Source organism: Pipra filicauda, unplaced genomic scaffold (genome assembly GCF_003945595.2).
Source record: "Pipra filicauda isolate LSUMZ 115617 unplaced genomic scaffold, ASM394559v2 scaffold93_size3172892_pilon, whole genome shotgun sequence".
NCBI classification, from domain to species: domain Eukaryota; kingdom Metazoa; phylum Chordata; class Aves; order Passeriformes; family Pipridae; genus Pipra; species Pipra filicauda.
The window spans coordinates 2138576-2210664 of NW_024105131.1; the positions used below are offsets into that span (position 1 = coordinate 2138576).

At 42.2% G+C, this 72089-nt stretch overlaps 1 protein-coding gene and 1 long non-coding RNA gene across 6 annotated transcripts; one reads left to right on the top strand and one right to left on the bottom strand.

Annotated features, from left to right (window-relative positions):
* Positions 1 to 4747: 4747 nt before the first annotated feature.
* DYRK2 (dual specificity tyrosine phosphorylation regulated kinase 2) lies at positions 4748 to 20199 on the bottom strand. 4 transcript variants are annotated; one of them, XM_027741494.2, is made up of 4 exons: positions 20168 to 20199; positions 19675 to 19734; positions 18805 to 18941; positions 4748 to 10465 (listed from the first exon to the last, which is right to left on the bottom strand). In XM_027741494.2, exons 2-4 carry the CDS (start codon positions 19727 to 19729, stop codon positions 8864 to 8866), a joined length of 1794 nt encoding a protein of 597 aa, XP_027597295.1. In that variant the 5' UTR covers positions 19730 to 19734; positions 20168 to 20199; the 3' UTR covers positions 4748 to 8863. The 4 variants fall into 4 exon arrangements, with proteins under 4 accessions (XP_027597295.1, XP_039247260.1, XP_027597296.1 ...); XM_039391326.1 differs by having other exon boundaries at positions 19675 to 19829; positions 20168 to 20193; XM_027741495.2 differs by lacking the exons at positions 19675 to 19734; positions 20168 to 20199 and adding an exon at positions 17909 to 18028 and having other exon boundaries at positions 18805 to 18868.
* Positions 20200 to 22645: 2446 nt separating this feature from the next.
* Positions 22646 to 34528, top strand: LOC113998587. 2 transcript variants are annotated; one of them, XR_005567273.1, is made up of 5 exons: positions 22646 to 23014; positions 23097 to 28565; positions 29632 to 30761; positions 32779 to 32853; positions 34103 to 34528. It is a non-coding gene; the product is annotated as an uncharacterized LOC113998587 (long non-coding RNA). The 2 variants fall into 2 exon arrangements; XR_005567272.1 differs by having other exon boundaries at positions 22646 to 28565.
* The last annotated feature ends 37561 nt before the right edge of the window (positions 34529 to 72089 follow it).

Below are 72089 nucleotides of genomic sequence, written 5' to 3' on the forward strand. Positions count from 1 at the left end.
GCATGCTTTGCTGTCAGATCTGCCTGCATTGATCTGTTGCAGGCAAGTCTCAATCAACATACAAAGAGCACTGGCAAAAGCTGCCTCCTAATTGTAAATCATTTAGTCAGTCAAAATATAGCTCCTAAGCTACGTAAAGATCTCATTTCTTCTCAAGAGCCTTACATGGAAAAAACATGGAAATGCTGTACAAGGAGAAGGGAAAAAGCTTTATTTAAAAGTGACAAAAAATGAAAGCTTCGGGATCCCATTTGTGGTGTAACTTAAAAGAACTTAGGTACTTGTCAAAGCTAATTAAGACAGGCCATCTGCAAACGCTTGTGATTTGAAACATTCCTCCCTGTGCCAATGGAACAGAGTGTTACAGCTTCCTCACATCCCACCCTGACAGGCGCTAAGCTGCTCTGCCTAATGCTACCAGTCCCAGGATAGGGAGAATCTCCCTCCTCCTCCTGCAGCATGAGTGCACATTACCTAAGCACCACCCTTTGGCTCTGCCATGCAGGAAAGGAATGGGGAAATGTCCCTGCCGCATGCGCACTGTTAGGGACAGGAGCACCCCACAGGGAGCAGAGCCAGTGCCACCCTTGCAGCTGAGGTCAGCTCCCACTGGTGGGCTGAAGCACCTTGCTGCGTACCCTATGGCAGCAACTTCATCTTGGAAGCACCAAACCAGCTGTTCACTGCCTTTGGCAAGCGTTTTGCAGGCAGAGCTGCAGGCAGTAACAGGCTAGCTCAGAAGGAATGAGCCCTGATGGTCCACCCTAACATGGCAGAGAGATGGGTGGTGGCAGGCCTGGGAGACATCTGTGGAGGAGCAGGTTCAGCGAGACAGAACAGCTCACAGGACTGACACTCAGGCAAAGAGCAGTGCAGCCTCCTGTGCAGTGTGCTCTTGATACACAAATGTTTAGTTTCTCCTTAGCAATGTTTCTTGGTAGTTTTGTCCATGAAGTATTCTTTGTACCTTGAGGAAGACAGAAGTGCTGGAGGAGCACCAGGCTCCCAGAGTAGCCAAAAGCACTGTCATCTGTGTCCAGGGTAGACAGGGTCATCAGTCCAGGGCTGTCCTGGGCAAAGCACTCTCTGCACAGACATTTGGAAAAGTCTTTTAAATTTAAAGCCTATTTATAAGTGTCATAGTTGGATGTGACAAGTACTAGGATGCCTAGAAATCCATTTTTAATTCCATTTTAGTGGACTTTACAAACTCTGCCTCGAGATTTCTTTCTCAGCTCAAGTTTATGAATCCAGTCTAAGCTCATGGACTCAGGCTTTAATCCCCAAAGGAACAATTTCAGTTGCCAAGCAAGGTAAGCTACAAAACACCTCTCTCATTGTTGAAGGTCCACTTCAGAAAATGTGACAGCACCACCTGTCCTTGGGGTGGCACCTGCCTCCTGCTCACCGAGCACCCTCTGCCTCCAGCCAGAAAGCTTAAGCTCACTCTCTGCACCCCAACAGTGAAACTGGAGTACAACAGTGAGAAGTGGCTTTGCCATGTGTGTAATGCAAAAATGTTGGACTTACACTGAACCTTCAAAGAGGCAAAGGGAAAACAAAGCCACACCTCTTTTCTTTGTAAAGCACTATAAAGAATGCCTGCAGAGTTTTTGGTTTTGTTTTTCAAAGAATCATGTATATGTACACACATACATACATATATACATACATTGCATACACATGCATATTCCTTAATTTTAGGTCCTACTTATCCCTCAGGAGACATTAGAGTAGATCTTTATACCTAGATGGTTTGAGCAAAGTATATTTGTAGGATCTGCAAGATCCTACACTTGGGGGAAAAAAATGTGGAATTTTTACTGCCACATTGAAGTTGAAATAAAATCTTATTATCTCTTTATCCAGACCATTTCTATTAAAGAGGTTGTCTTAAATCAGCACTATATTTGAAAACTGCTCAAAAGTCTTTATAAAACAATTGTCAATTGCTTTTCTGTTTGTGGACATTTCTCACACATACTATGTTCAGTCAAGATCTAAATGCTTTGCATTTAGACTGTTTTAAATGGACTTCATGGGTGCTATGCACAGAGCACTGTCGGGTCAGACCGTCTCTGAGTGAGAACCTTTGGATTTCCCAGTGCCAGTGTTAGTTAGAAAGTAATAATCTCACTGTGTGCAGCTGCTCCAGACAGTATCTTTAGGTATGTAAAGTATTCACAGTCATGTGCAGCTTACCAAACTAAACCAAAAAAACGAAAACACAGTCTACAAAACAGGGAAAACACTTCCCACTCTGTTGGCAGGAACACTATATTTGCCACATCCCAGGTGTTATGCAGAGCTCTCAGCCATGATTTTCTCAGCAGAACCCTTCCTAGCTCCATCTATATCCTAAACTTTCTCAAAAAAGATGTCATTACCTGCTACTGTAGTCTCTTTTTCCCCCTCAAACTGATGGACACAAGCCATTTCATTCTGCAGCACCCCGCATTTCTGCTGAACCTCATGCAGAAGTTAAACAAGGTTAACGGCTGGTGTGGAGATTGGGACCCAGCACCTGGAGGTGAATGCACATTCCCTGTCTTTGGAGTTTGATACTAAGCTAGACTTTCTGTTTCTTGCTGGGGAAAATGCTAAAGAAACATTGTTTTTGCAGTATGCCCTACTCCAAAGTGCTCGATACTTGGCAGAGATCCAAGACTCACCACAGCCAGAGGCTGGAAAGCACTTCTTAAAAACAAACAAATGAACAAGCAAACAAACAACAGACAAAACCAAATAGGGAAAATGACACAGAGAAAACCCAGCTCCAAGAGCTGCAGAGGATTTCTGCGAAGGAACAGAAACCAGTTCTACAAATGACACTTTTACTCTGCTATAGCATATCTGAAGGCTGGGAGATGTCTAGTACCACACACTCAAGAAAAAGACAAGGAATATTCTTCATCTCAGAAACAATAAAATATACAACACAAGACTATGCTAGCAGTGTAACAGCCCTATAAATTGTATTTTAAAAAGAAATGTATAATAATGTTTTTAAAGTTCTAGCTACAGAAGATTCTTTAATGTTGTCCTTCAATTATCAGCATAGAGTTTAAAATGACAGGCTCTTAAACAAAGAAGTTTTTCCACTGAAATAATAGGCTATCAATGGTTTCAGATACTGAGATGCATTTAAGATTTTCCCAATCTCAGCCTGATACTGCTGAAATTCTTAAACCTTCACTGAACCCAGGAAAAATCATGCTTACCTGAAACATGGCCTCATTTGTAATACAGGTGCTTTTTTCCCCCCCTTTATATAGCAACTCATGACCATAGACCTAAACAGATACATTACATAGGATCTACCTTTTTCATTTCTCAAGTTTCGAGCAAGAGTAAAATTCATGCTGGATCTTTCAATAAGCAGATCTTGAAAAAATGGAACAAGACTGTATTTTTAAGAAAAGTAGTAGCATCTATAATTGAATAACACAATACTGATCACCATTATAAAAACAAGAGATGCACAGTTGACATCCAAAGGGAGACACAATTTTCTCACAAAAGTTAGCACTGTGGAGATAACAGCAACTAGAGACTTTCATTCACGATGGAATACCAAGGGCCACATTATAGGCACAGATCTGAGCTCTTAAGACACTAGAGAGCTGGCAGAGGGCAACACACATTCCCCACCAGACTGAGAGTCTCAGTAAATAGCACAGGCCAAAATCCAACTTCCAGTCAACCGGAATCAGGTGAGATGGCCCCAACCTTTCTTCAAATGAAAAACCAGGTATGACAGAAGTGTGCAGGAGATGACAAGAGGGATAGGTGGCTGGAGGAGATGGTGAGAGACAGATTAGAAGGAAAAGAAATCCCTAAAATAGCTAACTAACTAAAAAAAAAAAAGAAAAAGGCCTTTGTCCTCAGAACAACATAGTCATTAAGAAATAGGCCACATAGCTGTAACTTTTGGCTGGCTGCTCTTTGAGGCTGTAAACTGTGTTTATTTGTATTTAATATTGATGAGGTTTGTGCTCTGGCATCTCCCAACTCTGCTGAATAGGCAACACTAAAGAGTAATTAAAATCCCTTGATTTCAGCCTAGGTTCACCTTAATCAGAAAGCTTTCCAGTGAAACTGCTCGGGGCATACATGGACATTACCAAGCAGAGAATGTGGCTAATCACTTACAAGACAGTGAAATTACCCTGGATGTATTTGTGAAAAGAACTTAGCTCAGTCCAGCCTAACAGCTTTGTTTAGTATGTTCTCACTATCTTGGGATTTTACAAAGTCTGACGAAATCTGAAAACTCAGTCTGACACAAATATCAGTGCAGAAAGAACACACACTGCACCTTTCTCAATCAAATTTTCTTATAAAATCAGATCTATTGTTATTTTAAAAAATCTTTCAAAAGCAGGTAAAAAAAATTAGAACACCCATGCCTGCAAAATTCCTGCCAAAGATGTTTGCTCTCGAGCGCAGGGCAAATAAAAATACAAATTATATTACTAAGCCCTGAGAAGAACTTTAGAAACCTCAGGGCAAAAGCAACCTTTGGGCAATATTCAAGGCTGTCAAGACACATAAAGCACCAGAAAAGTCACCCTCCAGCAATGGGTAATTACTATATACAGATACAAGTAAGCACGCTGGGGGGCAAAGGCACTGCTGCCACTGACTGCAGCGGGCTAGGAGAAGGCCTTTCCACATTTAAGAAATGTCAGCACTCCAAGGGCTCTCTTTATGACCAGAAAAAAAATGGAAGTACAGTGGAGAGAAGTAAAGTAGGACATAAAATTTTATTCTGAAATGATCTCTGGCCACAACAGTAAAATGTAACAAATATTCACTAGAACAGTCTCAACTCCTGTCATCAGCTGTACAATACATACAGTATCATAAAACTGGCCACTAGGATTAAAACCCACTACAACATCTTTAATGTTAAGTGGCAACAGCAGCATCTCACAGAAAATTATACATAAATATATACACAGTCCACATTCAATCATTTTTCACATGTTTTCAGTACACACAGTTGCAGCATATTACAGTCACGTGTCTAAGTCGTTGCCCAATAAAAACCCAAGCTTAGACGTAGTTGTAGCAGTTGAACTAAGTAATTACAATTTGTAGCAGAGATGTACAAGCCCCTAGAAACAATAATTCACAAATGTTATTTTATTTAAATGCTACCATAGCATTATACTGGGCAATATTCTAATCTTTGCTGACTGGAAAAAGAGTTCTTTTTGTACTTATCCCAAATATTACTGATGAGAAAAAAATACTAACAAATGGAGAGCATTAAATAATGCACACCCTTTCCTAAAGATTCTAATATTGCCCGATGCTACTTATGTCTTAAGTGTTTTCAACGTTCCCATGAAGTCATTTATAACTCCAAACCACCCACCAAGTTAAAAGTGGCTTAAGTGCCTTGCACCCAAATTGTAAAAATCCCTGGCCACCTTTATAAGAGCCAGGCACATATAAAAGGAATGCACTTTGGTTCATACCAAATGCCCTGGGATTAAATCACACTATAAAACTAAAGAGTTTGAGGTAAATTTTTACAAATACAGTTGACTTCTGTCTAGTGTCACTATAACAAAAACTTATTTCAAAAAAATTAATTTGATGTTAAAATACAACCAATGAGGAAGGGCCATCTTTAACCCCTTAATGAGACATACTACAAGAACAGTTTCCTCTTCACCCTAGCAGTGTGATTGCCTTATTGTTTCTATTAAGGCCTGGATCATCTACAGGATGTTTTAAGACAGGTATAGCACTTAAAAATAGTTTTCATCCCTACTAACCAGTATTCCAAGGGTTAAAGAGGCCAAGACACATGCCCTACAACACGGCATTTGTAACAAAAGGCACATTGTTAACACCAAGGGCACAATCCATCCTCTATCCTTAATCTACATATCTTGCATCACTCTCTTGTTCCAACACACTTAAGTGGTAATGAACCAGTGGTGCAAGAAACTGAGCCAAGTGAGACTGCAACCAAAGACAACACTGTGCTATTACTAAATCTGAAAATAGCTCAGACATCCCCAGACAATGGTAACATGTGAGACTAAGCACTGTTTCCAAGCCAACTTCTATCAGCCTAATTATCAGAGCCCTTAGAATAAAATCACATCAAAGCAAGAGGCAATGTCCTCCCCCCTCTGTTTTTAGGGGTATAAATAAGCTACAATAAAAAGCAGCTGCATCACATAAAAACCATGATGTAGCTGCTCCTTTAGCATAGAGGAAGTTCCACTGTATCTGGGTTAAAAAAATAGCTCTGCATACTATATTTTGGCCTTTAAGTTTCCGGTAGCATTTATGACCAACGTGGATCATAAATGCATTATTGGCATTAAGAACAGGTTACATGAAAATTTAGTGGTTGTAGCCCATTAATGATCCATGAATATTATATTTTTACCTTAAGTTGACATGAAAGGTAGGAACATGTATCAACATCTCCTTTAAAATATATTAAGGAAGGTGATTCTTCTTTCACTCAACATCAGCATCCCTATTTCCTAGCTTTTGCAGGAAGAGTTAAGGTAGAAAGGAGTAGTAAAGCCAAGTAGGTGGTGGAGAAAGTAAAGATTCCCTGTTACTGTAGAAAAATACACAATATTGTATTCCCACAGTCAAGAGAGTCAGTTAATTTCACATGAGAATTAATATATCTCTTTTCCAGACTCAGAATTTACTGACCATAATTTACTGGGTATTCATATGCTAAAATCCACTTCTCTTAGCTGTATTATTATATTTCATTTTTAACATGATTTCATACATGTTTACATATTGCACTTACACACATTGTATAAAGTTGTGAACATTTAACACTAAATAATTTAATTTGACTAGAGGCAGGAAATTATCTTTCTATTTAAAAAAGTAAGAAAAATGGTTGATTGACGGTCTAATTTTTACAGTTATCAATCAACAAATACCATCCTCTACTCAGAAATTATTTTTGGAGCTTCTTTAGGTGTTGACTTTTTGGCAAGAAGGTCAGCGATATGTTTCCTGAGAATTCTGTCATTTTGTCCTTATATCCCTCCCCCAGTCTTACATTAAATTACAAATAAAACAAATCAACAAACAAACAAAAATTAAGCTGTAAGTGGTAAATTAATGAACATGAAGGAGAACTTAACCGGAAACTTTCTTGGCCTCTCAGGGGACCATGCTTTAAGTATTTTTCATAATTTGTACAAGTAACTCAGTAAAATATGTGCATATAGATGTTGTTTATAAGCAAAGTTACTGACATTTAATGCAATCCATTCTAGTATGTCCTGTTTTAACATCCATAAACCCTTCTAGATTATGTTCTACTTTGTTTAAAATTCCCTTTTCATATGTTTTATACATCCAATGTAGTCCACAGCCATTGTACGTATTAAAATATTGATCTCAGATTTCAAACTGTTCCTGTTGAAAACATGCTACAACGTGTGAATACTTCTTTCCTAGGTCTAGGTACTATTCCTCAGTAAAGACCATTTTTCTTCCATGAATGCAGTTAAAAGAAAGAAAAAACAAGCATTAGTACACACACACACGAACAAATCTACACATATCTCTAACTGTTCTTTCAAAGTTAATTTTCAGCTACAGATGCCAAAGATTAAATCAAATTCCAAGCATTTAACTTTCCTTTGATAATTGTCCCTTATTAGAAATTATCTAGGATGGTGCCTTTCAACTGAAAAGCTATCCACTGAGGATGTTTCCCACTACCGTTAAGCTGTCTAAGGTGAAGTACTCCTCTACAGGAAGCAATGTTGTAACATTGTGTTTGTCCCTACATGTAGATTTGATCTGAAGTGTAAATGTACTAGAGAATTCACAGTCACACAAACACCGTCAGAAGAAGTAAAAGCAATCTTGCAATACATGTAGTATAACAGTCTGGAAGTTACAGTATAAAACTGACAGAACGAGTACTTCTGTCTATGTGATTCTGGGAGACCAAGCTGCACATTAGAAAAAAACAGAAGAGAAGAAAGAAAAAAAAAATGAGAACCTCAGTGTGAATGCTCAATGTTATAGACCTGAAATGAAGTCCAGAACATTTTGCTTTACCAACTCATCTGTCACTTTCAAATTCAGAGGAACAGACACACTGCCATCTTCATGCTTTCCAAGATTGCCCATTCCTCTCGCTGTACCACATGGCATGCAAATTAAGACAGTCATTTTAGCCCTGACATTCTTATTTTTTGCAATATATTTAAATGTTTGTTTTAATCAAAGCTCATTACTTTTGAATAGAGAAAGCATTCCGTAGGAGGTGATCATATCATTAGTGATCCCACTACTTTCTCTGGGCTACCACACAGAAAATGGCAATGTAACATGCTCCACTTCAAATGACAAGTTTACAAGTGCTTAACTGTATTCTTTGAGTGTTCTCCCTGGAGTCCAGCCAGTCATAGGTGTAAGTGTTCACAGAATCAAGACCAAACCCATAAAATCCAAAAAGTGGTCTTCCAAATTTACCCCAGGTGAAAACTAGTATGAGTCATGGAAGAGAAAGGTTAATACCTTTGATACCACGCTGCAATGCATGACAGTCATGTTGTAACCAGTGGCCTGCCACTGATGTTTATTACTGTGTCACACTAGTTACAGTAAGGCTAATTGTACTGTAGAAGACAAACATTTTAAAAAATAAGTATAAAAACTTAAAGCATTGTCCCCGTGTTTTTATAAAAACAAATCAACATTTCTTACATTTAAAATGAGTGCTGAAAGATACAAATGAATAGATTTATTGAGCAAATAAAAATGTATATCTGAGCTAATTTTTCATACAAATAAGGCTCAGCCACATTGTATTTCTCATATTAACAGCATTGGGTTTTCAAACTCAGCTAACGAGTTTTGGCAACACTGTTCTTTGCTGAATATTCCCATTGGCATCTGTCATCTGTGCCAAATTAGTCCTCAGTTTTGAAGCTGAGCTTGAAGTCGGAGGTAACTTGGAAATTGATGTTATAGCACCAGTGCTCTCTGTAATTCTCTTTGCTGAGGCCTTTTCCCCAGCTGGAGGTTTTGGCAACCGTCTCCTTAGCCAGGGATGCCGCAAAGCCTGGCTGGGTGTCATACGGATAGCAGGATCCCATTCTAAACACTGTTTTAAGAAGTCAAGGAAGAGGGGATCATCACATCCCTTTAATGCGTTACCCCATTCTCTGCTCTCTGGTGGGCCACGCAGTTTTCCCCTCCGAGAGCGTCCACCATTAAGTATTACAGAGCCATCAGACAAGGTTGTGATGCTGCAATAGCGGGGATAACCCTTAGAGCTCACAAAGTTTTTGGCTCGCTTGGATGCATCTAAGAGTTTTGGAGAAGGCATGCCCAATAGTTCAATCATACAAGCCAGCTGGTCTCCTTCATCTTCTCCAGGTAAAAGCGGATAACCAGTCAGAAGCTCTGCTAGGATACAGCCCAAGCTCCACATATCTATGGGCATCCCATAACGAGCACCAAGGATGACTTCAGGTGCACGATAAAACCGTGACTGAATGTAAGTGTAGACACGCTGATGGTCGTAACAACTTGAGCCAAAATCAATCACTTTAATACCACTTCTACCTTGTTGCTTCAACAGAATGTTCTCAGGTTTAAGGTCACAGTGAATGATTCTGTTTTTGTGCAAAGCATCCAAGCACTGTAAAATTGAGTGGGCAAACTTGCGAACCAAAGGCAGGCTAAAGCCCTGAAACTTGTTTTTCTTTATTAATTCATAAAGGTTCATGCTCAGCAACTCAAATGTCATGCAGATATGGCTGCGGAATGTGAAGTTTTCCAACATGTGAATAACATTCATGTTGTTATCCTTATCTTGTTTCCGGAGATGTTCCAGGATCTTAATTTCTTCTGCAGCTTGGCGGTGGAAACGTTTTTCATTTCTCACCATTTTTAGTGCCACATGCTGATGCATCTTGTGATCGTAGGCCTTCACCACCTGCCCAAAGCTTCCTTTCCCTATAACTTTCAGGACTTCATACCTGTATGCAATATGATCATGGGGTACTTGTATGTAAGACCCTTGGTCATCATCATAGCCGCAATTGTTTGAACCACCAATCACACCTTGCCGTTTCTTTGCATTTGGACCCAAGAAGTATATTTCAGGGTAGCTAAAAATCTCATGATGTTCAAAAGCTGTTAATTTTTGCATGTATTGCTTCATGGCCTGCTCTGGTGTGATAACAGAGGCTTTCACCTTGCCTGTTCCATCTGTAGATTTTAAAGAGCTGGAGCTTCCTTGTCGTCTGTGAGTACTCTCTGACTGTCTGTCCTGAACCACTGGCAATCCAGATTTGCCTAGTGTTGTAAGTCCATTTGGCTGTGTTGTCAGAACCGTCCTCTTGTTACTATTATCTTCAAAGAGCTGCTGAACCTGGATTTGTCCATGGCTACCAACATGGAGGTGCTCATTCATTGTGTGCTTACTGCCTCCAACCTAGAATCAAAAATAAATACATACCCAGTTAACAAGAAAGACATGAACTCTATGCTTCAACATTCATTCTGCAACTCACCATTCTGCCTAAATAACCTCAAAATGAAGTATTTTCTTAGAAGTCAGTTGTTTGCAGACAATCTAAGAAATACAGCACATATACTGTGATACTGCTGGATGCTATTAAATTTCCCGATCCTAGTTTCTCAAATGCTATTTTCATGACTCTCCAAAATGTTTCCAACAAGGCAATCACAAATGCGCTACTGTTATAAGCTAACAATTTCTCCAAGGAATTTTCAGGGCAGCAGTCCTATAACATCAAGATGCATGCTTGAGGGACATCAGACTTTGTAGAAAACAGTATCAGTTTTACCCTGGAGATCAATATATAATGCCTGCTAGAACTTACATGGCTAAGGCTCTCCCAGTCACCTATTTTCAGAAATCAAGATTTTAACTTGTCCCTAAATTTGCTATATATCAAAAGTTTCAGATATATTTTTAAGCAATAAGGAATGTGCTGTGACATGCACAAAGAGAAAAAGAACATTTCTGAAGTTCAAGAGATGAACTTCAGTTCATTTACTGCTTGCAATTGAGACAGTCACAACTCAGCAAAACATTCCTATCAATGAAGAATAAGCACAGCTTTTAGCACTTTCCCACACCACTCTTACAATAACTTTTAACTAAGATGAGATTTGAGGCCTGATGCACACTTGAGTAGAAAGGAAATCTTTGCCTTAAGGAACATACAAGTAACCTTATTTTAAAGGAATGGAAAAAAAGCAATAGTTGATTTTAGAAATTACATTTGTTCTTGACAGTGTTCACAAGAGACTAAATAGCTGCACTGAGCATTTTCCAGCAAACAACTACTGCACTAAACCTGTTATTTTTAAGGAGAAACAAGAAATTTACAAGCATATAGGTGCTATTAAAATACCTGTCCTTAGAGTTCCTCACTTGCTCTAAAGTAGAGGAAAATTAATTTGTCTTATGTCTGGTCTTATACAAATGTGGGAAGAATTCCCCTGCTGTCTCTCAAGCTGATTCACCGGTCTTAATATTTATGCCAAATTACTAGTGAAAAGTTCACTGATATGTCAGACAGATATCAAGCCAGGACTGAGAGCACTTTTCATCCAAACCTTATTTTTAGTAGGCATCTAAGGGTAACACATTCCTCGTTCACTTAAGATTGCTGAAATGAAATCAGAAAATGACAGCTGTGTGCTGTAATATAAGGCAATGAAATCTGTGCTGCAACAGCAGAAGTGCTTCCTAATGAGAAAACGCAGCCACGCAACGCAGACTCGAGCATACTTTGTGCTTCTGTTAAGGCATCAGTTTGATATGGCAGAAGTCTGTTTTTGCAAATTCAGTAACTTGTTCCCAAAGACTTGCCAGCTGGACACAGGCTTCACCTTTGGACAATATTTTGAAATCTGCGGCTCTGAAACACATAATAGAAGAGCACGTGTTCTCAGAGATTGCTTCTGTCTTGTTCACTGCTCTTCTGATTCCATTTTGACTCACGTTGAATAACTGGTTCATTTTAGTTCACCACTGCAGTTTGACTGTGTATGTTTGTTTGCAGAGAAATTTAGGCTCACACTATCGAATTTAATCAATCTCACAGAAAGCATTACCACACAATCATAATTCAGAGCAAAGATGTTTGTAACATTTAAGCAGGGTGAAGACATACAGGAAATCAACAAGAATTCCTTTCCTAGTTTGATGTCTCAAAAGCACCAGAAATTAAATCATCAGGAAGACTTAATCAGCTTATCAAGCCTACAGGCAATTCCTTCAGGTCAAGTCTGAGGTGCACCGTAGTAGCAGTTTCCTGAAGGTTGCCCTGATCCTCTATATGAACAGCAGTTACTGCAAAGAAAAAAAAATCAGCCGCAAGAGCTGCTAAATCACCCATCTCAGAACCAGATCTAGTTTAGTAAGATGTCAGAGGTTCAGCACATGCAGCATTGCAGAACTGTGTAAGAAAGGCACAATGAAGCAGCAGAGTAACCATACAAGGACTCAAGCTAGGAAATTCCAGGTACAAATATGTCTTCTGCAGCACTAGTTGAACAACAAAGCAGAACATATCTGCACAAACTGGGAGTAGACAACACTAACGTAGACAATGAGTAGAAAGAGTATAGCAGAGAAAACCATCTTTAAGCATTTCTTAATCCAAGTACTCATTGCCACAGCTCACACCTTGAATTAATTTTTTTTCTCACGAGTCACCTGTTTTCGGAGTTAACTATCTTCTACCCTTCCTAAGCACTGTTTATGTCAATATATGCATTGAGAACTTCTTCGAGGTTTGGGAAAAGCCCAAATATTTATTCCCTCTCAAAAGGGACCAAAGAGTTCTTTTTTCTAAAAGTGTGTTTGCAAACACATTCTAAAGTGTAAACCATGTAGCTCTGCTTCCTGCACCTTCAGGCAGTCTCATGGTTTCTTTTGTTGCTGACAAGTTGGCTCTTCTTTAAGCAGCAGAATGAAATCACCAGCATTATCCCAACTTCAATCCAAATCCAAAGTGACTGGTTTTGCCAGTTTCAGTCAGTTGCTACTTGGGAATGCAAATGCAGATGCAGACAGTAGCACTGGTTTTCTTTGTGGAAGGAAAGACACCACATTAGCACAGACTCTATTCCAAAAGCTGTGGGGAAGAAGAGAGCTCTTCTTTCAAAAAGCCCAACAGGAGTTTCAGAGCTATGAGACATATCACAACCACAAAGTCAATATGAAAAATGGACTTTCCTCATCTCAGAGTACTGCCTGCACAAGAATCACTACATCTTCTATTTCCAAGCTGGATGAGGGTTGGACTTGCACCACCCCTTTGCTCTCCCTATCTACTTCTGGCTACTGAGTGTCTGAGATTGCTGTCAAGTTCAGGCTTGCACTACTTACAAGGTCCATAGGCTTCACCAGTGACACTGTAAGTTCCTGAACTACAACTAATGGGCTTGGGAAGCTACAAAGGATTATAGTCTTCTTAGTCCAGTACCAAACTGTTCTCAATACAAAGAAACTTTTCAACTAAAACCATAAGGTTGAGAGGTCTACAACACGTTTCCATTTTGCTTCTGCAGAACCAACAACCTACACAGCTGACCACCTGTGAGCACTTAAGAAGCTTACTTATTATATACTGTATTGCCTGTGCTCAAACCCATCCACACTTTCTAAGAATTACACGTTTTTGTAGCACACATCTTCAAAAACTGATGTACACATTTGTCTATAAAACATATTGAAATAACAGGTAAGTTTGAACTCAAAGAACTCATCTTCCTGAATCTTCTGGCAACGTCAATTACATAACAGCAAGTGTTACAATGGAGTGTTTTTTTCCTTCTCAATAGTTTTTCATAATTTCAACATTGATGTTACGATTTTACTTTAACTTTGGTTTGTTCAGTTTATGGAAGTTGATGACTATGCCGAAAACATTCACTTACTCTTTGAAATAGATACATCAAGCAAAGCAAAACAAAACAAAGCAAAAATACACCCTAAACTATAATCAATAAATCAATCAATAAATAAATAAGCCCCAAAACTTTTATTTGGGGGGTGGGAGTACTTGGGGTTTGGTTTTTTTGCTTTGTCTGCACAAATGGGTTTAGAGACAGAACAGTAACTTACTATACTTAGACTACGGACCTGTAACAACACAGAAGTAGCATAAAGATGAGTCCACTTTGCTAACAAGAAGGCAAACCCATTGACAATTCCTTTGCAGTAACACTCAGCCAATGCATTGGTCTGTTTCAAGACCTTCTACAAGACTATAACTATAGGACTGAACACCACTGGAGCATATACCTCTTCTCAATTTTAAAAGCATCAAGATATTATGTAATTGTATCACATTCCAGCTTTGTAACAGTCACTTGCTGTGATTATTAGCACCCTATAAAACCATCCAAGGTAGGACCATGATTCAGCTATATATTATCTTTTTATTTTGAGCAAAACCACAGAAAAAAAGATTTTGCTGTCAATCAGAATCTAAAATAAAATAAATCTTAATAATAAAGCAATCATGATGGCCTGTTGAAGTACTGCACGGGAATAAGACGTTATTATCTGCTATTATTTTGCATAGATGAGGACAAGGGAGAGTGTTCTAAAGTAGTAACTTAATTAAAGAATAATTGTTACACTCCATACCCCTCTCTTTACAGCATTTCTGGGTGTGCCAATTTCAGCCCTACTGTGTCTAACACACACTAGAGGCATATGGTATCAGGTGTAGCACGCTTCACTGCCTATTTTGTTGATTACAGCCTGAAATGTACAAAAGGCCTTCTTTTTCCTTGATAAACTAAATCAGCAGCATTCCTCTGTTCAGAACTAGAAATACTTGCTAATTAGTACCATAATAATGCCGGATTATCATAATGGTTGTATTAGGAGTATGAATCTTATACACCAAAAAAGATTAAGCCCCTGTTGAGCTTGTGGCTCAACAAGAGCTGTAGAAAAAACACACCATTTGGATTTTTTGTTGTTGTTGTATCTGGTCAATATAAGCTCATTTTTTTGAAAAGTAAACTTTAGACAGCACATATGTTCACAGACAGAACTATGGCTGAAGAATGATACCAACTCTTAATTTTTTTTCATCCTGTTAGGACTCCAAGGGTACAGTGAGTTTGAACATTTCTGGGACACCCTGCACTTATTACACATGATGAAACCCAAAAGGACAGACAACGCAAATAAGCTGAAGTATACAAATATGAGAGATGTGCCTAGATGTACTGCAGTCCCCGCAAGCACAGTTACCAATTGTTAGAGCACAAATTTCAGAGACTCCCTGCCCACCCCTCCTCACCCTTAAAAGTTAAGATAGCTTCATTTTCCCTCTAGATTCAAGTTTTATATAGAAGGAGAAATATCCAAAGAAAACTAGATATAGTGAAATCCAGGTCATGACTGCATAGTTATTTCACTTAACGTGACAGCATTTCTGTTGCAATTTAATACATGAAAACACCACAACAGGAAGGTATTTTTTTTGGTTTTACCTCCTTTAAAGCAGATGCCCACAATAAAAATTTGCAGCATGTAACATACCAGATCCTCATATTAACAGTGTTCAGGAATCTGTTCCATTATAATGTAAATTAATTTTAAAAAATTAAATTTAAAAACATTAAAATTAATACTGAATGATTGATGCAAAAGTACATGAAAGAGCATTCAACTGTGGTGGCAAAAGAAAATAGGCTTGCCATACAGAAAAATCTTAGAAAAGGTTTGAAGAGGGAGGGAACTGAGTCATGCACTGTAAATGCGTTGTTGCTACAGTACTAGAGAAGAGGATAAAAACATTAATACTGCTTTACTGCAAAAGAAACAGCTAGAGTGCAGAATGCAGGGATACATGCCAAGTAAGAAAGAACAGAGATGGAGGTAGGCAGAAGACAGAGACAAGTCTTGAAGAGGGACTCACAGACAGGTGGGGATTTACACAAACAGAGCAGCAGGCAAGCAATATAATCTCTACTGCTGCATGTCAAGTGGATGTAAGAACACCACAGTGAAACAGGAGAGAATAAACAGGAAAAGGTTCCAATCATCAAGGCAAGAACTTAACCCCTCAAAAGAGAAAGCAATGACTTTGGAGAGGAAAATGAAGAGGATGACATGTTGGAAATAAGTTCTTGGTTTTGACCATAAGGCAAAAAAGATAGTCAGGGATGGAAGTAGACACAAATAAGCCTAGGATGAAGCCAGACTTAAAAAAAAATAAGCAAAACCTTTCCCTGGTACAACACACAACTGCCTGCTTAGCAACAAAGGGTGCTGTGCTCGGAGAGACTGCAGCCAAAACCTCTGTCCGGTTTTATGAAGCCTGTGTAAAACAGCATATTTCCCCCCTTCCACTCATGCTACTATAATCTACCAAACAATGACATTTCACTTGAAACTAGGAGACCACAGTTTCACTAGAGGCTAGATGACACAACTCTCTACTGCAAGGAATATGATAGGTAGTAGATTTCTTCTCTGTATGAATTAAAAGAAAAACTTTTCAGCTTAAACAAAGCTCAATCTCAGTTTCTCTTCACAACTAGTATACACACAATGCACACAGTTATACCCAAACATCAACAAGTTCACCTATTTAAGCACGCTGTACCTTCTGGAAGTTGGAACACAAATACTCAATTTTTAGCTATTAGAGAAGTCACATAGATACAATGGAGATGAAAAGACAATAAGCAAATGAACACAAAGAAGGAAAATCATTTAAGAAAACTGAAATGTTTCATTTCAGCTAGGTCTGAATGAAGTGGTGGGATGTAAAGCCAATGGTTTCAATCTGTCAGTGTCAGCTGAGGTCAGTAGGACTGAGTTTACAGTAAGATCACATAACAGATACTGCCCTTTTTTTTTAGGGCAAAATCCAGCATTCCGATGTCATATCTGATCCTTACCGCAAAAAGTTATGTTAGCCAACCACAAAATAATCACCAATGAAATTCAGAAAGGCAGTCTGAGGTGTTTCCATAACAGCACCCAAGGCTAAATAAATACTGTAGAGTAGGCCCTGTATCACAAAGGCAAGGTAGAGTTTGGAACAGTCAGAATCTAGAGGGACATGAAGCACAGTCATATAATGCTTGATCATCCCTGTGTGCTTCCATAATTATTTCATCTCTATGTACACACATACATATGCTATATATAAACATATCCATCCATACAAAATAATGTACTTATAAAAATACTTGAGAGACAGAAATATAACACTTGAACACCCCCTGAATGCTTTCATAAGGACTTCATTTTTACATATGTATCTATTTATGCACAGACACCATATAATACACATACACAAAAATCTATGTATAAAAATATCAAAATTCTATACTTCCAAAATTAGTAAGTAGTCACAGATAAATAGCTAAACCACCACACTTTCACAAATTCTCAATTAAGTCTGGGCTCTGCTACATGTGGGCCCCTGATATTTGTGGGCCCTACTGTAAATGCACTTCCATGACTGGGGTCCAGGCTGTTTGTACTATATTCCCTCTTCTATAATTTTATTAAAAAAACCCTAAGCTGTTGCCCCAACTCTAAAATCAAGCAGCACTTAACTGGCATACGAATATGAAAAAACTGGCCTTTCATAGTAATGAACAATTCAGACATACGCCCTAGCTACATAAATATACAATGATGTTGATTTCAAGCATGCAGCTCCACCTTGAATTTGCAGAATACTCATCATTCCTTTTGAGAATATCCCACATATACTGATTTTTTTAATTTAAGCCAATTCTTTCTATAAATGGACTTGAATAAGATGCTTTTACCCCAGAAGCTACATGGAAAGTCACTGAAACACTAATATCTAAATGCATAGTTTTACCTTCCACGAGCCCATAGTCACATTACCATTTAAAGCTCTGCCATATGTTTACAAAGATAGTATGTGAGCTTCCACGAAGAACTCATTTATTCCATGAAAAGTATGCCATCAATGCCTTTCAGGATCAGTATGAAATGTTTCACAATCTAAAAGGAAATGTATGCAATAAAAATTTCAGATATTTAGTGTTAACATGACAGCACAGAGACCCCTCTCTCTACTCTGTCATGACTTCAGGACGGAGATATCTTCTCTTATCCATATATAGTGTCATACTTGGGAAGTTTCATTCCTAGTAGATTAACTAGAAGTGGGAGACAATGTGAGATATCACAGAACCAGAAAATAACATCCTTTTCATGCCATCAGCGGTTATTTCTTTATAGGTAAACTACTGCAGCAATAAAGGTAGATTCATCCAATCATTGTCCCTGAGCACAGTGATAGCTATTTCTAGGGAAGAGACTGATCAGCCTGAGCTAATCAGACATATAAAGGAGAAAGCACTCTTCATTTTTCACCACAGTTCATGCAACCCTTTAATCAGTGACTAACCTCATTGCCAAAACAATGTCATCTCAAAAAATGCATTTACCAGAACAGCTCGTCTATGAGAGTGTGAAAGATCGAATTTGTCACTGAAAATGAGACATAAAATCAGACTGAAAGGGGAGCTGGGGCAAGAGAAAGCAGCGTGTGCAATGACAGGGTCCCAGCCTCACAGCAAACATGCACATTTCATCCGAGCCTGCAGAAATTCAACGCGCTTTGCTTCAGCACCATGAGCCTCTCTCTGGGTGCCCGTGAGCACTCGGTCCCTCCACGGGGCACACGCGGCGAGCGGCGACGGCGCGGCGAAACCCCGGGGTCAGACGCCCGTTCCCCGCACCCCATCCACCCCCCGCCCTGTACCCCGGCTCACCGTGTGGGAGGCGTTGCTGGCCCTGAGCGGCGGCAATGCGAGGGGCGATGGCGGGCCGGTCCCAGCTCCTGCCCGGGAGACCCCGGCTCCAGTGCCTGGGGAAGACTGCAGCGGGCGGCCGCTGTCCCCTGCCCTGCCTGCGGAGAGCAGAGGGGTGAGCGCGGAGGGCAGCGGCGGCCCCTCGGGCCTCGTCGGGGCGGCGGCGGCCCCGGCGCTCGGCCGGCACCGCCGCCCGTCTTGCTTTGGGCAGAAGCCATTAAAAGCTAATCACCGCCGCGGCGCACACACGCACCGATCCGGCTAATAGCGCAGGCGGGCCACGCTCGCCCGGCTAAACCCTTCATCCGAGATTAACCCGCCACCGGCAGGCGCCTAACCGGGAGAACGAGCCGGCTCTGCTCCGCGCACGCCTCGAGGCTGGACGGCTGCCCGTCCCCCCCGAGCCGTCTGGCCCGGCGAAATCCCGGCGCCGCCGGGGACCCGCCGGGAGTTCACAAGTCTGCAGCGCGAAGCAGAGGCGAACACCGTTGCCCCTTGTCAAACGCGGCCGCTCCGGCACTCGCGGCGACCCCCAGTTCTCCCTGGGTCGTTTCCCCAAGTGTTTTCTCTCGGCCCCTCACCACTTGCTCCCCCGAGACAAACTCGCCACCCCGCACGACAGAAGCTCGCCGGAGCCCAACGTGCAGCCCCCGACAGCCCCCCCGGGCTCGGCTGCCGCGGGGGGGGTGGGTGGATCGGTGTTCGGCACACACGGCACCGCTGCGGCGCCAGCCGCAGGGCGCCCGAGCCCCCCGTCCTCCGTCCCCCCTCCGCCGGGCCTCCGCAGCCCGGCCCAGCGGTGGCTATCGCGGCGGCCCACTCGCTCCTTACCAGCTGGGTAGGCAGCACCAGCGGCGGCGCTAGCTGAGGGTTTTCTGGTTAACATGGCCGCTGGAGAGGAGGGAGAGGAAAAGGCATGTCAGGGTGGCTCTCCTCCGCTGCTCCTCGGCCTCTCCGGGCGGTGTCTGCCTCTCTTCTCCGATCAGCTACAACCAGGCCCAGACACGTCCTGCGCTGCATCCCCCTGGCTCCGGGCCCGCCGGACAGACCCTCCAACGGCCCGCCGTCGCCTCCCGCCGCAGCCGCAGCAGCAGCAGCCGGGCCGCCGCCGCAGCCCCCGGCCCAAGCTCATCACCTCCCCCGCCCCCGCCCCGATCGCCCCGGTCCCCTCGCACGGAGGAGGGAGCAGCAGCAGGCGGCCGGACGGAACCCTCCTCCTCGCGCGGCGGAGCGGGGACAAACAGCGCACAGCAGCGGCAGTCCCCGCCCCGCCGCCCGCGTCCCCTCCCTCCGTCCCTCCCTGCCGCTCCCTCGCGTTCCCTACCGCTCCGCCGCCGCGGAGGCGGCGCGGCCCGCGGCTCCCCCCGGGCCCCGCACGTGCCCCCGCCCGCACAACGGCCGCGCCGGCCGCGCGTCCCCGCGCCCGCACAACGGCCGCCGCGCTGGGCCCGGGCGCGCGCCCGGCCGTTGGTCACCCCGGCGGCACAGCCATGTCTGTGCCGGGCGGGGAAAGACACAGGGACAGACACAGGGACAGGCACAGGCCGCCCGGCCAGCCCCCGCCCCGACAAGGCCCGTGGGTGCCACGGGCAAGGGGGAGATGCCGGCGGGAAAGTCGGCGTGTGTGGGAATCGTGGGGAGGGGAGAGGAGCTCCTCTCCCGCTCCTCAGGCAGCGGGGTTCGCTCTGCCAGACTGGAAGGACAAAGGTGGCCCCGTAGGAGGAAGATTAAATAACTTGAAATGTGTAGAGGGATGAAAACTTAAAAAAATGGTAGTGAGGTAAAAGAAGCTTTTGGGATTGCCCTGGAGGCGTAAGTGCCTCAGCTTAGAACGAGGGAAAGGAGAGTGCGAGGGGCGGTACTGGCCTTGTTTTCCAAACTGTGCGACGTGCTTGGTGGAGTACAATGCTTTGAATTCCTGGTTTGTCCGTTTGAACGTCACTGCAGCCAAAAATAGATGACTAAACATTTGCTCTGCTTGGGACAGCACTGAAATGAACTGTCTTACCTATGCTCAACCTTTTTTGAAGTCCATACAGACCTCGCAGGTTTTCCTTTTTGAAACAGCTGGTAGATGTGTAGACAGACCTCCCTTCATCCCCTTCCACAGAAGAGAAAAAAAATGAATCTCCCCTTTTCCTATACCTAAGCAAAAAAAAAAAAAAAAAAAAAAAAAATACTTCTTTGCCTCTTCCCATACCACAGATACATGTATAAGCAAAAAACATTTCCTGTACTGGTACAAAGAAATAAACAATTTCCCTAACCCCTCCTGTCATGCAGAGAAAACAATCATACTTTCTCCCATTCACACCCACCTAATCTTTTCCTTCACTGTAGCTGAAAAAAAGCTTTGTCTTCCTCAATATCCCTGTAGATGTCCACAGGCCCTCCCTGTGTCCTTTCCCATTGGCTGCCAGGTGTATAAATGGTGTTTTCTGATTACTTTCTGTATTTTCTCATAATTTTCAGAAGCTGCGCATGCACATCAAAGCTATCTGAATATCAAACACTGCATTAACATTAGTGTTCTCAGATATCTTAAACGTTTCAGGAATGAAAAAAAAAATACTTTTCTAGTTAGTCTAAAGAGGGGAAGGGCTTGTTCACCTTCAAGCTGGATAAGAAAAACCAGAATTGATATCAATTATCTTTCCATAGGGCTTGCAGGAGTTTTTCATCTTAAATGATGTGCCTTTTCTGAGTGTCGATGTCACAGATGGTTTCATGCACGTTCTGGGGTTAGTTACACCTTAACATTGAGATAAGACAAAGCCCACTAAGTGCCCTGTTTCAACTCCTTTCCAGTCAGGTACACTATGCACAGTATGCCTTCCACAGTTTATTCAACACTCTTGGACTGCTATGCATACTATGTAAAAAATTGAGCTAGTCTATCACATAGTAAACAGTATTTTAACTCAGTGGGAACACATTACATTGGTACCTGTCCTCTTTCTAAAACTGTGTGCACTGTAGGCATTCATCTTGAAGCCTGCGAGTGTCCTTGGGCCTGTTTGGATGCCTTTCTTTCTCTCTCTCCGTCACTTTCTCCATCTGCAACCCATCTGCTGTCAAAGATGGAGTAGTAGTACCTGATGGAGTCTGAAGTGGAACTCAAGATAAGGGCAAGCCCATCTTGATTCCTTCTGAATGCAATGCAAGCAACTTCAGTTTAAAAGCCTCTTTCATGCAGGATTTAGGTTGATAAAGAGGAGGAACATGCTAATATAATTGTAAAATACCTTGGCTGCAAATAGCAGTGCCTTTAACAGCCTCTTCAAAATCACAGAGGCGGATATATAAAGAAAAGAAGAAAGCAAAGCCTAAATACTCAAAGACAAAGGAAAGGTTAATTCTTTCACACCAAGTCTTACCCTCAGGAATCTGAAATATGTCCTGTTGAGTGGCCACAAAACTTTTTTCTTTCTAATACTGGCCATACTGAACATATCAGCACTTTCCAGACCAGTGCTACACAGGATGAGATCAACAGACTTCAGTTCCCAGGACAGAAATAAGTATTAAGCATCTCACAGGAGAAAGTGTATGGTTCTCAGAAATTAGAGAGCAAAATGAATTAGGGTTTTATTGATCCTTTTTCCTGCTCACGCAGCTTTTATTACCCAAAGGTGTGAACTAACCTGTAATGATAGAAGATTAGTCTTCCCTTTCTTGCAAACAAATCCAGTGAGTGTTCATGAGTGACAGATTACTTAGAATCATAAAATAGTTTAGGTTGGAAGGGACTTTTAAAGGCCATCTGGTCCGACCCCCTGCAATGAGCAGGGACAGTTTCAAAAAGATCAGGTTGCTCAGAGCCCTGTTCAGCCTGATCTTGAATGTTTCCAGGGAAGAGGCATCTACCACCTCTCTGATGGCACCACCTATGCCGAAGATCTCTTACTCATATCTAGTCTAAATCTACCCCCTTTTAGTTTAAAAACAGTACCTCGTCTTATCGCAACAGGTCCTACCAAAAAAGTTTGTCCCCATCTTTCTCATAAGCCCTCCTTAAGTATCAAAAGGCCATAATAAGGTTTCCCTGGAGCCTTTTCTTCTCCAGACTGAACAACACCAGTTCTCTCAGCCTATCTTCACAGGGCAGGTACTCCATTCCTCTCATCATTTTTGTGGCCTTCCTCTGGACCCACTCCAACAGGTCGAACAGGTACTTGCAAAGGGCTTGTAAGATAATGTCATCAAAGGACTTGTTTTTAGGAGAAATACCTGAAAGCTTTCTTTCCATATAGGTACCCAAAGAGGCCTGCAGACTGGAAAGTGCCAGCTCAGTGGGGCACAGGCAGTACTGGTTCTGTACCACAATGAACACCTAAGGAAGAAGGTGAAGAGGCAGCAGTTGGAAGTGCTGATGGAATCAGAAGGCTGTTTGCCACAGCTGTCTTGAAGAGGCTTGGGTTGGTCTGTTACAGATATTATCCTCCCATGATAAACTATACCAAGTGTTCTAGAAAAAAAATTAACTGTCTGGTAAAAATGATGTGGTGAAATCACAACCATTAAATAAGAAAATTAAAAGTCATTAAAAAAAAAAAAAAACAACAGAACCAGAACAGTCTAGAACAAAGCATGTAATCTGTAAAACCTTGTCTAAAAGTATTCCTGCCCACATAGTACATTAAAATGCATTATTGATGATAATATGCTAATACAGATGGATACAGAACATGCTGTGTTTCTTGAGCTATTCAGTCAGGGCCCTTGTGACCAAGACAGATTCTAAGCAGACTGTGAGGGGCTGCTGAGGTCTGTTTTTTCAGGCTGCCTTGGGACCCAGTTCATATCTAGTTACCCTCTTAGAACACGGTATCTCCTTAGCATCACTGTGAGATCTCCTATGCCTGTCCACTTACCTCTCCAAAGTGGGTGCTGGTTAGGGTTTAATTATATGGGTCTTTGGTATGTAGTTGTAGGGCAAGCGAGACTGGCTGGTCAGTCATACAGCATCTTCTCCACTGTAGTATTAGCATATGCTTATGTGGTCAGACACCAGGGAATTCCTGAGAAGCCATGCATGTCCAAAACTGCAGTGATGACACTGTGGAGCTCCCAGAGTGACGGGTGCAGCCGTTGCTCAGCACCTTGTTATGCTCTGACTATTCTCATCAGACACTGCAAACTATTTTTGCTTTAGATAAATGAGCTCTAGGTAAAGCAAATACAAGACTCCTTGAACATCATGGACTTGGAGGCCATGGCACTTAGGGACATGGTTTAGCGGTGGACTTGGTAGTGTTAGGTTAATTTTTAGGTTTGATGAACTTAAGGGTTCTTCCCAACCTAAAAATGATTCTATGATTCTATGAAAAGTAGAGGTAAGACAAACCTAGAACAAAGAACAAAAAATGTGGGTTTCTGCTATCTTTTAACTGTCCCCTCATACTAAGCAGAATCTTTACTCATTCTCAACATCTTTTAAAATGTTCTAGGACCTAAGCTATTTAAAAATACATGATTTTTTTCCCCATTGTTTTTGTGTAGCAAACCTTAGATGCTGAGGTAGAGGCATTAAACCACTTAGAATATGTCTCACCATCAATTAAACATGGGTCCAAGTCTGTTGTCTCAGCCAGTAATATGCATTTTAAAAGTAAACCCTTAAGCCCACTAAGTGGTTGCCTCAGGACGGCCTGAACATAATCAGCACCAGGTTCTCATTAATTTGTCGTGGATAATTTAGGCATGAGCAGGACTTTGTACACTACAGTGTTGTCTTTCAGCAGTTCATGCTGAGAACAGTGTAGGCAGTTCAAAATACAGCAGCCTACAAATAATAGCATTGCAGATGGAAAGCGCACCAGTCAGGGCTCAACTAGCTCTCAAACATGCACTTCACTGTATGGCACACGTGTAAGGTTTGTGACTCTACTCTCTCTCTCTACCATTCCCAGAAACAAAAAATTCCCAGCGGAGCATCACCTGCAGCTTAGAATAAAATTGTATTTCGATGCAATTATAAAAAAATGAGGTTATGTATTCAGAGTGTAGAGAGTTACTGCCACAAGTCAGCTTGCTAGTACATATTCATACGGACATGAGGGTATATGAAGCTAAACTGGCTTGCCAAGTTCAGGTGTTCGTTGGCCCTCATTCCAGTGTATGTTCTGTCGAGGTTAAACTTTATTCTGTGTTCAAGGGTTTAAGAACTGCTATTTAAGAACACATAATTCACAATTTCTCTTACTGTATTAAGACAAACTAAGGATGTTTTAGTGGTCAGTGAGTTCACCCTGAAGAGAATCTCTGAGATCCTGTAAGTCTACGAGCACACAAGTAATTTTTTATTCTTCTGCTATTACAGCTATATTGTGGGAGACTATCTCACAACATGTTTGTATTTTAGTGCTGGCAAATTGCATATTAAATAAAATATGCAATTTTCATATTTTCACCAGACTATGCCAATGTTTCTAAATTTCTGTATTATATATTTCCTATCTAATTTCTGGATTCTTATAGAATTAATATTCATTAGAACATTAGACTTATTCTTTTGTGTATGCTCTCAGCATGTATAATGGAAGGAGAAATATTCCTGTTTTCCTGTCTCATACAGCAGAAGCAATCCTGATGGAATCCATGGAGTAGCATTAATATAAAATTAATCTTAGGGAAAAAGCCTAATGCTGGCTGATTCTTTTAGCTGATGGCACACCCTCCTTTATATACTCAAGAAAAAAGTGAACCTTTTGAACAAGAAAAGCAGGAAATTACTTATGTGTCCTTAGCCCTTCTTCTTCTGTGGACACTTCCCACCATGTTGTGAAGCTCCTGTGTTTCTGCAGCTACACAAACAAAGGAAGATGTGATAATTGCAGAGACATAAATTAAAACTACTGTCTCTCATGTCACTTGAATGTTAATCTTTCCTAAAAAGGTCCTATAAAACAACTGTTACTGCAAGTTTAGTACACGAATGATATTTAGGATTTCTACCAAACTCTTTCAGAGAGAAACCACGAACTTGTTAAACCTTCTGTCATTTCTGAATTCATTTCCTGTTCTAACCACCTTGAAAATCAATATGTGGAAGGTCAGGGTAATCTTTCTTGCACTCATTGTGTGGGCTACTCAGTTTCAGAACCAGCTGTTCATGCATGGGGCTAGTCCCAGCAGTTGAAACCCTGGTAACATTTGCTCATCCAATTCCACATGTGAAAAAAAAGAGACTTAGCTTTAAAGGTTTTACTGGAGTCAGCTACTCTCCACAGCAGTGTTTCATGGAAGCTGGGATTTAATTCTGTCAGGTGCTGAGAGGTTTTAGCTCCCCTGAGTCAATGGGCCCAGTATCTCACAGGGTGTCTGAGAAATGACACACCTCACTCAATTGTGATAAGCTCATTAAAATCACTGCTCTACGAAAGCACAAAACTGAGACATAGTTAAAAGAGGTCAGAGGAACTCAGAATCCTGAAAGAACTCCAACCAAGTTCTTTTCCTCACCCAGGCTTTCTCTGGGCAGAATTTATTGATAATAACAGAAAAATGAATCATTAAGTCCCACAGCCCGAGTGTTATATTATTAACTAATATAACTGTCAGGATTTTTATGGGAACTTTTGAGTTAAACCATGAGCCACTTGCTGAAAAGCAAATTTAAGGCTATATGCTGGGAAAGAACTTTCTCATTAAAATATAATCAAGGTTTGTTAGGCAACAAGAAAAGAACCAACCTGATGCGCTGAATTAAACTGAGTGGGAACTAAAGATATCAGATAGCTGTGAAGAGTTCTTCAGCTCCCCATTTTACAAGGTGCAAGCCTTACATGGATTTACCATGGGAAAAACAGACTAAATCTCTTGAGTGCACAAAATAAGAAGAGCCCCTGACCATGTTTTCTAAGGATAGTAGGGGCAACATACACAGTACTTTTTCTTCTGTAATGACCCTCCTTACCCTTCTCCGTTTATCTCTGTGAAAAGGGTTTTAAGTGAGCATAGTCTGACTGCTAGTTGAGTAACAAGAAGGGATGTGCAGGCATGTATTTATAGTGGGGAGGGAAAGTTAAGAGTGATCTTCTTGATACCCCGTTCAATAACTAACTTGCTTCTGGTCCTTTCGTGTGGAAGTACCCTAAGCTGCCCAGCCTCTCATTTACCCTGCTGTGTGAATGCTTGGTGGATGTGTCTGTTCAGGTGTGAAGAGTGGAAGAAGAAAAATAGAAAATACATGATGTGAAAATGAAACAGAGGCTTTAATTTACTATCATCATTTGTAATCTCCTTCCAAAAGAATAAATGTGCACATTAACACACAAACAGTTCACAATAGATTCAGAAAATTGAAACTTAAAATCACTGTATAATTTGGAAAATTAAATAAATAAAGGAAAATTCCTGCAGATGTTCTACAAATAGAGAAAAAGAGAAAGCAGGCCCAAGGGATATTTCAGTATGTTTGCTACTTTATTAGTAAAATTAATACCAGTGGTTTCAAAAAGACCACTCACACACAGTTCCTCTTGATTAGAATCTGGGCTTTAAATTATACAACAAATCTTTTGCTTAGCTGAAATTTTAATTTTGATTTGCAGAAGGGTAGGGATTGCTACCTACAGGTAATTCTCTATAAACAGATTTAGTTGTGTGTGAAATGGGTAACATTGAACATGTGGGGCTAGGCTTAATAAGTGCCTAGTCCATAAAAGGAAATCACGTGTGGCAGAAAATATAGGTGCCAATGCCCATTCCTGTGCTTGGAAAAGTGTGATGTGGTGTCAAAGCAGATAGACAGAAACTACAGGTGACACAAATACTGCGGATATTTCTCCTTGCACGAGCTGGCCAGTTCAAGAATATCTTTTGAAGATGCCATCTGTATATTCTTTAGAGAAAAAAAGTCACTGTCATCACAGAGTCCCCTTCTGTACAATAAACTAATGGCAAAAGCACTCATTTGGCAAAGTTCAGTACATTGGACCTTAAGTCTCTGAAGGTGTGTAACAAACTACAAGCTGCTGAATCTGGAAACAGGAGTTCATTACTCACTGGGCCAAAGAGACGAAATGTTACAGAAGAGAAGTGCTAAAGAAAAAGAAGACTACTGCTGTGAGGTTAGACTTTAAAAGTGTTTTTTAAATGTTACAGAAAGCAGGGTAATATTCTGTCTCCCCAGTCATGCAATATGCAAAGTTTTTGTGAGCATTTTGAGTTCAGGTGAGCATTTTCAAAAAGGGTTTAACTTCAGTTTATAAAGGCTAATGATCTATTTCTGTAAACAGAAAATGCACTGAAAAATGGGCAGTAAAAACCCAAGAGGCAAGAAAGGACGAAAGTACAGGGTAAGAAAGATAACATGAAAAAGATTAAGGAAAGCCACATAGAAAGAGAAAAGAGGATGAAGCAAAGAAGTAAAATACAATCATCTTTTATTTTCTGACATTAGGTTCCTGGTAGAGTGATCTTTGCCTTTTTCCATCCCTCCATTCAGTGCTGTTTTCACTTTTATGTTTTAAGTCAACTTTTTTCTCCTACTTCTTCTGGTCTTGTTTTGCTCTCCTAACATTGTCCTTCGGTCAGTAGGAGGCTGCAGATGGACCACGTCTGTCTGTCTCCCAATATGTTATGTCGTTACAGGGCTATTTCCTTCCAGGAATCAGAGTGGATGATGATTGGAATCCTGCTGTCTGCAGGGCATCAGCTAGGGAAAAGGAGAGCTGGAAGTGTGAGAGAATGACTGGACAGGATCAGTGGGCTTAAGAGTGAGTAAAGTTTAAGGGGATTTTCCCTAATGCAAATAACTCACTGCTTGTTCAGTTTCTTTCCTGAGGGCTCTGTGCTAGTCCTACCCCTTCAGCTGAAGAATTTGTGTCTTGGGCACTTTCCCATGAGTGTTGCTGCAGCGCAAGTAGGCACAGGGGAATGGGAACCCAGTGATGACAGCCTCTTGGGGAGGGAATTGGGACCCTGAAAGGTAAACTTAAAAAAATTTAAATTTTCTAAGAAAGTGACTTGCTAAAAGCTCATTAATTTCAGGTCAATCAATTTTTGCTAAATCGATGTTTTATTTTATCCTATTGTACATTTATTTCTAGGTCCTTCCTTCCCTCACACCAAACTTGATAGATTTATCCAGTCTGCAATTGAAGGTGTAAGTTCTTCCCGTATGCTGAAGTCCTCTGCTTCCATTGCTGTGCTTTTGGTTGGCATGGAGGACTATAAAATGAATGCTATCCTGGCAGCCAGGTGTTCATGGTGGCAATGACATCTTCCCAATTAGCTTTCTGGATAAGATTTTCAACTTGCACTTCAATTGCTCAGTAAAGCACGCCAGGCTTCTTGTCACTGTGAGATACCCTGGATACTGTGAAGGACTCCACATTCCTGAGAGACTCTTATTGCAAGTTGACAACAATTCAGGTTTTCTGACTCTAATGGCGCCTCAAAATGGCATGGTCAAAGGGATGAATTCATTAATCACTGGGTAGATAAAGATTCATTCGGGCAGCAAAAAGGTATCTTCTCTTGGAAGTTGTAATGGGTTGCCAGACTGGCAACTGTACATAAATTACAGTTTCAAGAATATGTACTAAGTCATCTATTTCTGAAAGGTAACACAAGCCATGTGTGATGTGAGGTTACAACATAGGTCTAAGACATTTTCAGTGCCTGGAGAGTGCCACTGAACAGAGAGGTGATATATATACTGCCAAAATGAAAGTGAAAACATATTTTTCATAGCAAGTACTTTTCTCTGGCTTTTAATGAAGTAATGCAGTATAAATATGTGCCACTAACTTTCATTTTCATTTTTGTTTTTTGTTTTAGATAATTAAGTCTCCCTTGGCAAAGTGCCAGAACCACAGGAAACAAACCAGAGGACCAGAGACACAGGAGCTGATAAGAATGGAGTACACTTTTCACAAGGATGGCTGATTATTTTTATAATGTATTTCTTAAAATAATTTTCCTCTTTTGGCTTTTAGACAAAGTTGTAGTTGCTGCCTCCAAGACTTAAAGTAGAAATTCCACACTGCTCCACAGCTTTTTCCAAATCCTGTAAGAATGCAGAATTGGTGCATTTCCTAGAGTTTACCCATGGTATTCATTTCAGAAGAGCTTTCTCTTTTCAGACTGAAATCTGGACTGCAAAGAAGTATGCACATTGTTTCATATATATACACATTTATTTTTTCATACGGAAAGATAAATAATCAGAACATGTTGATCCCTTGAGAAGATAAGGTTTTTGAGTAAATATTCAACTGTTATAGCATTAGATGTGCTGAAACAACATCAGTCGAATATAGCAGACCACCCGTGCTCACTTTTAGGGAGTTAATAGCAGTGGATAGGAACTTGTTTGATAAGAAGGCTATTCATAGGGGCCATCAGCATCAGGCAGGACATCTGACTGCTTCATGGTCTGTACAGAGAAAGCCATAAATGTTTAGAAGTTTTGCTATGCAAATTATTACAGAGAGAAGAAACTTCCTCAATTTATTTTCACCTATCTTGAAAATTTAAACCCTTTCTTTTCCACTGTGGAGCAAAATCCTCCATGATCTACATGAGCGGATAACCAAGGATCAACAGAATATCTCAGCCATGAAACATGACAGTCTTTGAATGCATCTCCAGGAAATATTTGCTTAGGGAAAAAAACCAACAGTTAACCTCAAGCAAGCAAATCTCTCACAAGGAGGCATTTTCATTTCCCGTGTTCCCCAAGCACTGTGATGTGAAGTCTTTGAAATGACAGTAGCTGCAGAAGACAGGGGCTCAGGAAGAGAACATGTCCCAGGGATATGCTGTGGCTCCAGCAGCTATGAGGGAAGCATCAGCTTAGAAAACAGCACCCAACACAGCACCTCTGCCACAAGGATCAAATGGAAGAAGGCAAAGCTGATTCCCGAAAAGCCAGCCATCTACAATCAATGCACTTATCAGCAACTTGTGTAAGAATGTCTATCAGTTGCATAAACACTATTCACACAACTCAATGACTAAAATGGAATTGTTTTGGCCACTCATCTAAAAGCATAAAGCATCCTGACATCAGATGCCTCACTGAACTCTGGACCTCACATGTCTTTTCTCAAATATTGCCGTTTCTTCTGAGTGTTGCATATTTTATCCAGAAAATAACAGTGAGGTCCAGTTTTCTTTAAGAACAGATTTAGAATATGACAACTTCTGCTTTTGAAAGTAGATTGCTGTAGACACCTCTGGGCCTTGCTCTAAATATAAATCACCCATGCAGTATGCTTGTCAGCTTAGGCCAGACATGTCATACAAGGGTTGGTTGGGTTTTGGATTTCTTTTTCTTTTTTTTTCACCTAGATATAAGCAAACCTCAGTGTAGAAATTTGAAAAACAACCGGACTACTGTCATCTTCAATTAAGAGAAAGAAACAGAAGCACTTCGCTTAAGCCCTTCTTTCCCATATGGCTCATAATTTGTCAAGACTGCCATTTTCTTCTCCTGAAGTGATTTAGAAGGCAATTTCTATTTTGATACAGGTCCTGAAGAAGTAGACAACATCATGATATTGCTTTTTTCATAGCAGAAGAAGAATATGATATGAGACTAACTTATAAGTACCAGACTTTATGGCAAACATGGAATTCTCCATGCCCTGAATGGGAATGCTCAGTACCAGCACAGTTCTGGTAGAGCTTTAATCAAATGTGCTTTTCATTCAGCTCTAATTAGGAAACACAACTTTGCTGTGCTGTTCCCAGTGATATTGGACAAGATCAATGGAACTACATTTCTACACTCTACATCTTTAAAATCTGTGTCAAAGCAGTGATTTGATATCCGCTTCTTAATCATTAGTTCACAGGGTACATAGTTGGTGCTTGCAAAAAATTTAGCTTTGTATCTTTAAGGGTTACATGTTTCCTTTGAGACTGATACTAATTTCAGCAGAGCCCTGGGCAAGAATAACATGAGTGCTGCAAGCCTCCATGAGGCTCTCTCCTCAGTAATGCTGTGGAGAGAGCATCTTTGCACACCCATGACAGGCCCTAATCTTTCCTTCTCAGCTATCTGTGACTTTGCCCCCTCAGGCTACGATTGTGCCATCTTTTCATTTTTGAGGCTTTGCAGACTTTGACAGACAGTGCTGGAAGCCAGGAGCAGGGGAGGGATGTGATAAGGAAGAAGGATATGTTGAGATTGAGAGGGAAACTAGGGAATTCAGTATTTGCCGTGGCCTGCCAGTATCAAGTCAGTGTACAATGTGGATAGAGAGGTGTGGACTGAAGAAGTAGGTGGACATACTTATGAAGCAGAGCTCTGGGAAGATGGATCTCTCTGTGGGTAATAGACTGAATACTACAGCTAAGGTTTCCTAATCTGTCTAGTAATAACAAGGAATCTTTCTCAGTTCCTGCAGACTTTTTCACAACATAGAGCATACCCTTTTCATATGCAATATGAAAGAATCTGGCAGGCACAAACAACTTCTTCAGAAAGAAATTTTTACATTGTAGTAGAAGAGATTGATACACTAAACACTACAAGCTGCGAGAATGGGTCAGTGAGACTCATTCTCACTTTTAGCATGAAGGAAACAAACTTTTTGGGTCTCCAGGAATCTCCAGTCACACATGAGTGACACCAAAAAGTTGACAGCTCTATTTGGTAATTTATCCTCCTGTAGGTTTTGTCTTTCTAGACCATCTGTCAAAAAGATACAAAACCCACAAGATGTTGAAGTGGGAGCAGTTATAGCTGTAAACAAGCATTAGTCAAGACTGTGCTACCTGGTGACTTTGATCTTCTTTCTGTTACCTGTTCCTTCACCTTGCAAACTTTCCTAATCAATGCTCTTTTATCAGTCTTGTCCTTGTTCTGTATTTGAAATTCAGCTGAGATATCCTTAGTGTAACCAATCTATCAGCTAGCTTCTAGATATTAAACAAATCTATCAGATCTAGATCAACCATTCTATTTTCATCCCACAGGTCTTTTTCTTGTTAGACAGCTTCTGAATCTAGACTGCCTCTTCAAAGTTCACCTTGCACAACAGCATCTGAGTGGTAAGCAAAAGAAAAGGATATAAGAAAATGCAGCTATTGTCAGAAATGGAGACAACTACAAAAGTGGGTCATGAGAGTATTCTACAGCAGAAGCTCTAAATCTGTGAAGTGGGTCAAAAAGTAAATTAACTCTCAGCATCTACCTGCGAAAAGTGCCCATCTGCACACTGATTTCAAAGCTGTTTCAACATGCAGATTCATAGATTTTAAATTCAGATGGCTCTGTGATGATCACCTGGTCTGAAGTCCTGTGTTATACATGCCTTAGGACTCACTAAAAAAAAAGTCCTTCTTTACACCCCTACATCAGTATTTGAAATACAAGATGTATTAAAAAAAATCAGTCATATTCCCAGGTAGAGAATTCATCATAAGCCCTGTGTGTTGAACTTCAGTAACTATCATCATTGTTACAATACTTCGATTTTATTTCTGATCTGAATTGGTCTATCTTCAGCTTCCAGCAGTTAGTTCCTGTCTGAGGCACTTTGTGTCTGATTTGATTGCCCTGTATTACCAAATTTCAGCTTCCCACCTAGATTGTCAAAGGCTTCTCTTGCATTCATATTGCATATCATTTGCATGTGATCAGGAGATAGAAAGAAAGATTTATGATGTATTTATTAAAAAATATATATTTCAGGGCCAATTAATAACATATTGCAGGATATATGCTTGTTTTTTTTCAGAATGAGCATTAACAGTCCTCTCTCCTAGACTGCACAGGTCAGAGTTTTCTTGCTGCTGGCAATTTGTATAGTGATTGCTACCGTGTAGAACAATCTGACATTTTTTCGCTTGATGGCAAAAATCAGATTGTTTTAATTCTTGAGAAAAATTATGCAAGCTAAAAAGGCAAAAAACACAAGTCAAAAACCTCATAAATTTGTCTGACTGCTAGATTATATTTCACCATCCGTAGCACAAAATAAATATGTAACTTGGAAAATAACAAGAGACACAAATCTTGCCTCCCAGAGCTATTAGCCATTTAGTTCTGAGCATAACCTCATTTATTTTTGTAACCCTTAATTTGATTTCAAAAGAGATGTGTGATAGTGTAGCTAATTTCACCCTTATATCCAAGCTAATTTGCCTTGCCTTTACATGTAGCATTATGTAGCTGGAAAAGATCATTTTATTAGGATAGAGTTATGGCAAAAGTGCTTATTATATTCTGCATGTGTACTGGGTGTTTCCTCTGCAACTTAGAATCAACTGATTCCATTCTGTGCCTCCCATTTTCCAGGTCCGATCCTATTCCGTTCTATGCTGTCTAGTGACAACAACATTGAAGGGTTTAGGAACTGCATTAAAATACTCCCAGGTGAGAGGAGAAGCACTTTGCAGCCTCTATCAGAAACAAAAACAGCTACAGAAAATGTAAGGCAGAGCAAAACCAAGACCAGTAGAATTGCTCATGTAACCATCTTAATAAAATTGGATCTTCTGAAATTACTTTGGATTCTTTTGGATGAAGTGAGATATGTTCAGGTAAATGTGACTATTATGGAATTTATTTTTTTTTTCTGGATGATTCCAAAATACTTTTGATAGTGCAGTGGTAAAAAGTGAATAAATTCACTTGTTTGATGCTCAGAGCTGAACAGTGGAAAATACATAAATTCTATATTGTCCAGGTCAAGAGTTTAGATATAGTTTTCTTTTAATTCAGTTTACCTCACCAGCAAAATAAAATCCTTGTTTCTATAAAATAAAGTATCTGTTTAGTATCTATTTTTTATTTATATTTTTATATATCACAGTCAGACTACAAAGATGCTGTGAGTAAAGGTGTAAGATATGTGACGTACATGATATAGCTATGTAATTGGATGATGTACATTCTAAAATTCCAGCCAATGAGAGGAAATCAAATCTTTCCAAAGAGCACATAAGTGACACAAGCATCTTTCCAACACCAGAACATAAATCAAAATACATTTAAGTTCTATGTTAAGTATTATGTTTTTGAGGGGATTTTCCGTTGCTTCTAGAAAAATCTCTATGTAACACTGAGTTTTAGGTAAAAAGAAGTATCAGAATATAAGAAAAGCATTCTCTGTAGGTTTACACGAACTAAGAACACTCAAAAGCAGCAGCAGCAACAAAAATACAGAATATTTACCCTCCATGCTTCCAGAAGTATTTTTAATGCAGACTAAAAGAAGGGTGAAATTCAAAACCAAGTGCCTCACAATTGAACAATAGATTAGCACACCAAGATTGCTTGCCAGTGTTTGTGGACATGAATGGGACCAGACAAGGTACACTGAGACCACTTCACGTGACTTCACACAACCACAGCAGTGAGAAAGAATGTCACAGAGGCTATAACCATTATTTATTACCTTACTGAGACCTTTCTTCACAGACAGCAGACAGATTAATATCAATGGGAGTTAGGCTTGCAAGTAGCCATGGGTATACTGTAAAACATGAGTTGAAATAAGATATGCGAAGAAGAGAAACAAATGGGTGCATTACAAAGCATTTCAGATCAGGTAGTTACAAATTAGTAATGTGGTATTGGCTATTCAGTCTTTTACTGGGAAATAGATAAAAACAACACAGTCTCCTGATTGCTCAGGCTTTCCTCTTCCTATCAATAGGCCAGGCACCAGCAAACCCCCAGATGCAGAAAGGCACCAGAACCTGTTTGGCTTCCCATCTGAGCTTCTCATACCCTGAGGCAAGGCTGAGAGCAGGAATGGAGCATGATGCATGCTAACACACCAAGAGGGTACTTGTCACACGAGAAGATCCAGAGGTCTCCTGGAGGGAATCTCACGCTTTCTCTTAAAAGGTCTCAGTGTTTCTTATTGAGCCTGTCCAGGTCTAACCAGGCTTGGTAGGGATATAGGGCAGGGCTTTTCAGCCCTCAGGGGGCCCTGGAGGCATTCTGGCAGATGGACACAGAAAGTCTATGGGGATGTGCTCCTGGGGTAAAGAGGAAAATACGTCTGGGAGTTTTAGTCCTGAGGAGCACAGCTTTGAAGGCCTTGTTTTACGGTGGTGCACAGGCCAGACTTTCTGATATGTCTCTGGATAGAAACCTCAAGCCAGGGGCACACCAAGGCAACTTCCTTGTTATCCAAAGATGAACATGAGTTACTTGACTGCTGCGAATACTTTCTATGGCACATTGTAGGTTCCTCTCCAGTGCAAGTGGTAATGGGCTCTGACAGTTGGCGTTCAGGTAAAAAATATGTACTGCACTTCTGTCATTTTGTCTGTTGGGGATGGGTAGGAAGATAAGATGTTCTGCTCAGCATCGAGTTAGTCCTCAGGGCTTTGTCTCTGTGCACTTGTAAGTCATCCAGGGAAGAAGTAGATAAAATGTGGTCCTAAAATTAGGGAAATATAGAATTGATATCAGAATATTGCTCTTGAAAGTGAAGAGTATTATGAGGGCACACTGATGATACTAGTGACTATCAAGGAGATCACTTCCATTTTATGTATTGTTAAATTTGTTTAATATCTAGAAGCTAGCTATACAAAATTAAAATCTTGCCTGATTAAGCTATCACAGCTACATATACAGCAATGATGGTTCAGCTGCAGGCTATGGCTATCAAGTCTCAAGTTTTTTCTAGTTGTTGACTAGGGAATTTCTTTCTCCTTGGGTCTTACAGTGCCAAAGTCTGTCTAGGTCAGTCAATACAAAGTGGCACTGCTTGAAGAACCAGCATGATTGAGTGGAGCATGGCAGTAGTATGTTTGTAACTGGTTGTATTGGGTCTGGCTGAGCCGCAGTTCATTTCCCCATAGCAGCCCTCACAGTGCTGTGCTTTGCATTGGTAGCTAGAAGGGTGTTGATAAAACACTGGTGTTTTGGCTACTGCTCAGCACAGCATCAGCACTGTAACATTCCTCCCTCAATCGAGGGCAAGATCCTGGGAGGGGACACAAGTAGGCCAAAGCTGACCCAAACTGACCAAAGGGATATTCCATACCATATGACGTCAGCTCAGACATCAAAGCTCAGGCAAGGAGCAGGAAGGCAGCCATTCATTGTCTCCAGTGGCTGCCTGCTGAGGAACTGTCACGTGTGCTGAAGCCCTGCTTCACACAGGCCAACGATCACTGCTGATGGGAAGTAGAGAATAAACCGTGTTATCTTTCACTTCACTTCGCTTTTGTGCACGCAAGCTCCAGCTTTACTTTTGCTTTAAATAAAGTGCCTTATCCCAACCCATGAGTTGTTTTCCACCTTACTCTCTCCCCTGTCTGGCTTGGAAGGGGAGTGATAGAGCATCTAGATGGGCACCTGGCATCCAGCCAAGGTCAGCCTACCACACTGGTTGAATAATAATTGAAATTAGTTTTATAAAGCAAAAATATTTGGCAATAAGTATAAAAAGTTGGGTATAGACAAAATTCAGCTTTGTGATTTTATGCAGCTACTTTCTGAGAATGTCACAGTTACAGGCTGTTATGGACACCATCTACTGAAAACCATTTTCTCTCCAGATTCTTCTGCAGGAAATAATTTTATTTTTATTGCTTCTGTGTTGTTGAGCAACAATGCAAAATTTTGCATGGAATATATCCTGTACCTTCCTGATACAGAGCTGGGAGAGCTGCAGTTTTAGTCATTAGGAGCAGTAGTTCTCTCTGCCAGCATTAGCCAACTTAAAGTTTGGTTCCCAGTATAAATGAATCTTTTTTTTTTTCTATCCTTTTAAACGAAGAGACATAGACACCTCTAGAGGACCTCACCAGTGCCTGTGTTCTTCTAATTTAGAAGTGGGTGGTTTTTTGGGTTTAGTGTGGGGGTGTTTTGGTTTGGGGTTTTTTTTTTGGGGGGGGAACTGTTTTGGGGGTTTTTTTCTATTGTTGTATCTGCAGAGAATCAATAGGCTAAATCCAGGTAACTTCCCTTGTAGTGAACAAACCAGTCTGGCTCTGCAGGTATAATGAATCAGGACATTCCAAACAGCAGGTTAAAGGAAAAGGTTGGTTTAATTTTGTTTATGACAGGACTGTCTTCTTTTCTGAGCTTCATGGGTGACTATATAAAATAAAGTCTGTAAATAAAAAATGTTTGCAAATATAACTCTACTGTTGGCTTGGAGGGAGGTTGTAAGACTAGAAAATGGCACTGCTTCTAGCACTATATGCATGACATAGTGAAATGTCTGCTAGCCATAAAGGTAGCAGTTCCTCACAGAGTTAAATATCAAAGATTAGAAGAAATTTAGCAATTCATTTTGTAGGATAAAGTAGTTCTTAGCATATACCTAGAATGGTAAATTATTTTAAACTACTGAGAGGTTTTCAGTAGGCTAGCTGGGGAGTTTGAGATCACAGTATATATTTAGCTCAATGCATTTTTTTTCTTTAAAGCTGCTAGCTTGTAAATCATGAACCAGTAATCATTTGTTGAAGTTTTAAGTTTCTATTTTTGCACATGAAGTTTCTGACAAAGTTTTTGAAGACTGTTTTCTTTCTCATCTGTGTTTTTGAGGCTAAACATATTGCATCTAAAGTTTGAGGTAGGTTTTCTGGGACAAGCTATTTGGGACATTTCATTTCATTTAAACCTATTCTTCCAGTCCTGCCGTCTTTGTACAGTAGCATGTAAATTCTTGATAACTGTTCTATATGGATAAGCAAGACACTATCAGCCATTTCCCCATTATAATAGCAATTTTGTAAAAGCATAACAGTTGTCCAAGCTGTTTAACCTGTGGTCAATATTTAAAGTACTCCAATTGCAGACTGCTATACACATTCATAACTTCCATGCACTGCTTCCACACATAGAGTTGTTACTGCTTCAGAGCAGCTGGTCATACATGATTATAAGCAGATCTAGTGCTACTTTCATCCTGTCTGCAATCTTGACATATCTGTCCTCTGCTGAAAATGAGTAACGTGGCTTCACAACAATTCAAGTGTCATCGCACTGTGTTAACAAGGCCTTCATATCAGCATCAGGAGGAAATGTGTTGACACCTTGTTTACAACCATTCTCTGTGGACATCCAGAACTGACTCTCCTTTCACTCACATACATTTTACAGTGGTGCAATTCCACTGGATTTACAGGTACTTTTCCTTGATAGCCACCTGAGAAAAGAATCAGATTCATAATTCTCTCGTTCTGCTCATTCTGCAGTTGAACGTCAGTTTAAGATCTCAGAGGCACAGAATGCTTTGAATGCCTTTGTGCATAGTTGTTTTAAACATAAAATTATAAACATAACAGTACAGGTTTGAATTAAAAGAAAAAACAAACCACATTTAAATGTAAAAGTGTAAGCATATTAAAGCATAAGCCTGATAATCATGTGAACGATATTTTTTATTATCCCAGAGTGCTTAAGGCTAGCAGTTTGGTCTGGCCTTCCAATATGGACCAGTGATTTCAATTTTAAGTCCCTGATATGTAATTTTTGGACTGAGACTTAAGAGAAATTCCATTTTTTTCTCAATGATTAAAATTTATTCTATTTTTAAAATTTTATCATGGGGGTGAGGTGCATCTAGAAATAAGCAGCAAAAAATACAGATTCTTCTGTATCTCTGGTGTAGCTTCTATCATAATCTCTGACTTCACTCATCAGGACATCCCTACTACCTGTTAACAATCTGCTTATGGTCTTTACTCCTCAGTTGATCCCAGACAGGCTTGTGATACTCAAATGCCTTAAATGCCATTCCTGTTCCAACTTTTGGGGGTTGTGTCTTTTTTCTTTCAGGCATTGAGTTTGCAAGTCACAGAAATCTATGACTTCATTGCCACTGTCCTCCTCTCTCTCTTATGTTGACTTTCCATATTCCCTCCTCTGACACCTTCTTCATTCTTATTTCATCAGGTCTATTCCTCTGTGCATTTTCTCCCCTCTTTTTTTTTTCCCTTCTCTTTTACCACAGCCATCCATATAATTGCTGCAATATGGCTTTGTACTGATTCCCTCACTCCTTCCTGTAAGATTCTCTTGATTCCTTTGGTGAAAGAAATCAGGAAGGAGGGAGAGATGGACCGCTGAACTGTGTTCTCCTCTAGCATGAGTTCATTGTCCTCATCTTTTCTGCATTGTAATACCTCTGTTATTCTCTTCTGACTCAAATAGACTGTGCCTGGTAATATCATCTTCCTTCCACATCTTGCCAACCCCATCACCCCCTCAGTATGATCCCAGCTGTGGGTTTCCGTTTCCAGAGAAAAGCTCTTGCCCATGTCTTTTTGCCGCTTCTCTCACTGTTATAGTGACATAGTCAAGAAGAAATAAAGTCCATCAGCTTCTAAGAGGGGAAAAAAGTGGTTTTCCGCTTCTCCCTGCCCAGCCAGGAATGCGAGTGAGGAATTTGCAGAGCTCTGGCTGCAGCCTCCTACTCCTGTCCTCAGCAGCTGCCGCTGCCCCTTGCCAGCTCCTCCTCCAGCTGCTGGCTTTGCCACGGCTCCTCCTGCCTCAGAAACTCCCGGCTGCCCTCAGGCATCGCAACTCACGGCTCAAGGGACTGTAAATGCCTGCTTACCTGTAAATATGTATACAGGCACAAGGCTTACACATATAAACGTGTGTATATTATTTTTCGCGTGTTCATAGGCATATGTACACCTCTGTGTTCTCACACGGAAACAAGTGGCGTCCTGGTTCTCTCTGGGCACATAAACAGGCTTTTCTGAAGCGCAGGCAAGGCACACCAGTTTTATCTGCCTGTTCCAAACCTATTTTGGAGAAAAATTACACCTTTGCGTGTAAGTATGTTTGATTGCATCATATAGACTTGGCTGTAGCAAATTTTTCTAAATCCTTTTCATGTCATGTCTTTCCCTTAGCCCTTGCATTTTTTTGAGGCAGGGTTTGGCTTTTCATACCTGTGGGCTACCCAAAAAGGCTCCAAACCCTACTTGTGCTGGCAAAGTATGTTTTAAAAATAAATTATTTCTAAAAATATAACTTCTGAGAAGAATTGATGCAGATAGCTTCTGGGGTCCCAGGATTTTCACAACTCTTACTACTAGATGGAAAAAAAAAGCTCAGCTGAATACAGTACAAGTGTGTCAAATGCAGCTTTAAAATTGTGCTGTGGCTAAAATGCTATAATTTTTCACAGGCATTGCTGTGGTGTGGGAAAGAAGGAGGAACACATATGAGCATTTCTTTGTGCAGAAGGTTGGGTGTTTCTCAGCAGCTCTATTCTCCAGTCTGCTCACTCACAAGATTGACTCCTTGCCTGAGGCTGGCAAGAGGCAAGTCTCCTTCTCTTGCATTTCTTGCTTTCTCTACAAAATCCACTGAGGAGCTCCACCCCTGCATTCTCACGCTTCTTAATGTGACTATAAACAACACCTTATTCGCTGCCAAATCAAGTTATCCACATAGGTTATTTCAACCTAACTTTTGTGCCAATCCCATTTTAATTCAGCCAGAATTCTGGCAACAACCTTTTCCTTTCCTTGGATTGCAGGAATGCTGCCAAAAAAGTATCTACTACTTCAGAAAAAAGAAATGACTTAATGTTAGAAGCCTGACCACAAAGGGATGACTACTCTGAGGAAACTACTTGTGTTTTTCTCTTGACTGCACAATCTTGAGCCTTGTTTCTACTGGATCTTAATCCACCAAAATCAAAGTTTCTGTATAAAATCTCATGTGTAGAAACAATTGATATCACAATCAGTATCTTTTTTTGTTGGCCAAAATCCCAAGACAGACTAGGACTTGCCCAAAAGAATTTATTAGAAGCCTACATACCAGGAGTCTTCAGCTACCAAAGCCAGAAGAAGAGAAGTAAACAACTATTTTAAAAAGACCTATTCAGCTTTTCTGGGTATAACCTAGAACCTGCAGATATGACCACATCATAACTGATGGTTTCACGTGCCTTCAAAAAAGCCCCACTGAATAAACTGACTCATTCCTGTTACCTCCAAAGCAGCCCTGTCATCAGCAGAGACACTCCCTTTTGGCAATGAGAGTCTATGAGATTGCAGTTTCAGAACTGGGACCTCATTCTGCCTTCTTAGAACAAGCAGGAGACCCCAGGGTAACATGCATCTGTATACTTGACTTCCAAAGTAGCCTGTGCAGGGGGCAGAAAGATGTGTGTTTGACCCTTGAAGTTCAGGCTTACACTAAAAATTGCACCTTGACCACACCATTGAGATGCTCCATGGTTCTGCTCCTCTCTCCTTACCCGGTCTTGTTCATCAGCACATTTTGCCTTATACATCTACCATCTCTATTTTAAATGGGCTCAAGCCATGAGTGTCCTTTCATCTGACTTGCCCTGGCAAAGGTCCCTGTGACTTTGTTACAGCTATCACACCGAGAGCCCAAACCAGATGGCTGCTAGTTTCTCTTTCTTACATCCAATCCACTGTTGTAAATAATTAAAGGGAATCTGATGATGAGAATCAGGGATAGTTCAGGTGACCTGTCCACCAGTGCATTTAAGGTTTTCAAACAAATAGAAGCCACACTTTGTACCTATAGTTAACTCATACAATCAGTTCTCTTTCGTAATTTCTCTACCCACTCCACTTTCGTTGCACGCTCCCCTGCTTCAAGGCCCAAGGGAGAGAGAAAGTGATATATTCTCACTAGTGGTTTTAGTACTGTGTTGGGAGGAGGGGATCCTGTTTATGAACAATGTTTGTGCCCTTACATGGCAAGTCAGATAAAGTAGTACGAGTGATAATAAAGAACACTGTAGCAGAGAGAGACAGTGGTGATATCTAGGTGCTCTTTCGAATGCTTTTGCTTTCAGGTATGAGCCATCTGAAAGTGCCAAACATTTGCAAGGTAATAACGTACAGTGTCCTAGTTAGGACAGCTGAGACCATTTCATCACTGGATGGGTGTAACCCAAAACTGTGTATTCTATAGCCTTCCATGCCATTTCCCAGAAACTGTTATCAATGAACCATTTACACCATCTGCACATAGAACCTGACTCCTCAGGCTATAAACTGGGTGTTAAGAGACCTGCGAGATAGGAGTTGCTCTTGTCCTCACACCCATTAAGGAACCCCCCGCCCTGAGGGAGGTACTGAGCATTCCTGCCTGAACTGGAGGATATATAATCTTGGAGTCTTGGGACCTTTTGAACCACTCGTGGGATCCAGAGGAAGACTGCAGATCACCGCTCTCAAGCAGACTGCAACCACCGCTCTCGACTGGACTGCGATCACCACTTTTCAACCAGACTGCAACCATCACTCTCGACCAGACTGCAATCACCACTCTTGACCAGACTGCAACAGCACTCTCACCAACAGGTTTTCCCCTCTCCTCTTCCTTTGGACTCAGGGGGCCCAATGAACACCACTCTGTTTGTGCCCCGGGGTGCTTGGTTGTATATTTGGGTTTTGTGGGTTAAAACCGATTGTTTGTCTGTATAATCGTACTTATTGTATTATTTTATTAAATTGTTATTCTGACTTATAATCTCTCTTTTGAGTTGAGTTCATTTCCCCTGCTGGTTTACCTTTAAACCAGCACACACAGTAATGAAGCAAAATTGTGGTAAGAACTCTAATAGAACAATCTTTCGTGGAATCTTTATGGCCTGTAGAATTCAAGGGTCAAAGACCACCCACATCCAGGAGACAGGAGATGCAGGCGTGTCTTGTACTGTGGACAGGAAAACAGTGTGTGTCCTCTACTGGAAGCCCTTGCTTTGGGGAAGGTCAGCAGAAACAGTGCACACAGATTGTCAGTGAAGCAAAAGGATTAGTTATGATAGCTGTATATTTGGATTTTCTCAGGGTTTAAATATGGCAAACCTTAGATGGGCTTAATTATTGGATCCTGACAGGCTGCTTCAGATAGAAGCTGCCAGTATGACCTCCTCTGAACTCGCCATCTAGACATATTGCACTCTGTGAGCTCTTGAAGTGTTTTGTACTTATGCAATAAGTCAAGGAACCTCAGGTGTTAAGTTTAGCTTCAGAACAGCTATCCGAGGCTCATAGTTCAAATGACTGATGCATGGTTATATTTCAGGTCTCAGCAATTTACAGCTTGGTCACTGTTCAGATTAGAGGCCTGGGTGTTAGACTGTTGGATTACACTGCTGATGTTTAGGCAGTACACTGAAGAAGACAAAATGTAAGTAAAATTAAAAGAGTCTGCTTGTTCAACTGACTGATAGAATGAACACTATCAGGGGGGAAAAAAAGGAACAGCAACTCAAATTTGAACAGAAAAATGGCAGGTTAGAAAATAATTAGATAAACTATATATGTTCAGATTTTCTGTGCCTGGCAAAATCTGCCCCAAAGTAGTGAAGGAGTTGGCTGAGTCAGCCTTAAAACTGCTTTCAGTTGTTCCAAAAGAATTGTGGCAGAGCAGTGAGCATCCACTAGACTGAAAGGGGGCAAGGTTAACACCTACTCAAAGGGGCAAGCAAGCTACTGAATTGTCAAGCTGGAAAAAGTGAACAATCAGAGTCTTTGTGACCACCTCAAAAAACACAAAGTGGTGAGTAACAGCTGAGATGAAACAGAGAAAACTTGATCTAATCCAGTCCAAACAACCTATTTTCACATGATGAAAAGCGATCAGATAACTGTCCTTCTCAAGCTGCAGTCAGCTGAGGCAGGCAACATATGCTTGACCCGCCACATTTACAAAGCAGGTCTGTGTCTACAAATAGATGTATTAATTGGTATATTTTTCTTCACAATTTGTGGAAGGTAAAAAGGCACACAGAGAACATCTGTTCAGAAATTTTTTGGTTTTTATTTAGAGAACAGAAGTAGGTAGGAGATGCCAAGGAGCACATTAATTTTCCACTGCTGGAAGTGTACCTGCCAGAGACCAGCCTCAGTAACCTCTTCTGGTCCTTACATGTTCCCAAGTAACAGTAAACTTTCCTCTCTGAACTTGTTCACTGTCTTAGAATTCATCGTCTTCTCTCCTTCTGTCTTTTAAATTGTTTTGAAAGGTTTCCCTGAAGGGTGTTCAATCTATCAGTGTCATTTATATTATCTGCAGGGAAAACCAGAGTGGGAACAGCCACTTCCACTTGTGATATGTTCCTCTCTTTAGGCCTTCTGCTGAAGACCTCTACAGTACACGTGTTGAAATCTATCCATTGTGTTGACACTGTTCTTTTAACTAGTGCAAATGATATTCCACATTTTTTCATAGCATGTCCTCTGAGACAGCATATGCGATCAGCTGTGGCAACAAATTTGTTCTCTCTCTTCCCTTCATTCTCTCTTTCCTCCTGCCATGCTTGAATCTGTTTTTATTCTAGGGTGAAATCCCTTCAGTTTAGCACTGTCACAATTACTGAGTATCTTGGAGTAAAACTTGATCATATTCTCTCCAGGGAACCAAGTAAATGTCTCTATAATAAGAGTATGGCTAAAGCACAAGGAATAGTACACAACCTTCAAGGCTGTTAAGGTTGAAGCTGTGCTATTGAATTTGTTTAGGATGCCAAATTTCAGATGCTCTTCCTCCAAATGATGTGTGTAAGGGTGAGCAGGATGGACTCAGATGGAAGTAAAAGTAACGTGAATGATTACACTAGGATTCGTGGTCTGGAAGGAGCTCAAAGCCCTGCACTGGTTTGGCATTTTGGAAGCTGGAGCTTGATCTTTCTCTCTGGCTGTGACTCAGAACCTGTCTGAACTCAATAACTCAGGAAACCCAGAGCCCTGTTCTACCTTGAGTCCCTTGTAACATTTTCCTCAACACTGTGTAAATATGAAATTCTTCTGCCAGTAGCCCTTATAGGTAGCTAAGCATTCTTACACTCAGATGAGTGAATTGAGGGACAGAGAAGGGAGATTTCTGGTGCAGAGCAGTGTTGGAGGAGAAATCAGCAGCCTTCTTCCAGCTACCTGCTCTGAGCACCCCGTGTTTGTGCTCTATCCCCAGGGCCTCTATTGCAGCACAGTTTTTAAGCAGGTTGGATTTAGAGCAGCTTGATCATCTTGTCATCAGGGCACAGCTTAGGGCAGCTCTGTCGCTATTCGTCTGCACCAGCAGTTTCCCACTGCCATGGATGGCCATGCTGCTGCCCAGGGTCAGGGCAATGGGCTGGCATTGCACAGCAGTGAGATAGTGGGGCTTTGCTTTGTTATAATGCAGTTCAGCATTATAACAGCACAGAAGGTGCTGCTTTCTGCTTCTAGACCTTCCATTCTCCTGTGGCAGAAGCATATGGGTGATTTGGATGCTGATTTATAAGGCAGACAACTTCAGCAAAGTCCATTTTAAAGGCTGTAGCTGAACTGAGTCATTTAAGTCAGCCAGAATTTTGCCAATTGTCTCATTTCTACACTATTTGTCTCAATCGAAGATTTATCAGCAAAATCAGTGAACATTTTTGATTCTGTATTGGAATGTACTGATTGTACCTTCATAAATTAGAGCATGTGCTTCACCAAGATGACAGTCTAGAAATGTACTTTTTCAGGACTGCTTGGGCAATAATAATTTGACATTAGGCAATATTAAAATTTTCCTGTCTGCCTTATATTTCCCATGGAGAGTTCTTTATGTACTTTATGTTGCTTTATTCTGTCTTTTTTTTCCCACCACTTCACACATGTACTCTTAGCATCTGAATTTGGCCAGAGATGAAGGATGGGGCTCAGGGGGCAGTGCCACACCAGTGCCATCAGCCATGTCAGGATGCTTTGAATGGCATCAGCCAGGGCAAGATATAAGGGTCCAGCTGGATCAATGGTGCCACAGGGCTGCCCCCTGGGCCCATCAGCCAGCCAGGCTGACACAGGTAATCCCCCTCACAGTCAAGGACAGCTGTTCAGATGGTGCTGGCTTTTTGGTCACTGCCAGCCCAGGCCAGATTTAAATCGGTTCCTGTGGATGGTCTTGGATCTCCTCATCAGTCCTGTGAGGGACTTTCCCTTTGTTTTTTTCAATTGGAGTTTATTCTGCTGGGTAGGCAGTGCTGGTGCTGGCTATAGGGAGGTCAGTTGAACCTGGAGAGCTGTGAGGCTGAGCCAATCAGTCCAAAATGCTTTTAATCTTAGGCTTTAATCGGAGCCCAAGGTCTGCAGTGATGCACATAAAATGCAAACAGGAGAGTGTGTTCAGCAGTCACTCCAAACCACACCCCTTCTTATTCTAGTTCTGGCTGCAAAGGTTGCAAAACACTCAGATGGAAGCTACTTATAATTATTATCCCAATTACAAAAAAATCCCATAGTGCAGTTATCCATGCACAAGTGAAGGAAGGCAAATACGCCCTATATAAGCAGCACCTTTGGGGATTCACATGACTTTGTATGTGCATATGTATATGTAACATTTGGTGAAAAATGTTCATTCTGTTGGAATGGATGTTACTCACAAATATGGTTCCAGTTAAGCTAATTGCTCTTGACTTTAAAAAGGAAGGAAAATTTCTGATAAGCCCAAATACCTTACTTAGACATTTTCAAAATGAAGTGTTTCAAATTCTCATTTTAAAAGAAAAAATCTGCATTATTATCAATCTGTTTTATTTTTTAAGAAAAAGGATTTATGGTGCAGAAGAAGAAACTAATGAAAAAAAGGAAGCAGCTGACCCGATATTAAATTTGTGAGATATTCTAAATTTGGCCATCTGAGTGAATGAATGTATCTTTCACAAAGCCCATTCTCAGAGGAGGTGAAGTGTGATCTAGCCATTCAGGGTGAGTCTTTCGCTCAAAAGCTGCCTGATGGAGAAGTCTCTGCATACCACAGGGAGGAAAGTAGGCCAATCTTCGTCCTTTAGAGAGGCACCTGAAGCTATGTAATTATTAAGGATTAAAATCTTCTGGGACTCTCACCTTCAAAATGGACAGATGGCAACATCATGTAACAATAAAAGCATCCTTGCAAAATAAATGAAAGACAATTAGTCACCTCCAACATATCAGGAGACCATAATGCAGACATCAAGTGTTGGGGATTTGAGAGAGATCAAACAAGCTCTCAAGCTGTATTTTCTCTAAGGCACATGAAGGGTAGAATTTAGGACTGTGTGAATAATAGGAGGTTTTTTTCTTTTTGGTTCTAGAACTGAATGGCAAAATCAGAATAAGAAATTACAAATTGGAATGAATCCTAGATTTTCGCCAAAACAGGACTAAAAAATAATTGCACGTTCACAACAGATCCCATGTATTTAATTTCCCTTTCAGCCACTTACAAAGCCACATCAAGTAATCGTCCCTTTAAGAAAACACTGTTAATATGTCTGTTTTATTGTGACATTAGTGATTACACTGCTGGCTCAGGATGTGGGATACCAGTGTCGAATACCCCACTCTATCAAAGGGTCTTTCTGTGTACTTTCTCCCGACAGGGCTCCTACCTGTGTGTGTGTCCTGGAGCTGGCGCTACTGACACTATCCCATTTATTTTTATTTCTAAGCAGATGCTGGATTTTGAACTGCACTCAGCAGCCTCAACAGAAATGTGGTCCTGGAGTGTCAAGGATGAGCAATGGTCCCTCCTGGTAGTAGTGACTAAGTCAGGTACGCCAGGGACAGTGACATGGCTCTGAGAGCAGGATAGAGCCTGCAGCCATGTGACACTGCAGCCAAGCACCTTCCAGCTCTGCTTGAGCTTTGAACTGAAGCCTTCCTAAGACATTAGGAAATGTTGTCAGAAGTGTAGAGGCTTCTCCGCCAGTGGGTGTGTATTTGCTTTTCTTCTGGCTTTCATAATCAACATTATCATGACCAGTACCTGCCTGAAAATGCAGCCTCAAGCTCCACCAAGTACCACTGCTTTGTTCCTCTGTAACGTCCTCACTTCACTCTTTTCCAGCGCAGCCCAAAGTTCTGCTACCAAAACTGCTTCTTACCACACCATACCTGTTAACTTTTTTAGGCTCCCAGAGGTGTATGCATGAGGTCCATTGAGTCCTCGTGTTTTCTGTAAGCAGTTTCTCCCCACTGTCATACCTGGTCCTCACAGCACTAGTTCAGCCCCACAAACCCTTCCTCACTCGCTTGCCAGGCCCTGCTCACGCCACAGCTGCTGCTCACATCTGTCTCATTCTCTTCCACAGTACATGGCCACCGTTGCCTCCAGTGCAGTCTCTTGGCACAGTTAAGGAGGCTTCTTACACTGCTCTTGCCCAAGGAAGCCTTAAGCAAGTCTCTTCCCAGAGGCCAGGTCCTTTCTGGGACTTGTCAGGTGCAGGGCAGGCCTGGTAAAAAATTTCAATATGCATTTCTTTCAAACCTCCCCCATCTCACTGCACTCACCAGTGCAGTGTTTCACTGACTTCCCACTCGAAAATAGTGAGGGAGCAACTTCTCTCCACATTTCTTCCCTTCCCAGTTCCTGATTGTTCAGCCTACAAACTGGCTGGGACTGCTGTTGTTTCCCATCATTTCTTAGCACAGACTCTGGCACAAAGGAACTCTGATCTCTGCAGATCTAAGCTCTGAAGTATCAATAGCTAATTAAAGTTTCTTCCATATTTAGGACCCTAGTAACCCCTTTACTGACAGTGCTGTGAAATCACAGTGACTGGAAAACAGACTCAGTGATATTAAAAAGTAACCAACCAGACTGAACACATGAAACTTTTTCTGACCTGTTTCACTTTGTCACCCTTATCTGAACCACATGGGTGGAATTTAGCACCTCTATTTTTAAACCTTTAACTCAGGCATTGACCTCTTTAACGCAGTCACCCTATGTTCCCTTTGCAGTCAAAGAAGAGAAAAGGCACTTCTGGGGTGCAGTTTGCTTGCCCTACTTTTGGGGTCTGCTTTAGGACAAGATAAAACGGACCCCAGAAAAGCGTTATTCTCTTCACTGACTGTGAAGAAAGATTTGGTAGTCTTGCCACATGTCTACAGTGTCAATCAAACCCAAACCTAAGTGCTCTGAAATGCCCTTTGTAAACTATTGTGCACACTGCAAACTCTAAATAAGTAGATTATTCATAGCATATATAGTGTTATATGTTACATGTGTTCTGTATTTATATACACATAATACCAAATCCATGCATTCATCTATTTCTAGGAAGCTAATCAAACAGCTGTAGTTATTGTTGCAACATTTTCTACAGTTTCTTAGATGAGAACACCACCTTCAAACAATTCAAACCAATCTTGATACTAGAGTAGAGTGCCTGGGTTATAGATTTGCACGGTGCTTGTCTGTGGTGATTCTTTGCCTTTCTGCCAGTGTCACTCCAGCACCAGCCACAAAATCAGAGGCACGCTCTCAGGAATCAGGCTTTGGATATTTCTTTAGGTCTTATCAGGGCTGCACAGCAGTTTGCTGGGGAGGATGGTTGCAAGTAGTACTACTGAGTATTTGTAGCATCCACTGTGAACTGATTCCTTACCTGGGCAGAACTCCCGCTGAAGCTTTTGGGAGCAAGGACTTGATGTGTTAGTGTGATAAGCCTGGCTGTCCCCATTTTTTTGACCCAGCTGACCAAAATAAGATCTGGAAATTTAAATCTACATTTAAATCTACATGTGGGTCACTTGATGCTGAGACTCACTATATGCAAAATTAATAAATTATAATTATTAATATTATAACATTATATTGTAGATATTATAATATATTGTAATAAATAATATATTAAATTAATTAGTGCCACTGCATCTGCCTGATGGATGGTGTTAGCCACCCACTATACTGCAGCCTTCCAAAACTGGATTTGGCACTTACAGAAAAGGATTTTTTTTTAAAAAAGCACAAAGTGCTATAGCCTCTGAACTAACCTTGCTGGGACATTTCATACAGAAAACAAGAGCCTTTGGGGGTAGTTAGACCTCATATGCCTTCTTGTATATGCCTAAACAATAGCTCTGAAGAAAGTTTTCATTTTCCTGTGTAAGTTGCTCCAGGAGCAAGCTATTACTTGATTGTTTTTTCCCCAGTATGCACCTGAAAAGTGGTATGAAGCACAGCAAGGGAGACAGGATTGATGCACAGATGAGGGCACATGTGCTGCTGTACATATAAACTACATACATGTCCTAGGAATGTGTTCTGACATCAGTAATTTGTTTAACATACCTGCAAGATAATATAAACAGTGGAAGAAAATAAGCTGCTGCCATCACTTTTCAGCAGCAGTAAGTCATTTGATCTTGAGCACAAACATTGCAGTAAAGCCTCTTGATACAGACACCATTTTTTGATAGGCAATTCCATTTATTTCCTTGAATTGGAATGCTAATTTAATCTGTCACTGGTTCTCCTGCCAGAGGTCTGCTGCTACATCTGTGGGCAAAGCTGTATTTAATACCCTTCAGAGTCAGTAGCAATTTCATTGATCAGATTTATGTAAGGAGCATAACCAGGAAAAATATATCCTGTTATCTTCTCACCTAAGAAAACAATCTGATAGGCAGATTCTTAAGTGGAGCTGTCTTTTGATAATGGGTCCAACTTTCTGTAGGCATATGGAAGTATTATGAACAATACCTTAATCTTTGAGTGTATCTCTTTACAATGATGAATTGCATTAAAAATGCACAGCAAAACATTTTCCCTTTCTTCCTAAGAGGCACTGTAGCTGTTTTATGCTCGATAGTGTCTGTAGAAGTTATCCTTTACATGCAGCAATCTTGTACCTTTAAAAGAAAATTGGCCCAGCTGTACTGCATTTCTTATGGAGAGTCCCAGAGATCAGCATTCTCTTTCTCACTGGAAAGGAACCCAAACCATCAATCAGTATCCCACTGCATTTAGGAAGTAAATTTCCATGAAGGAAGAGAACTGGATAGGCTTATTTGCATTTCCCCTTCCTATACATGTGCTGTCTGTGAAAGATGAATAGTGAGTACTTCTACCTGAATCACACTGCAATACTGAACTTCAGCAATGCCTGCACTAAGGCTGCTCCCAGGCAGGGCACTCCCAGTCTTTCCATAGGGTCCAGGACTGTGGACCAGGTCCCATGTTCTCCCTATGGCAATGCACTGTGACATGAAGCATCCTGCACGGTGTCAAGGGACTGGGTAACTTCTCCTGAACAAGTAAAAAGTGACACAGGACATCCATAACAATGGTGTGAGTTGGTGTTCTGTGAATCGAACAGTTGCAGCAAGGTGTTCGTGAAGGTGGATCTTGGAGATCACAGGCAGTCTTGCCCTGGCTGGTATTGTCAGAACCCCAACACATTCAAGAAGGTGTTTGTTCTATCACTGCTCACTAAGAGGACTGAGCTTGCGGGTTCTCACTCAGCTATTTCTCTTTGTGTGTTTATAGAAAGTTTAGTCCCATCCTGGGAGCTTGTCTTGTGTTACAGGGGCTTTCTGGCTTGTCCATGTACTTTCTAGCTTACAACTGTGCAAGCAAAGTATGTGCACCTAAGAGACTGAGGCTGGCCGTGGTCCTAATGTCAGCTCCTGCGTTTAGGGTCCGTGGGAAAATCAATACACCCTGGATGTCCCCAGTGCAGCCTGAGTGTCTGGCACACTGTGGCTGCTCCTCAGACCTTTCCTCCTGACACAGGCCTCCACTCCCTGTGAGAGGGCAGTGGAGATCCCCGGATGTAGCCTCCAATGTAGCACTGGGGGCTCTGGGTGGTGTGGGCTGAGATCAGGGAAGGTACACAAGCAGAAGCAGCAAACCCAGTGATACTTTGCAATGTTATTTCATACTTGGAAGCAGTCGCTATTACAGCAGACCATTTGTTTGCTTGTGAGCCCAGAACAGTGCTTTCCAGAGCATCAGAGAAGAGCAAGGCAATGGTGGGAGCTGGCTAGTGCCAGCAGCCTGCCCTAAGAGATGATGCAGATGCAAGACCCTCACTGCATCGAGGCTTTTAATGTTATCACACCTACTTAAATACCAGTAATACCATATCTCAGTGCTGTCCTGCTCTGGGTTTTGTGTTGTTTTATATTGTGTTAATTTAAATATCACTTAAATTAGATTATTTTCTTTTTCTTCAGCACTGCCACCTTTCTGAAGGTGATGTGGTAGAGAAATATAGTCTGTATTTTCCCTTATATACTTCAAGGTCTGTTCCTCAAAGATCAAGAGGTAATTTTTTGAGTAATAATTGAGGATGAATTTTGAGTCTTCAAGGGAAGTTAGGAAAAAGCACCCAAAACAAGACATTCAAAGTCACTAGTCAGCTTTAAAAGCTCGAGCATTATTTCCGTGCTGCTTTACCTGTGATTTATTATCATAGCTATTATCTGTCTTAAAAACAGGCTTTTGCCCATGAATATAAGAAATATTAGTGAGACTGCTGATACAGAAAAGGTCAGCAGGATCAGACCTTAATATTTCACATGTAATCCTATGAATATTGTGTTTATTAGGTCCCATATGCTCTGCTAAATCCAGCTTTATTTCTAACGCATGGCTTGTTTCTTAGGATTAGGTTTAAAACGGCAATTGACTGTTCAACAAACAGTGCACCAAAGCACCCATCTTGCAGCTAGAATTGGCTTCTTCTCCTGAGATTGTGAAAAATATTTATCCAGCTCGATATCTAAGCATTTGAATCTCTCTGTGATGAAAGCTGTGCCTTCTGATGGCCTGCACATATGTACAGAAGCATTTCCCGATCTGCTGGCGATAACCACTTCGCAGCCATGGAGGAATCTGGGATGGCAAAGATTGTTCAAAAGCAGTATCCAAGCCATTTACTGCACTTGCCAAAATATTTCTGCGTCTGCCCCTTTGTGGCTATTGGGCTGGGGCTCACTGGCTTTGCAAACCCCTTTGCCTTTCACCATTACTCCCTCTCACAGCCAGGATAAGCCACAGCATCATGCCACAACAGGTGCACAGGCTGCCAACTTGGGTGGGAGCAGCTGGTGTTTTGAGCTGGACGAGCGGGGAAGCAAGTGTATGAGGTTGGGAATGGTGTTGGAGGGTAGTTTGGGCACGAGGGACAGCGGCTGGGCTGTGGGGTCAAGGGTGCCTGTGCCTCCACTGCAGAGCCCATGCTACCTTCTGCTGGCAGAGGTTGCTGCACGCAGGTTGCGGTGTCCTTGCTTCAGTGCCTGCAGCCAGACCCCTGCAGTGACCTCTCCAGTCTCCACATCATATCCTCATCCACGATAGCAATCCAGCTCTCAGTTCCTTTTCTGAACACCTTGTAAAATGCCATCCTACAAATAAGCTTCTTGGCTCATGGACACAGCAAGAAAGAGCAAGAATACAGTTGTTAAATAAACACAGGCAAGGCACAAGAGCACGCAAAGTATTAGTTCACTTACACATCATCCAATTAGCTCATTTTGTCCTCTGTCATTTGCATTGCATGCCCAGGCAGCCATTTAAATGCTGGGGTTCTGTCTATCTTTGTGACTCCCAGGGTAATTTTCCCTTCTGTTGGCTGGCTGGACTCACTGTATCTCATCCAAGGTCAGGATGAGTGTGAACTGCTCATTGTCTTGTGACCGACTTTCTGCTCTGCCACCAGCTCAAAGGTCTCCCACCTGTGCACTACACAGGCCTCAGACATACTTTTCCCTAAAATATCCATCATCCTAATGAACAAAGATGCAGAAAATGCTAGAACCAAAATTAAGACAGCCATACAGATACTGCTTCAAATAAACCCAAATAAAATTAATTAACTGGGATGACAAGCAACATCAATCTGCTAGTCTATAAATAAGTAAGAAATTATTTGAGATGATCAGATTTCTTGCTTCCTGTACTTTGGGAATTCACAACATCCTCTGCTTTAGCTCAGAGATCAGCATGAAAGGGCTCCCAGTTCAGTGATTCCCTCGCTGTATATGCTTCCTCTTCCCTCTCCCTGGCTACTGCTTCACCTGGTCTTTCTGTCTTCTGAGATTCCTGCTTTTTTCCTTGCTGTCTCCTTTTTAATTCTCTCTCTCCAGAAACCATTTTCTCTTCTAAAGCAGCTGTGTTCTTTAATCCCAAATCCCATGCCCTGAAGACCAAGGATCATACTAGGAACGTCAACAGTTAGAATAATAGTAACCATTACCATAATAGCAATAACAATAAGATAAGGGAGACAAATTACCACAATAGATAGCAATAACAAATAACGGTAGTTCTCATCTGCAGTGGAGGATATTGAGGGTGATTGTCCAGGACAGTTGGCCAGTGAGAATGCTCAATACATGAAGGACGACCTGCAAGTGCCATGGCTGGCAGGCAGCCCGGTCCTGAGATATGCCCCGGGTATGGGGAGCTCTATGCACATTTTCAGGGACACAACAACAGAAAAATGTCATGTATCGTGTCTCCTGCTGACTAGTCCTGAGCAGACATGACTTCCTGGCAGCAAAGCTGTAAGGTCATAGAGATGAATAAGATGGGAAAGATCTCAGTCACTCAGTCCCTGTCCTGGTGTGAGTACCGGGTTGCCCCTTAAGTCCGCGGGTGAAGCCCCCCTGAGCAGCCGCACGCAGGGTTTGCGGAGTGATGCTGCCTGCCCAGATGCGGTCCGCCTGGACGCTGCCAGCTTCTGCATAAGGGCGCCCAGGGCCGGCTCCAGCCATGTGGCAAAGCAGCCGCAGGGCTTAAGCGCAGCTGACAAGTGCGTCTTTCTAGTGGATGACATACTGCATTTCACGGAGTGCTAAGCCTCGGGGATTTCCTAAGGCAGCCTAGCTGGATGGGCTGGAGGAGGGAGCTGAGCAGCCTCTGCCACCTATTGAGGGGGTACAGATCTCTAGCTCAGCCGTGGAGACCCTAAGACTCCCAAAAGAGTCCCTCTCTCCTGCCCTTAAAAAGCTTCATCCATTGCTTGGTGTTTTTTTTGTAATGTCCACCTGCAGAGCAGTGAGTTAGGGAAGAATCACAGAACAGTTGGGGTTGGAAAGGACCTTTAAAGGTGATTTAGACCAGCTCCCTGCAATGAGCAGGGACTGCTTTATCTACCTCAGAGCCCAGACCAGGTGTTAAGGAAATTTTCCTGTCCGACCATCCAAGAACCACTCTGGCAGTCACACTCTCAGCATCTGGGATCGAGGCCTCTTCGCAGCGGGCAGCTCCAGTGAACCAGCAGGTGCTCCGCTTGACTCCCTACACACACCACAGTCACACGGTTTCAGACCAGGTTTCCTTACCGTCTCGACCCCGGGTTTCCCATAGATGGACGTCTCAATCCTTAAATTAATTTAATCATGGTGGAATGATTAAATTATTACAGCTCAAGCTGGGTGCTTCCAGGAGGGACCCAGAGCAAAGGAAACCCTGGAATTTTATGCGTTTTCAATCTAAACGTGATAATCTCGGGTTTTCCAGCTGAGCCATCGGCTCCTGCAGTGTTTCTGTGTGTCCGATCTCCTGGCTGCGCCACAGGTCCCCGTGCCCTTTGTTATGCAAAGGACCGGCAGTTCACAGCCTCTTTCCTCGGGCTCCCACTCAGAGCTCAGTCTGCAGCTGACACTGCAGCTGCACACCAGCTATCTGCACTGAGTGTATTCCTCGACACAGCGATGGGGCATCTACCACCTCTCTGGGCAACCTATTCCAGCTGAAACTGGGCAAGTTCTGTAGCTTGCAGGTACTGCAGTAAAAATCCCCCAAATCACCCGACAAGGGAAAAAAGTGCAAAGATGTGTTTCGTTTCAAAATCTCAGGGTTTTTAAGCAAGCTTCGTGGCTGTTTTTCGGAGGCGGGGCGGGGAGGGGGGCATATTACATGCATGTCAGTTCGCTGCAGTAGACCTGTCCATGTAACACGCCCTGTAAAATGATGCTGAGACTCTAAAGGTTTGCATACCTACACATGGAAAGTTAAGTCTGACAGAATAACAAGAATGATAAATGAGGTGAATTTACAAGTTTTTCTCCTTAATTCCCATTCCATTATCACCACTTTCTCCCTGCCCAGAGCTGCCTGCTTGGACACTCACCTTTATTTGCAAGTGCAGTTTGAAAGACAACTAATATCTGTATGAAATCTGTGAGGAGCCTGTTGTGACCTCATTAAACGGGAACCACTTGATGGGGGGAAGTATTTTCAAGTTTCACTTATTTATGAATTTGAAGGATTTAAAAAAAATTATTAAAGTGTTCTAATATCACCTTGTTCAGCTGGTGACAACGGAACTTGGAAAAGATTCAGATTGCACCGAGGGGTTGTATTATTTTATGCCAAGAAAAGACAAATTAAATGAAATCATCAAGTGTTGGTAGGGGTTTTTTTTTAAAAAAAAACACTCACCAGAAATCAACCTAATCTTAAAGTTTTATAAATTGTACATGTCATATGGTAATAAGGCCTAGTCAATATGTTACCTTTTCATCCTTGTACAGCTGAAACATTACTACACAAATGATGTACAGAAAATCCCATATTTGCAGTGGGATGTAACTGCGATCTAATTTAGCAGCATTTCTTTTCAATTATCCCTTTGCTTTCCTCCTCATGAGCCCCAATGAATTTTTTCCCTTACAAGTATCTCTCCATGGCAGGAGTGAAAGCCAGCACAGGGAGCCGTGGACAGGCACCTTGTGCCCTGCCAGCACCAAGGGCGCCACTGGTACCTGCACTGCCTCACCAGCTTCTGCCCCCACAGCAGGTGGGTTTGGTGGCTGTTTGACATGTCTGCAGGCTGCCACGGGGCTGTGGGGTCCCCACTCTCCTCAGCTTCCCAGAAGTCTTCCAGAAGCTTTGGTTGTTCTGGTTTCATAAGGTGATGAATGGTTGGAAAATTCAGAGCTGGAAATGTTTGTGCCTGCATATATGGAATGTGGGAGCTGAGGAATAGGTGCCAGAAAGATAGAAATAGCAACAGGTTGTTAATCTGTGGCATCTCCCTTTGCTGCTGGGAAGTACTGGAAGGGGCTGAGAAGCTAGGACAAGGGGTACCTGGCCTGTGTCCCTGATGTTACCCACAGCTTTTAAAAGAGGCTTTCTCATCCTTTCCTTTGCTGCCATCCCCTCTGGAGGCCAGGTGACATTACTGGATGAGTGGTCCCACAAGGGGTGGGGATCTCAGGAATGTCCAACCTGTCCCAAGTCTGGTGTCTTGACTCTGTGTTCCAGGTGGCTATGCAGTGCTGCAGCTCATACCACAGCCTTGATAATGCTGGGGACATAAAAGCAGTATCGCCATTATCCTATCACCTTTCCTAAAACTCAAACAAAGCACTCAGACCTCTGCCCACCCTCAAACTAGACTTAAACTGGTAAAAAGCTTAAAAAATTATTATTGGATTGGACTGAAGCATGCTGCTGAAACCCCACACGACCAGTCTAAACACATAATTAACCAGGCAGTGCCGCCAAGAGAGGCTGTGCCTGTGGCGTCTGGCCAGGCTGGATGCTGGCTGGAAGTCCTGATACATCATTATCAGAGAGCTGACACCCCCCTCACACACGCACGTGTGTGTGTACACATCCACCCCCCCACACACAGAGCAGAGGGCCTGGCATGAGGGTGAGAGCCACACCAGACACCACAACATGGCTGTCACAGTGCATGGGCAGAGCTGGAGGCTCATCTCCAGTGGCTTGAGACTGGAGATGTTGCAGAGCTTCACAAGCAGGCAGCATTTTGGTGCACAGAGGGAACAAAAGAAAAAAAGCAATTATATTTTCATCTCAAGTTGAGTCAAAAAAAGAAACTGTTAGGGTTTTTTTAGGAATTGTTCTTGTGGTAGAACAAATGCATTTCATGTATGCAAAGTACAATGATTTATTTTTTAGGTACCCAAAAGGCAAATCCCTTGAGGGTGTAAAATGGATGCAGTCCCTCCAGCCCAGTCAGAAGACTCCACGCCTTTCCACAACCTCTTGGAAAAAGAGGCTGTCTCACTGAAAGAGAAACTACTTCCCAAGCGCAGAAAACCTTGAGGACACAAGTAACAACAAAACCTGCACACTTTCCCTTTGTCCATGCCTCATGGCTGTTTTGCCCCTGTCCCAAGGCTGCGGGCAGCGCATGGGACAGCAAGCAGTGTTAGATTCATCAGCGCTACTCTGGACGGGCCTCCCATCCAGGTGAGATGCCAGTGGTGCTCCAGCCCACAGAAAGCCTGAGCTCAAACACTGCTTGCACCAGTCTGGCTGAATTCCCGAGTAGTGTCCCCACATTATTGCTGTATTCTGTATGACTTTGTTTTGCTTGTACAACACATACGGGTGCTGCATTGTTCAAGCACAAGCTGTTCCTCTCTTTTTCCTGTTCTCTTTTTTTCGTGATCTGAAGTGGTTTTCTTTTCAGAGCAGCCATATTGTTGGGGAAAGGCTCCTGTCTCTCTCCACCAGCATGTGGCATCTCCCTCGTGCAAATGAGATGCAGATATATAAATAACATCAGACTCCACAGCTGGTGGTCAGCTGCCACACTGGGGCCCAGCCTAGGACTAATCCACTTCAAGGCTGTAAAAATGCAGCCTGCTAGCCCACTGTCCTTCTCTACAGACCTTCTTGTTATCATTTTCCCAGCTTCCTGTCTCTGCTCTCATGCAGGTCTGCTCCAAGTGTCCCTTGTGAGCATGCAGGTGCCTCAACAGGGCTTGGGCAGTGCAGAAGCAAGGCGTCATGAGCAGGTTGCTTACTGAACAAACCAACCCATGGAAAACCTTTTCAGTCTCATCTGAGCAGGATGGGCCTGAACTGATGACTATTTTTCTTTTCAAAGAGCCAATGAGCAGGGCAGACCACAGGCAGGTGCCTGAATATTTACGCTCCATGACCTCATTGCATACGAGCACATCCAGCCTATTTGGGCTGATGGGCTAGATCTCATTGGATTAAGCATTAATGAAAACGTGGCATTGCTATTGGAAAATAAGGATTATGGACTTGCTGGGGTTTAATATCAGAAGGCAAAGGTATAACATTATTTTGCTTCCTTGACTAATATTTTATGCAGGAAAGCAAGCTATGACCTTGATACATAATGTTGCTGCTACCTGAGACTCACAAAATCTCAGGGACAGTCACAGTGCAGGCATAAATACGTATATTGCATCAGCAGCAAATGCAGATGTTTTGATAAGACGTACAGGCTAAGGACACTGATGTGGATTCCTGACTAAATTGAGACATGGCAGACAGCGTCTGAGCCTGTAGCTCCAAGCCCCCTTCAAAATCAGCGGGGAGGAGAGAAGTGGGCACTCCTAGGATACAATTTGTCTGACTTGGATTAGACCTACCTTAGAATAACATGAGACCCACAGAGGCCGTGTGGATAAGTAGCCAGGTACAGTCCCAACGAAGTGGGTGACTTTGATTAGGCTAGTCCCACATCAGGTGAAAAAATAGTTCAAGACCTTCTAGCATAAAACTAGGAGAGGAATTGAAGGTAGGAAGCAAGGTGAGATTCTGGCTCTCTTGCTGTTAGTTTATCCTGTTCGGCTTGGGTTAAGCACAAAACCCCTGCAGTGCCCTAGAAAGGAGAAACTGTCTAACGGGAGGAAGAAAGAATGGGATGTGCCATAAAGTCCCTACCCTCTTTGTTGTCAACTCAAAATCCACTCAGCCCAGGTAGTTCTTATGAGATTTTAAGCACAGACAGGAAAGGTAGGTCATGAACTTGGGGACATGTTTGCAGATAAACTCATGCCTTACTTCAGTGGCTGATGTTCAAGATCTTCCTACAGCTGTCTTCAGCACAATCAGTGGCCTTGGCTTTCTATGGCACGTCTCAATCAATGATTATTTTCCTCCTTAGACCCAGAAGCCTTTTTCTTAAAATAGGCTTTTAAAAATAAATCCTTCTCTCAGCATAACTGCTCCAGCCCAGCAGCTGTGAGCAGGTCTCGACCCCCAATCTCCCTGTCTGAGGACAGATTCCCCCCTGCAGAATACCTGTAATTCAAGCATTTGATTTTTCCCAGCAGGGAACCATTTCTGCAAATGAAGCCCATTTGTGTAATGAAACATCAAGTAGTTCACACAGGGATACAGAACAGTCATATAGGGAAAGAGCTCTCAAATGAAATGCTGTGCCAGGAAAGATTTAATTGTAGTTACCATACAATATTGAAAGAAAAGAGAAAAAAACTAAGCCTGCAGGAACAGGCTGTTTTCATTTCCCAGCAATTGCACAGCGGTAAAGCTACCTCAGTGCTCAATAAACTCCTGTTGGCACTAATTGGCACCCTTGCTGGTGGGTCTGAGTGGAGGAGATGAGGTCTGAACAGATTGCAGGGGCAGACCTGCTCCCACAACTCCATGTCAGCAGGCAAGATGCAGGGAGGCAAAATGCAGGCAGCCACTCATGCTCCACACTTGGCAGCAGGCAGCAGCCCAAATCTCTGGCAGCTTTCATGCCATTCTGCAAAAGAATGTCCTCAGATGTGAAGAAAACAACTGCGTGCACAGCCATGCTAATATCAGATGGGGGACTCCCGCCAGGAATTTAAACGTAATTAGCAACTTTGAGGTGTGCAGGGACACCTACTGCTTGGGTAGAGCAAGCATATAGATACCTGTATAGCTCAGAGCATATGCTTCAGTGCTTTCTTCCTTGAGGACTTCAAGAAGCCTGGAGTTCCTCCCTATCTTATTTACTAGTAGCACCCAAGATGATCACAGGCTTTTCCCAAGCTAATGTTTGCAGTGTTGTTTTCCACATTTCTTACTTCATATGAAGCTCCCTTTCTCTCTTTACTATTTGTCACTGCATTTCTACCGTTGTCCCTGACAGAGTCTAGAGTTTTTCATGTGGAGGTAAAGTTTATTACTGACTTGAGTGAACCTTCAGCTAGGGTCACGTAGGCTCTTCATTTGGCCAGAGGCTGAATCAGTTCCTTCTCTATGCTGTTTCTGTACCAAATGGCAACCTGTTCCAGGGTGATGCCTAACATGGGTGCTTAATGAAGCAGTCAGAAAATTTTTAGGAAAAAAAGAATAGGTTTTTGAGATTTCCTATTTTATTTATTCTTCTTATTTTTCAAACAACAGTTGATTGAGCTGAAATGGCTGATACAGCTTATACAGACTTCCCTTGTTACTGGAATTGCACAGAAGCGTGGGTTTTAGCCAGATGATTCTTTGACTACAGGCGGAGTTTGTACCTCAGACATTTAGATGTTCCCATTCCCTTCAGTGGCAAGTGCTTACTCTTTCTTGGGTAATTTGTCTATTCAAGGTATTTCCAGGGTGTTTTAAGATACTTCCAGGAGTTTGCTAGATATTGAGAGTAAACTAGGTGTGCTTTCATTAGCTGCGAGTACTGCTCTAACTCATAGCTCTCCAAACCCAAATCCTGAAGAAGGCTTATCTGAAACTCCCCAAGGGTTAAGATATTTTTTGATGAAATTCTGCAGGGTTTAGAGAATACCCAGCCCTATAATTAACCAAACAGTCTGAACAGGTTTGCAGCCCTACCATAGACAGTGCAGAAGAAGGGACAGGCACTAGCAAGGCTGCACAGAGTTCCCTCTTCAGCTCTTTTTACATTTTTTTAGAGAATCAACCATCCTTTGGACTATATCTCCCCTTTCTGAAAAGGTTTTTAAGGCTGGAGAATAAGTCTATCAGTGATAGAAAGCGTAGTAAGACAGCGCATATATAAAGGATTCATTGCTATGTCTGGCTGCAAACTTTGAGTCCAGTTTGCCTTAGAACAGCAACTTGGGCTTTTGGAAGAAACTGTACTATGAACACAGAAGCACTCTGTCAAAAATGTCAACCGATTGGCAAATATCTCCCAGCCAAACCTAGGTTTGGGGTTTGGTTTTTCGGGGGGGGGAGGGGGGGGAGGGGTGGAGAGTAGGGTTTGTTCACTTGTTTGTGTTAGTGGGGGTTTTTTTAGTTTGGTTTGTTGGCTGGCTGGGGGGGTTGTGTATTTGTTTGTGGGCTGTGTTTGGGTTTGTTTTTTGGTTTTTTGAGGGCTTGGTTTGGTGGTGGTGGTGGTTGTTTTTGTTTTTGACAAGGAAAGAAAAGAAATGTTCCCACGGCTAAAAATTATCTCTGCAGTAGCTCTGTGTAATTGCTGGAAATGCAGACTCATATATGAAGGATATCTTTCTATGCCCAATAAGTAAATTTGTGAATGCATCAGCAACAAAAACACCTGAGTTGTAACACAAAATTCTTGCAGTAAGGCAGAGAGAAAAGAGTAGAATATGATTGCCCACCAGTAAGCAATTTATTTTTGTATGAATATAATAATTCCATTCCTAATGACTATGTAAGCAGAAGTACTTATGACAGCTACTTTATTTCTACAATAAGAGGCTTCTTGGGACTGGACAGTTGATAGAATAGGGAAACTGCCTTGGATGCATTAATATTCGTCTGCATGCCTATTATTTTAGGTGGTCAGAAGGGCCCTTAGAAAGATGGTCTCAGTATCATAGTAGCATCATAGAATCACAGAATATGCTGAGTTGGAAGGGATCCATCAGGATCATCAAGTCCAGCTCCTGGTCCTTTACAGGAAACCCCGAGTCACATCATGTGCCTGAGAGCGTTGTCCAAACTCAGAGGTGCTTGGTGCTCTGACCACTTCCCTGGGGAGCCTGTTCCAGTGCCCAACCACCCTCTGGGTGAAAAACTTTTTCCTGATATCCTACCTAAACCTCCCCTGATTCAGCTTCCTGCTATTTCCTTGAGTCCTGTCACGGTCATGAGGGTGAAGAGATCAATGCCTGCCCCTCCACTTCCCTTCCTGAGGATGTTGAAGGTCTCCCCTCAGTTTCCTCTTCTCCAGACTGAACAAACCAAGCTGCTCCTCATAAGGCTTACTCCCTCCAGACCTTCACCATCCTCATAATTCTGTTACCTGTTCTTTCTCTCAGGGAGGTCTGCACTTGCTTCTGGCATGGGATGGCATGGGATGGGAGGGAACAGGGCTGGGTATCACTGCCTAAGCCAGTGTGGTGAGGTCCAGCACTGGGGCCTGCTCCCAGCTCTCTCCCCAGCTCTGCTGCCTCATCCAGCTCCTCTGCTCCCATCCCAGCTCTGCAGTGGGGTTTCTGCCATGTCCCCTCCTGAGTCCCAGAAATTGCTGGCAGTCCTCTGTCAGGTATCCCAGTCCCCACATTGGATGCTGGCTCCCAGGAGATGGAGCCTCAGTCATAGCTAAGGCCAAATGATAAGCACCTCTGGAAAGGTTTAAGATCCTATCTTCATATCTCTGGTTTTGAATCAGAGGCTTTGATTCAGCTATGGTCTGTGCAAAAAAATATTAAATTATCAATAATTGCTTTTTAAGTAAAATAACCATGCTGGCAAATAATATTTTGACTTTAAAATTGATAATGAACACATACCATAAATAAAGGTAATCACGCATTACATGTCCATGGCAGTAGATAATACCAAGCCTGTTAAAACAGTACCAATCAGGCACTGAAAATGGTTTATATTTAGCACATCTCATTTTAGATTAAGCAGACTCTCAATTACCCAGTAATTACCTAGAGGCATGAAGGCATGTACACAAAGCTACAGCAAAGCAACTGTGAGCACTGGCTTACTTTGCTGTTGGTAAACTTCATTTTGTCAGGATTAATTGATGAGCAGGCTGGTGATGAACACATGACAAGCACAACACTCAATAGTGCTTTAATAAAGTGATGGAAGCAAATGTTTTCCATCAAACCTCTTCAGCACAGGAAATGTGATTAATTTAACACATTCATCTAATTACTGTATGAATTCTCAGGAGGTAAATGTATACTCCAAGGCAGATACACTGAGTGTTATTCCAGAGGCTAGATTAAATTTATTTTTATGTGATGTTTTTATATAAATATTAAATAAACCTTTTTTAAGGAGAGATCTTAATTGTGATTGATTTCCAGCACTGGATCAAAGCTGATCCTCTTCATCTGTGTTCATCAGAGCTAATGACTGATCTTCCTTCAGAATAACCCTCTGTTTTTTCTATTATCTCCAGTGAGACTGAGCTTTAGAAAAAATGCAGACACTAAAATGTTTATTGGATGTTGGCTGTGTCTTACAAGCTTTCTCCTTTCCTTTGCATTAACAGTGGGTGTTCAGGGCTGGAACTGCTTTTCTGATTATCATCAGCAAGTGAAGGATACCAGCTCCAAATTTTGTCTGTGCGGTACCACCTGGGCATAAACCCTTTCAAAAGTGGGAGCCATAATTTTGCTATCATTAATACAAGCATAGCATCCCTTCATTAGCAGCTATAGGGGATACCGAACTCCCAGCCCTTTCCACAGCCAAGTGAGGGAAGCTCCTGGGCACAGCAGCTTTGGTGGTAGCAAGTGGCATCCCACTCCACCCATCACTGCCAGCCCAGTTTTTTCCCGGGGTTGCCTCCCAGCACCCAGCAAAACTTGCTTCTGTAATGGAAATCTTCATTTTGCTTTGGACAGAAGAAGCAGCAACTGCAAGAACAGTTCAGCCAAGTGACCCAAGGGGCAGTAACCCCTGCTGAATCTTCCCTTTGTCCCAGCACAGCCTCGGGCTGCTGAGGGGCTGAATTTGCTCCCCAACCGCAGGGTGGTCCCAGCTGCAAGGTCACAGAGCAGAAGGCTGAAGGGACTGGGATGCAGGACACAAACAGATACACAATCACAGCAGTGCCTTGCTGTGGCTTTGTGAAGAAACACCGAATATTTGGGGTAGTGAAGCTGGAGAGAGGGAGACCAAAGCTAGCAGTGAGAGAATAGCCACATCAAATTCCCACCACTTCTATCAGCACTGCTTCCGATCCATCCCCCTCTCCCTTTCCCCTGGGAAAACCCATGCCTTTTGCCTGTATCCTTAAAAGGATCATTGCCAGGCTATACATATCCAACTATCAATTAACTTCCTAAATTCCCACTGTCCAGATAGCTGTCCTTCTGAGCTGCTAAGGTGGCTAACATCAGGGCTGCTCACTATCACAAGTCCTACCATATTTGCCTCATTAAACCTTGGACTTTACTGACACATTACTTTTAGGGTTTTGCAGCAACCTAGTCCACAGTGCATTTAAAGTCAACAGAAAGACTTTGCCTGACTTCTGTGGGCTTGGATTCCTTCCAAGGGAAATATTTTCCTACTTAAGTAACTCTGAAACAAGGCGATCATACCAACCAAAAAAAAAAGCCCCAGCCCTGGAATGTTTCATTTAAAAATATGTTGTTGACAACAGAGAGCAAGGAGACCCTAGTACTGGGGATGTATTTTTAATACTGTTTCAATCAAATGCTTCAGATTAATTAAATACTTGCAAAATAAACCTGTTTGCATTTATGGCCTTCCCACCTATGGCTGGGCAGGGATGGAAGTAAGTGCTGAGAAAATCTGGTCCAAAGGAAACAATTTGGGAGGGCAAAAGCTTTCTCAGGCAGCCTGGCAGCTTGCTGACTTCCCTGAGAGGGGCAGGGAGAGCAGTGGCTGGGGGAAGAGCCATAATGTGATGCAGTCCTGGAGCACTGTATGAAGTATCTGCCACATCGATGCGACCTAACACGTCACAATTCCAGCTCCCTGCAAAGGTCTGTGGACATTCCAGAGCATTTCAGTAAGGACCCTGTACCTAGATGAATAGAACCAAGAAGGCAGCCCCACAAGAGAAGGCAGGGCTTTGTTTGGCCTTTATTTGTTGACAGTAGTCCTGGGAGGCTCCCACACACCCTAAATAGTTCATCACGCATTGCTGATGCACCACAGGTATATACAGCAGCAGCAGGTGAATATACCCGTGGGTAGGTGGATATCTGAGAGGGCTTCTGTAATCATTCCTGCAATGTAATCAGTGCTTTGCCCTCTGCTTAGTGCGTAATAGCTGCTTGTGTCATCAGCAGGATAATTAGTGCCACTTCAGCAGTATGAGCCCAGACACACAGTGTAGGAGCAGCCAGGTGACTCACCTGGGACACCCGTTGGCTCCTGACAGTGACAACCAGACAGTGCAGAGGAGAAAACCCTTGCAGTGCTCCGAGGGCAGTGTTAGCCCCTGCCAAAGCACTCAATGACAGACCAAGATTCAAGCAACATCAAGTGAAACCCAAGTCTGCAGGAGTATCACAAGATGTTTAGCTACTGGGATTATTGTTTGGGAAGGCTGCATGAAAGAGATGTGCCACGTGGGCACTGGAGAGCCTGCAATCATCTCTTGATTCTCAGGAAAAGGAGAGGTCTAGCGTAAACTTGTCCACCATATTTCATAAATCAAACCTGTACATGGGTACTGCTCCAGTGTGGTTGACCTGGTTCCTTCCATCATGCTCTCTTTGTGTTTGTTTTGGCTGTGACTTGGGACACCAGATTTCTGTGTGTCCTGCTGGGGTACACAAATCCTCTGGCATCTTTGTGCTAAAAATAAGCTGAAATTGCTTCTTCCCCTTCTTTGCGATTTCATCATTTTTGTCTTCTACTCACTGTCCAGAGATGCACATTTCATGTGTGGCCAGGGCCTGTAAAATGATCTGGAGGGACTTGTGCACTGTATTTTCTCAGATACGGGGCACCTGGGAGACAGACAGCAATAAAACCCTCACTGGATCATAGTGAAGGGACAAATGAAACTGCTAGGATGTGGGCTGCAAAGCCACAATTTTTAACTTGGGTTTGGAAGGGCAATTCCAGAGTTCACCTTACTGACATACACTGATAGACAAAGAGCTCTTCTCTCCTAATATGCATTTAAAGTGTGGATATCAAGGTAATCAATCTGCCATTTTGAAAGCTACCATAGAAAGTGTTGCTTTGTGACAAAGGCATTGTGTGCCTAGAACACATCCCATGCTCTTATCCTCTTTTGCAACAACTGCATGATCCACAGGTGGGGACCTTTCTTACAAGAGGTGCCACTGAGCTAGGTCCCTGTCATGGAAAACAAAGGGAAGACAACATCACAGTCCAAGAAACTGGATCTGTGTCCTTTTGAGCACATATTAGTATGGGAGGAAAATAACAGAATAAATGATGAAGAACTTGAAAACACAAGAAACAGCAGTTGCCCACCCTACCCCTGCCAGTCTCACCACAGGGGCATGAAAGGACTGCCTGAGGAGGTACAGCCTTGCTTGCAGCCCCAGGAGTATTTCTAAGGCAGGAGGTGACCTACAGCCTTGGCCAACAGAGACCAATATGTCTCCTGTAGCTGTGACCTAGAAAAAAGTCTCTGCTGATAAAAGAAAGAACCATCAATAACAAACATGAGGATCTGTATGAAAAGTCAAAATACAATAGAAGATACTGACTCAGGCCCCCCCTAATCTATACAGCCATTCAGTGTTGGGATGGGTGTGGGGCTGCGACTGGCAGGATGTGGACTAGATGTGGTAGCAGGAGGGTCCTGCCCTGGACTCTAGAAGATGTCAGGTATAAGCAGGAAAAGGTCTGGAGAGGAGGCACTTCACACTGAAAACCCGTATTCACAGTTCTACAGTTTGCCTTAGCTTTGCTTTCTTCCCACAACTGATGGAATAGGTCAGTCCTTTACTCTGAAGAAAACGGCCTACACACAATTGTGAAAGCATCCTCTCTTGTTTGTCCATATCCAGCTGTCACAGTTTCTTAACTATACATCAGCATATGGGCAAAATGCCATTTTGGTGAAAGACAGTAATACCCAGGAGAGCTGTGAACTGAAATCAAGTGTGGGCTTTTGGAATAACTGGAATATCTGGACAAGGAAGGATTACTAGATGCTGCTCGTGCCATTTCTAATGTGACAAAAGCAGCATGTTATTTCCACTGCATTGCTAAAGCATATTATTTATCAAATATATCCTACAATTTTTATACAGTGAGAAATGGCTAGATATGTGCATGCTTTCAGAGTGCTGGCCTGAAAGGAAAAGAAACAGTTTTTCATTAAAAACAAGTCAGAGATGTCTCACCACATCTAGAACCAGATTTTTCCTAGAATTAACTGTAGATGACCCACGCCAGACACCTACCTCTTATTTCCCTTTTGCATGATGCCGGTCACAACAGGGCCCAGACTTTGACAATAGGTCTGAGATACTGCAAGGGTATAAAGAACAAATGGACCATAATTTTGGCTAGGATTTTAAAAAAGACGCCAGGGGCCCATTGCTAAATCAAATGCCAATTTTGAGCTCACTAATCTGTAATTTTAAATATTAAAGAATGAAAATTACAGAAAGGTGTTTGAGGCTACTATAGTTCAAAGCCCACCTTGCTCTAGGAGCCCCTTCACAGTACAGAAAGGGAATAGTCATGTATTTCCCTGTTACAGTCAGACTGTCCTTTTATGGTTTGGGCAAATCACAGATTTCTCTAAATATTTAATACTGCTGTCCCCGGGTTTTTATCTGGAGGACTACAAACTGCAAACTCCTTCTTGCACCCATAATGCAGAAGAAAAGTGATTCAGGATGCCCGATCTGTGTGACATGCAACTCCAGAACAGTAAAAAATGGATGCTAAATTAGAGAAGCTCAAGGTTGACCAAGCATTTAATAAAATTTGGTAAATACTGAGCTCAGGATAAGAAGATAATATTTACATAGGGTGAACTACTTTAAAATCCTGGGTATAGTTCTGACCAAAAATGAGACAATGATTTGTCGGGTTTCCTGCCCAGAAGAGTGGTCATTCATTTCCAGTCCAGCAGTTCAAAGACAAAGGTGTGCTAAGTTGGCTTCTTGACATTTGAGAACAGAAGCTGTCTTTGACCCAGCATGAGAAACAAGATTAGCCTTTCCAGATTAGAAGGAAAGTATTAGTGAAGCACCAGAGGGTTCAGTGTGGAGTCTTTTCAATAGTGGCAGGCTTGGATGATAATGTTGAAAGCACAAGCTGCCAAGTATATAAGGCAGGATGAATGAAGCATTAATTTACTTACTGCTTAAATGTCTCAGCTGATGGTGAAATACTGTTCAGGATAGGCTACTATGAAACAAGGTTTCTTGGAGGAATGTCACAATATACAGCAACAGTATCCAAAATAATAAAAAGGAGGATTTTTAATTGCCATATGACCAAAGCCTACAGTTAAGTACATCTGCAAGAAGAGTAAGAAACATTAAACTGGCCCAAAGGAAAAAGGGGTACCTTATTGCTAATATCAGAAAGGCCTCACCAGGGATAAGCAAAGGGTGAGTTAATATTTGCAGACTTCCTTGTAATCAGAAGACAAATTTACCTCACAGTTTGGGCATTTTCTACAGATTCTATATTTTTCTTTTTACCTACTGCCAAATCTTAGACTAACTAAGGGCAAATTTCCCACGAGACCACAGAATTATGTGTGTGTATTAGTCACTAGCTCTGGAATTGCATTGATCTCTTCCTTTATTTTTTATCTTGAGCTATTTCATAAACAAGATCACCCAGCAGCAGATAGCTAGATAGCCTCCATGGTGTCATCTTAGTATGCAGGCATTGCCGAAGAACGGTGTCTCAACGCTTTTCATCTAGTAATTTTGGTTTGTTTGTTCAGCAGAAGGTGTAACAAGCTGTATGGCAGAGACTTAATCCAGCAAATGCTAATCCATCAGATCAGGACCAGAGTGCTCTGTACTGCTTTGGCCTCAGCCCTAGGGAGAGCTCAGTTTGACAATCTGGATTCCCAGCACCACATGCTGCAGAGGGGTGTTACCATCCCTGCTCTGTAATGTGGGCCTCCCCGAAGGTGAACCAGATCTCTCTGAGACACAGATCAGCTGTGCTCCCTTCTTTGTGATGTAGATACACTACTTTAACATGAAATAAGAACTTGGGCTTTTACATGACAATTCTAGTCGTTCAAGATGACTTAGTAAACAAGAAAAAAAAATCAAATTTCTAAATAATTTTTGTTTATTTGGCTGTGGTCATGAAAAGCAATGTGCAAACTTCCTACAAAGTCAGCTGACCAGTTATCCTCCCAGATGAACCAAATCAACATAATGCTGTGCACTCGTGGTGTCTTTTCTTCTTTGCTCAAAGATCCTATGGAAAAAGCTCTGCTGGATTTGAAAAAAAAAATACAAATAAACTGAGTTCAAATGCTGACTAATCCCACACTGCCTTGGTACACTTATTTACAAGCGCTGATTGGTTTCTAACACAGGGGAAGCCAGAGCCCATGGTGTGTACCTCCAGTGGGCTCACAGGCTGCTAAGAGGGATGCTAAACACCATCCATGCTCTGTGCCGTCAGTAACAGCGAGCACAGGGCTTACTATTTGAAATACATTAATGAAAGGCAGAATAAGAAAACAAAAGCTCCTCTGAGGGCTGCAATGAGAAATTGCTGCCCATCAAAAGTTAAAGTAAGTCATAGAGGGGTACGTGAGCCCAGGCAAGCTGCTGTCAATGTGCACCAATCCTCTCAGAAACAAGTTGTCTTTCTACAACTGCCTCATGCTGGGTTCTCCTGACTTTAAATTCAGGCAGCAAGAGGCAGAGAGCCTGGCTGGGGCATGCAGACCCTCAACTCAGGAACCAAGGGCACCAGAACCAGGCACAGCAGGAGTCGAGCTGTTTGTTTGGCACCATGCTTACCCAGAAACAGGATGGGCAAAAGGACATGTCCTACGCCCTCTCTTGTGCAGGGGTGTGCAACCATGTTTGAAAAAATGCAGTTTTTCCTTTTTCTCCTAGCAGAGCACTGGCAGGTCACACCATAGCATCCTCTCTGGTTTTGTCCAGGTACATAGTAGTCACTCTGGTCCCCATCAGCTCTGGGAGATTGGGCTGGTGAGCTCAGGCTTCATCACGTGTATAATTCACATGAAACATAGGTTCAGCTGGTTTTGGTGAAAAGACTCCAATGTCAAGGCAGCTTTTGTAGAGACTCCTATTAGTTCAGAACAGCATCATTTATTGTCATGGCTTAATGATGGCTCAGCAATAGCTCTGCCCTGGCAGCTGGGCTGGCTATATCAGCCCTCTCCTTCCTCTGGACAGCTGCCAGGCACCACACTGCCTTGGCAGCACTCCAGTTTCACTCCACTTGCTGCTGAGAGCTGCTTCAGGTGTTCAAGGTAAGGGTCACTTCTCAGGCTTTATACTTTCTGTGCTAGAGTGACTGACCACAAAAATAAATTTGACAGGGCATTTTTTTTCCCTTGGGAAGTGATTTCAGCAGAATTTCACCTGTTTACTTCACAAACACAATGATTTAAGGCAGTCTAGAACCTTAATCTTTCTGTTTGTTTTTTTTCTTTGTGGTTTTGTTTGTTTGTTTTAATTTTATTTTTTGTTTAGGTGTCAAGATCAATTCTGCTTTTCCTCTTCTAAAGCTATATTTACTTTGAAAATCCAAATAAGCAAATGACCTCCTGTTACGGCAATACTTTGAGCTGCACTCAGTTTCTCTCTTCTACCCAAACCTGACTTTTTCCTTACTGGAGAATGACCCAGGTGTTTCCAACCCCTGATAAGGAAACAAGCTCTAAATCAACAAGTAGCAGTTAAGATATGTGGCTCACTGATACCACGACTTTCATGTTGTTTTTAACAACACTGACACCCATGACTTTCTGTGCTCCCCCAGCCAGGCC

What these genes read in the sequence shown, in the direction of transcription:
- DYRK2 (XM_027741494.2), bottom strand. Translation starts at nt 19,729, where the DNA reads ATGTTAACCAGAAAACCCTCAGCTAGCGCCGCCGCTGGTGCTGCCTAC. An exon ending in TGGTGCTGCCTACCCAGCTG is followed by an intron (nt 18,942 to 19,674) that starts GTAAGGAGCGAG and finishes TGCTCTCCGCAG; the next exon opens with GCAGGGCAGGGGACAGCGGC. An exon ending in CCAGCAACGCCTCCCACACG is followed by an intron (nt 10,466 to 18,804) that starts GTGAGCCGGGGT and finishes TTTTGATTCTAG; the next exon opens with GTTGGAGGCAGTAAGCACAC.